The following is a 72,089-nucleotide window of genomic DNA, read 5'->3' as shown; positions in this document are numbered from 1 at the left end:
GAGAAGTAGTCAAGAGTTCATTCAATCGTAAACAAAGGTAGAATATGACTTCAAACATTGCATAGTGTATCAATGGTTGCCTTTTTGATGCACATAGGTTAACTATAATAGACTTCTTGAAGGAAGCTAGACTTCTATTTGGTAGTTGAAACAGTAAAAATAGAGCAATAATGCCATATACAAAGGACACATTGGGTCGAAGATTTGAGGAGATATTGATTGTAAACACACCTAAAAGTTCAAATATGAAGGTATTTATCAATATTCCTAACATTCTATTTTATGTACTAGAAACTCGGATGATTTTCACTGATAAGCATTGATTGGAAAATGATATATAAATGGCATATTATGTAATGTATCACTAACTTATTATTAATTTCAGATTGTTCCACCGTCTGAATATATTTTCTCAATTTATGAAGCCGGAAGAAGAAACATTTATGCCTTGAAGGGAAAACATGTACGTGTGAAAGGTTTCAACATGATGAGATACCTTGCGCACACACAATTGCAGTTTTGTAGCACAACAATTTTACAGATATGCACCCATATTGCTCTGATTACTACAAGCCTGATGCATTAGAAAAAACAAATGAGATTGTAATGGTTCCAATGTCAGATAAGGAGGATTGGACCGTTCCAGACTATGTTTTAGATGAAATTGTCCGGCCACCTAGGTATAGAAGGTTGCCTAGACGACCAAGGAAACGAAGAAAGAAAAATACGGATAAGAAGATAACACTGAACAAGAATTCTTGTGGGCAATGTGGACAAGAAAGACACAATAGGAGAACTTGTACTTTCTTCCCAAAACAGAATCGAAATAATTTTTTAAAATAGGACATTCGTGTTCATGGTTAATAAATTCCACCTATATGTATTTTTACTTTAGTATTTGGATTGAATAAAGTGTATTGGTTACACAATTTATTTTGTTGTTTAACTAAATGAATTTTTTTAGAATTGTGTGGCAAACTTATATTAAATATAAAATTATTCTTATATTGTCAAATAAATAAATAAATCTTAATGTATAAATTATGAAAAATAATTAATGTGTAAATGAAAGAAATATTGATTCAATACCATAATCATGATTTAAACAAATTTATGTGTCCCAAACTTGGCTTTTTCAAGTGTGTACTATATGTATCATATACACTACATTATTATATCATATACAATATATAATAGTAAAAAATCACACATTAATACTATTAAAACTATATTAGATACAATTGTAATATTGATATACTTTTCCTTAGCAGTACCGTCGCCTTTCAATTTAATAGTAAGTTGTGATTTGTTTATTGATGTATATGATGTATCATGTAATTCAAGTGTCTGACACATAAATGAAATTGACATATATGAATAAAATTTCAATTACAAATATGCATAAAACTTATGTATCATATACATTATTTCATAAGTAAACTCTCAAAATACTTAAACTCAAACGATGATGATTGTGGAGATTAATGTTAAAAAGCAACAAATGTATCTAAAGCAATATATTGAAAACACATAACGTTAATAACTAACAGAAGACTGTAATACAACTAATTTTTTAGAGAATCACATAAAAAATAAATTTTCTTCAAAGCAAAACAACATGAATAATTGGTCATGCTATCCCTACTAAGTACTAATTTATGTTAACGATGTCTTGTTCAGTTGGTGTGGAGAATTGACCCTTAGGATTTGGTGGATCGTTATTCTCACTTATGTCTTCACCCTTGACCTTGACCTTGTCGTATATCCATAACAATGCTGCATATCTATAGCATAGATAATTTGCAAGATGGTCATCAGTATCAAGTGGTATAACAAGTTGGTCACTCAAAAACTCTACAAATGTAGCTATGTATAATCAGCAGTCCCCACAACAAAATGCAGAATACAAATTTGTAAAAACAACTTACACATAATATTGTAGTCCAGAATTTAAGTACTTACAGACTATCGTCTTCTTGTTGCATGATGCCTTCAGCGTATTCAATGTTGAAAGGATTATGTGACTCTAAAAGTATAGCACTTTGTTTGTCCTTATATGCATCAAGTGCTGGCTAGTTAGTCCGCTCAGTTTTTTCAAAGAAACCACTGTCAAGGAGGTAAGAAGGTAGCATCCTTGACAATTTTTGTATCTCCTCAGAATATAGTCGTTTTCTTGTGCCTAAAGAAGAGTCATATACGCATGTCAACATCTGATTCAATTCAATAAAAGTTAACACCCAATGAAAAGTTCCATCACAATTAATTGGAATAGAAACATCGTCCACAAGATGCCATAGCAATCAAGCTGGTATTGAAAATCCTTCCATGATGTTGATTATTGACCTCTCATATATTGATACTGCTCTCGTACAATCAATGTGTTCTTGGGTACTAATATTATCATCAGACTCATTGTTATAATACCTTTCATGGGTATTGTTGATATGTTCACTGAACAAATAATTGGCAATTGTGTATCGGTATTGATTCATGCTGCGATATTTTCAACATAACTTCATGTAGTATAAAATAAAAATTTCTTTCAGTGTCCTAGCTATTTATATTTGTTGGTATTTTAATCCGAGATATCATCAATTGTTTAAGTTCCTTTATATTTGTTAAGTAATAATTAATATATTTATTCAAATAAGAGGGAAAATTTTAAAAATTCCTAATTCATAAATTTTATATAACTAAATAGTTCAAAGAAATGCAGAATTTAGCTTATAAAATTGTCACCTCAGCATGATCATTCAAATTTAGCTTTTGTGCAATGAACTTCTTTCTACCAAAGTTACAGTAATGCTACTATCGCTGCAAATGATGCAAAATCACTCATTACATTTTACATTGTGACGAGCGTGAGTTTTAAAAATATAGGGGACAAATCAATGTTGCGTGTGCAAAAACTTACTTGAGATAGATATTGGGCCTGTCAAGGGGAGGCAATCTAAGTCCCTTCCTGCAAAAAAATAAAAGAAAAAAATTATGTCAAATCAATGAGACAACAACCTTCGGAGCGATGTGCCTGGTATATTGGTACTTACTTTCCTCCCTGTGGTACAAGTTTAAACTAGAAAGAGGAAAGATCTTTCTGTTTTTCATCCAAAGCTTGGTTTTCTTGTGTTGAAGGCTCTCTTTGTTCGGGTCTAGTAACTTGTTTTTTCTTGCATGTTCTTCCGTTTTTGCTCCTCTTTTTCTTCTTATGCTCTTTGATATTGTCCACTATAATGGACTTTCATATTTCAACATTTGTTGTTGATACGCTTGAAGCAAGTTGGGGCATCTTCAAAAGACACATACCCTTATTTTGAGGTTATGCAAAATATATATTTACGCAATTGACCGAAAAATAGCTGACAACTACCTTAACTGCAGATGCAGTTGAACGGAAAGGTGAGGTTTCTTCACAGGACATGTGATGATCCATTAGAGATTTTGTCCTCTATGTTGCCTGCAAAATCAATTTTGTTCCGGAGATTACTTTGATACTAGATTAAAATAAGTTGGTGTAAATAACATGAAGAGCTACAAGAGAAACCATAGATGCATAAAAGTATGAACACAACCAAACACGAAGTTTGAGATGAGTTGAGGTGTCTAGATGTGCATCGTCAAAGTTTGAGTATTCAGTAGAAAGTTGAGGCCAAGTTAGGGATTGTTTCATTAAAAAAATATTTGACTACATTGTTTCTACATGGTCTAAACCCTCTCATAACCATTTGGAAAGGAAATAGTTGCATTTCAATATCATGATATTGAGTAGCTCTTGTACCGCGAACAAACTAGATAGGTTTTGATTGTCAATTCCTAGGGTACCTTTATATTTATAACTATTATTATTGTGTAATTATAGATTCCTATATAGTTTGCAAGCATCTTTAATTGTTACTTTTTCATAAAACAAGGTTAGGGTCCTCATGTTTCATAATTTTTTGCAAATCTTACTGGGTTAATTATTTAACTTAGTTGATGATAAATTAGAAAAAAATTAAGGTTAGATTAAAAGTGCATCACTGAAATTTATATTTTTGAACCAAAGAACTTCTAACCATACTCAATAGGTTTCATTGAACAATATTATACATAATATTGCTAGCACCAAGAAATGTGCTAAATGATTGAATGATCCGCATCCAAGGGCGTGACTACTAAGGTTGAAATCCCAGCAAGAAAAAAGTATATGTTGAACCTTGGTTGGTAAAATTATCCAGTAACTATGCTGGTGAGATATAGAAGGTATTTTGTGGAATATTTATAGTGTGCACAAACTAACCCTAACACAAATATTTTTTTTATTTTATTTTAAAAAAATGAACTATGTAGAAAAGCTCAAAACTAACCCGAGTTTATTTGTCGCTTGAACAAAAAAGGAAAAAAATATTTTTTTTATATATAAGAGAAGATCAAATCTGACCTATGTTGAATCTATCACTTGAGCAACAAAAAAATGGATTAATAAATTAATCTATTGAGAAAATAATACATCATACTAAGTTGAATGTGTCACTTGAGCACTAAAAGTTAAATCAATTTTTTTTAAAAATCTATTTAGAGAAACTCAAACGTAACCTAATTTTAAACTGTCATTTGAGCAGAAAAAGAAAATCAATAAAATATATTCATCTTTTGCGAAGAGTTCAAACCTAACCTGAATTTTATTTGTAACTTGAGCAGCAAAAGGAAAAATCAATTAAAAATTGATTTATTAAGAACCATCTAACATAAATCAATTTTTCACTCGAATAGCAAAGAAAAAATCAATTAGAAATTCATAAGCTCATATCGAACTTAAGTTTAATCTTTCACTTAAGCAACAAAGAAAAAAATCAATAAAAAATTGATCTAAGAAAAAAGTCATGACTAACTTGAGTTGAATCCTTGAAAAACAAAGAAAATATCAATAGTGAGTACAGCCGTCAATTAGTGTTGAGTCTGGGTCAACTCGTGATTTGATTGGATTAGACCAAGATTTTTTGAGCCCATTTAAAAATAGGACTCTTTAACCCAATCTAAAGAAGCCCATTAGCCTTGGGGGCTTGAACTATATGAGTTGGGTCAGCCCGTGCATTAAAGGATAAATTAGCAAACGTGTCAAAAATCTTAACAAAATTATTAAAAATATTCATATTTTATAAATTTTAGTAAAAACGTCAAAATTTCATTATTTTAGAAAATATTGTGTATCCTAATTTAGACCCTATTTTATCTCACCTTAATTATACATTTTCCAATTCATTCGCACTCATATGTTTTTTTTTTAAAAAATATTTTCTCTCACACTGATTTCACAATTTTGGATATTGAAAATTTTATAGATGTGGTACTTCTCTAATTCCGTGATTTTGATAATAATAATTAGTGAAAAATGGATATTTTTCTTGGCAAATAAAAGTGTTCAGAAACAAAAAAGATTTAGAAAATTGGATAATTATTTTTTTTTAAAACAATGTGAAATGCTTGTTTTAGAATATGATGAAAGAAGAAAAAAGAGATGGAAGTTGGTGTATTTTGATAAATTGTTAAAGATGAGACTCTCAAGCATTTGTTCCTTTTTTTTAAAAAAAACTCTCCTGAATTCCTCCAATTTGTTATATAAGAATTATATTAATTAAATAAAAATATAAATAAGATACATAATAAACTAAAATTTTGACATTTTTACTAAATATTGAAGTGTTGCTAATGAGCCCTCTTAAATATTAAAATATTGACATTTTGAAAAAAATTCCAATAAAAATTAATTAAAATTATAATAAAATAGAATGCTAAAACTAACAACCGGAATCTAAACTCGAAGCCTTAAACCATGCGTAAAAATATCACAAAGTTCAAATCCTCACATAAAATTTACATTTTTTTAATGATTCTTCATTACTTTCTTCTTCTTGTTACTTGAGTTTGATGTGCTTGAGGCGACGGTCTTCAGAAACAACTTATCAAGCTCCATAAGATAGTGATAAGGTCTACGTACACTCTACCCTCCATAGACCTCACTGTGTAAAGGTTCACTAGCATGTTGTTGTTGTTGTTATACCTATAATCTTTAAAAAAAAAATACGGTAATTTCAAATGAAATTCATAGAACAAAAATATTACCTGAAGTCAGCTAGTTATTTAACCGATATACATATAAAATTTACCTTTCTTCCCACTCTCGCTCACTTTTCTCCTATGTCTCTGAATCTCGTTCCCTTCTCTCCTCCCTCTCTCAATCTCGCTTGACATATATACAAATGCATATATATATATATATACACACACACACACACACACAAAATTATCTTACCGATATATATATACAATTTATTTCTCTACCCCCTCTCGCTCGCTTCTCTCCTTCCGCTCCCAATCTTGATCGCCTCTCTTCTCCCTCTCCTAATCTTGTTCGCCTGTCTTCTCCCTCTCCCAATATCGCTGGCCATATACATATATATATATATATATGTATAACATATATATATCCAACCAATATATATACACAATTCACCTCTCTCCCACTCTCTTCCATCTCTCACTTGTCTCTCTTCCAATCTCGCTCGCCTCTCTCCTCCTTATAACATGTAGTTATAAATTGTAAATATCAAACTATAGTTGTGAAGAGTAATTAGGTTATTTTTTAGTGGCTATATGTGAAAGTTCAACTTCTTACAATTATAAACGGTATGTATTTAAATTTTAATTTATGTGACGTAATATTTTATATTGACTTGTATTTCCTTAATTTGAAAATTGTGATAGTCGCACGTAATTGCATCTATGCTTCAAGTAAACACATTTGATATATGCGATTTACGACACTTTGTTTAGGGAAACAACACTTGACCGATTTCTCCTGCTTGTCCTCCCATACACTTTTTCTTTTTGTTTATTCTTGTTAAACTTACATATACAAAGATGTCATTAGGATAAAAGAAGGATAATTAGTTTTTACAAATAATATTAGACATATTGTAAGAATTATATAAATAATAAATCGAGTTTAGTCAGAAAACTATTTGTTCATGTGATTTTATTTTTTCATATAAATTCTTTTTCAATAGTTTAGGCATGAAAATAAAAAACAAAGTAGTTTAGATGTATTTTTGACACATCTCTTTATTTTATATATATTTCTTCAATTAGAACTTTCCACATTATGTTTAAGACCACATGAAAGACATCTCGGTATATTTTATTTAAAAATCTTTATTTTCATAAATTTTGTGTCAAGTAATAAAAATAAGTAAAAAAAAATTGAATTGCATAACAGTATAATGGGTTGCCAAGCTACAAGAATTCATAAATATTCTGATCCCCGAAGAAGCAATTATCAGAGTTTATGAGTATGGCAGACATAGAAGGTGAAGGTCTATTGATAGATCAACTATTGGCAAACTTGATGAACGTCTTTGAAGGTCTAGAGTTGCATCATCGCTCGTGGAGGCCTGCCTTACATACTATACATGAGGTCAATTAAATTAATCCGATTAGTTAATAATTGTATTGTTATTTTGCATTGAACATAAATATTTTTCAGAAATATCAATTTGAAATTTTTCACTATTTGTTCCCAATTTCTCATGCAACAGTCCAACTAATCCAACATAGTTAGTTAAGGTAGACATGCTAATAATCGTTTTAGCACATTCTATATACTTGAATCAGTTCATATCAGTAATTATTTCATCACATCAATTCAAAGAAATCATCAAATTATGTTCAAAGTTTGCCATCTTTATCCTACAGATAAAAATAAGACATTTTTTAAATAATTTATAAATCAGAAAAACAATTGTAAAGCTACATTAAGAACTTAACATAATATTCTTTTTAGTCTGTTTCAAAAAGATTGTCCTCTTTCTTTTTTTGGTAATATTTTAATTTTAACTTTTCACGTGGCAGGTTTAAGGCCACAAGATTAAAAGACAGTGTTGTACATTTCACATAACTTTAATGTAGGACCACAAGATTTAAAAGTTTTCTTTATTTTCTTAAACTTCGTGTCAAGTAAAACCAGATCATTCTTTTTAAAACGGAGGGAGTACAATACGTTAACTTGAATTATTTGTACATGATGAAGTTTTCTGAATAATGAGTCACACTAGTAAAAACTTTATTGAATATTGTTGGAATATTTAAAGCATTCCTTACGACAAGACTTATTTTATAATCACATGTGGTCAGTACAAAAAATTGAGGAATATGACTTTAGCAGAGTGTCATAATCGACAATCATATTTTGCAGGTAAAAACCTTACTGATAATAATGTTTTGTAGCTAAATTTGTAGGATTGATGACCTATGATTCAAAGGCGAACTCACACATTTTCATGCAATACAGATTGCCCCCAAACCATTCATTCACGAATTTGAACGTACTGATGGGTTATTATCAAGGATGGAGGTTCATGGGCTTGGGAAATGCACTTTAAAGGAGCTCCCAGCTGTGAACCACCCTGTATGGATGATAGCTTGGAGTGTGGGAGGTTCAATGTTATGAACCAAGGTAGCTCTATAAGGGCCTATGAGTTAGAATTAAGAAATGAGATTGGGCCGAGTAAAATATTGGACTATTTTATTTGGGATCTAGGATAAATTAGCATATGGTTTAAAGATAAAATGAGTTGGAAAGAAGGGTTTATGCATATTGAAGAAAATATTTGTCTTCTCCTCTTCTTCTAGAATTTAAGTCCTCATCTTTATTCTTCTTCTATCTTTATTTACTCGTTATTTCAATATTTCCATTGTAATTCGGTAGTTTGATTATTTCAATTAAAATCTTATGGTTGTAATCCTGTTCTAGTGCTCTTATTAATATAGTGAGGATTTCGGTTTGTTACACTAGTGCTTTCATTTTCGTAATCTAATCGAAGTGGTGATATTGGAACAATTTTGTGGCATCGACAATCTAGAGGGCTGGCGTTTCGGGCAGAGCAGTACTTCACATTCATTGGCTTAGACGAGAAGTATTGGTTACCTCTTCCTTCATTCTATTTTGATGGTGAATCTCTAACCTGATTCAATTGGGTTGATACTGGGCAGGAGGGCAATCTTCTGATTATTTTTTTTTGTTTGGTATAGGTGCGCACTAGATATACGACAATTTGACTCTATCTCTAGGGAGTGTCATTTTTCTGGGTTGGATGATGGGGTCAAACTCGATTTCTTCCCGTGCATTTCTACACTCTACATTTACTAAGATATATGACGAGGTAGATAGTGACCCAACGATTAGCAAAAGTATAACAATATCTTTTCAGGGCAAAAAGATTGTTGAAGCTCGAAGTCTTGGTAACTTTTCTCTGGAGGATAAGGTTTCCATTACAAAAAGTGTGATATATTATGTTGACGTATATCTTAAAGCTGGCAATGGAAAATCTGTTGAGGAATTCGACGGTCAACATAAGTTGAGTCCATTTCCATTTGATTTTGTTGCTAATATTCTAACTGTAAACATTCCAACAATTTTGATCCTTCTTTCTGGGATCCAGTAATACATATTGAGTTCAGGGCTCTAACAAGTTTTACTATATACAATGCAAAGGAACTGTTATTGCTTAGAAGTACTGACAGGTTATTCTTAATTACGTACTCAAACTCTATGAATATAGTGTGGGATCCTGGACTACAATGGTGTGTAAATTCCTACTTGCTAAATTTGTTCATATGTCAGTCAATTGCATATACACTATTCTTACATCGATATTATTATGATGTTAAATATGAGGTTTTAGCGGTCAACTCCAAGCACACATCAGTTTTACATATGGCCAGCTCCAAGCACACATCAATTTTACATCTTCACTATATACATGTGCTTGCTACAATGTTATTGGAGTGGGAAGAGATAGCATTCAGGAGTGGATATAAGGTAATATTTCAGGTTTGGGTCCCCTACTACAGGCTACATACTTTATGGATCCTTGAGATGATAGAGTGCGTTGCACATCATAGATTACATCATGGCTTAAATACTCCATTTACGCTTGAAGGTGAATATTTCAATTGATCATAAAGGAACCAATATGAAGGCAAAATGGAGTACGAAGGGAATTGCAGCTATTGTTAGCCATATCTGTTGGTTGCAATTAGAAAATATGTCAAAGGTCTCTTATGTTGTTGCTAGTATTGCTTCCATAAGTTGGGGTCAGATGTTTAGGTGCATTTCCCTTTTGGAGATATTTCAAATTATTAAACATCCCTACCATGTTCCAAAGCTAAACAAGAATTATGCAACGATGTCTAGACTTCTCCAAGCTGCCAACAAAATTATGATATGGTTCCTACACAATTTTGCCTGTTCTAGCCAAGTTTATTATACTCCATATTGCCGGATGATGTATCCTGACTCGAACCTTGAGAACAAGGTTCTTTTTGGAGACAGGTGTATTGTTGTGAACCAAGTTAGCTGTATTAGGGCCTACGAGTTAGAACTTAAAATTAAGATTGGGCCCAGTAAAATATTGGAGTGTTTTATTTGGGATCCAGGCCCAATTATAATTTTGTTTAAAGACAAAATGAGTTAGAAAGAAGGGTTTATACATATTAAAGAAAATGTTTGTCTTCTCTTCTTCTTCTAGAATCTAAGTCCTCATCTTCATTCTTCTTCTATCTTTAGTTACTCTTCGTTTCAATATTTCCATTGTAATTTCGTAGTTAGTTTATTTCAATTAGAATCTTAAGGTTGTAATCCTATTCTAGTGCTCTTATTAATATAGTGAGGATTTCAGTTTGTTACATTGGTGTGTATTGTTGCGAACCAAGCTGACTCTATAAGGGCCTATAAGTTAGAACTGAGAAATGAGATTTGTCCGAGTAAAATATTGAAGTGTTTTATTTGGGATCCAGGCCCAATTAGCATTTGGTTTAAAGACAAAATGAGTTGGAAAGAAGGGTTTATGCATATTGAAGAAATGTTTGTCTTCTCCTCTTCTACTAGAATCTAAGTCTTCATCTTCATTCTTCTTTTATCTTTAATTACTCGTTATTTCAATATTTCCATTGTAATTCGATAGTTTGATTATTTCAATTAGAATCTTAAGGTTGTAATCCTGTTCTAATGCTCTTATTCATATAGTAAGGAATTTGATTTGTTACATCCAACGAGGCAAGGAGGAGTAAAGGAAAGTGCTTCTCCATTCGGCGAGATGCCAGCCACTTTGGTGACTCGCTGAACCCTTTGGCGAGGGTTCCAGGATTGCCGACGGATCCAATGAGATGAAAAGAAAGGTTTCCCATTCAGCGAGCGTATAGGATATTCAGTACATCGCCCTTTGAACCCCAAACCACCGAAAGTTACAGCAAGCCATCCAAGGAGAAGCCAATGAGCAGGGCTCTCGCCAAACTCATTTGGCAGATCGTTGAGTCATTTGGTGAGCCCGATTTGGCTTGCCCATTGGCCTATTTTAGGGTCACTTTTGGGGCTCATTTATGTAACAAGTCCTAACACTATAAATAGGTGTCTTAAGGTTCATTTTAAAGGTTACTTATTTTGAATATTGTGGTTGTAAACCTAAATCCTTGTGTGAGTGTTGAAAGCTTTGTAAGATTTTGTTGAGAATTGTTTAGAAATGAGGGTTGCTTGGGTTATTGATTCCCTCAAGCTGGTCTTCGTAAGAGTTGAATTCTTGATGGATTAATGAGGTGAGGCCATTAGTTTGTTCTTTATTTCCTCTTTTTGTGTCTATCTATTAATCCGAATTTGGTACTTGTTAGGATCTAGATTGGAGGTTGTTGCAAGAACTTAAAAATTTCTACTACTTAAGAAAAACAGAAATAGAAGCAAAAAATCTATTTTTTTAAGACCAAACTATTGTTGCCCTATATACATATTTAGGGAAAATGCACAAGTACCCCCTCAACCTATGCCCGAAATCCCAAAGATAGACTTATACTATAGTTAGGTCCTATTACCCCCTGAACTTATTTTATAAGTAATTTTCCACCCCTTTTCAGCCTACGTGGCACTAACTTGAAAAAAAAAGTCAACCAGCGTAGGGATCACAAGATAGTACCATGTAGGCCGAAAAGGGGTAGAAAATTATTAATAAAATAAGTTCAGGGGGTAACAGGACCTTAGTATAGTATAAGTGTGTCTCTAAGATTTCGGGCATAAGTTAAGGGGGTATTTGTGCATTATCTCATAAAATTATTAGAAGCTTGCTCACAGTAAAATAGGAAGAAAGAAGTTGAGTCCAACGCCACCTCTCAAAAGAAAATGATTTTTGTTGATATTATATATGGGAAAGATCAAGAGTAGCAAATTGATGGCTTCATCATCAGCCAACTAACTTCCTTTTGCAACATAATGATTATTTAGTAATTGAGAAGTTAATGTGCCATTCAATATCATCAAATGAACACCAACATTAAGCAAATTAAAGCTTCAAATAATTAAATTAATGTGAGTAGTGTAGAACCATAACATTATACTCAACAACAGCATACCACTGGTCCTATTGAACCAATAAGTCTTCCCGTTGGTGATTCCCTGAGCCAACTGAAAAACACCAACAATTGGCATTTCACGGTAGTTTTGAAATGCATTACGGCCAATAATACTCAATGTGCTCCCATTATACTTTCCAGTTGTGAACACAAAAATTTAGCGTCATGAGAAGGGCACCCGAATCTTGATCAGCTGAACCATAAATCCCTTGGGCTCGATCCACTATTGTCGAGTTAGACCCCAACTATTAGTGGGTCGTCTATCATTGTAGCAGACCCAAAGGAAGTTGGGTATTTGGCAGTCATGTTGGATTGGGCTATTTGGATTGCAGTTGGAATTTTTTGCACTAACTTATTCATGAAAATAGAAATGAAATTTAGTTACCTTTTGCTTTGCATGAGGAAGTTTCTTGAACCATTTTTCAACAGCCTTGGAACCTAATTCAACGCCTTGAGCCATTGGCATGGCCATAACAAGTATAACAAAAGCAATAGAACTTGTTTTTTCCTTCTCTTAATTTCTTGAGAAAGAATGCATTAATCGTATACAAAGAGATTGATATTTATATGGAGTGCGTGAGTAGAGGAAAAGTTCTAGGATAAATTAAGATTAAATCATAAATGTAATTTAATCAAATTATATTTTTAGTTACTTATTTTCTTAACAAGTAGTTTTGTTAGGTGATACGGTCAATTCATGAAGCCAGAAGAAGATAAATTGTAAGCCTTGAGCGGAAAACATGTACGTGTGAAAGGTTTCAACATGATGAGATGCCTTGCGCACATGCAATTGCAGTTTTGAAGCACAAAATGTTAGAGATATGCACCCATATTGCTCCGGTTATTATAATCCTGATGCATTAGAAAAAACATACGAGATTGTAATGGTTCCAATGCCTGAGAAGGAGGATTGGACCGTTCCAGACTATGTTTTAGATGAAATTGTCCGACCACCTAGGTATAGAAGGTTGGCTAGAAGACCAAGGAAGCGAAGAAAGAAAAATACGGATAAGAAGATAACAATGAACAAGAATTCTTGTTGGCAATGTGGACTAGAAGGACGCAATAGGAGAACTTGTACGTTGTTATCGAAAGAGAATTAAAATAATTTTTTAAAATAGGACATTCGTGTTCATGGTTAATAAATTTCACTTATATGTAATTTTCACTTTAGTATTTGGATTGAATAAAGTGTATTGGTTACACAATTTATTTGTTGTTTAACTAAATGCATTTTTTTAGAATTGTGTGGCAAACTTATACTGAATATAAAATTATTCTTATATTGTTAAATAAATAAATAAATATGATGTATAAATTATGAAAAATAATTAATGTGTAAATGAAAGAAATATTGTCAAAACCATAATCATGATTTAAACAAATTTAAGTGTCTCAAACTTTGCTTTTTCAAGTGTGTATTATATGTATCATGTACACTACGTTATTATATCATATACAATATATAATAGTAAAAAATCACACATTAAAACTATTAAAACTATATTAGATAAAGTTATAATTTTGATATATTTTTCCTTAGCAGTACTGTTGCCTTTCAATTTAATAGTATGTTGTGATTTGTTTGTTGATGTATATGATGTATCATATAATTCAAGTGTCTGACACATAAATGCAATTGACATATATGAATAAAATTCCAATTACAAATATGCATAAAACATATGTATCGAATACATTATTTCATAAGTAAACTATCAAAATACTTAAACTTAAACGATGATGATTGTGGAGATTAATGTTATATAGCAAAAAATATATCTAAAGCAGTATATTGAAAACACATAATGTTAATAACTAGCAAAATACTGTAATACAATTAAGTTTGTAGAGAAACACATAAAAAATAAATTGTCTTCAAAACAAAACAACATGAAAAATTGGTCATGCTATCCCTACTAAGTACTAATTTATGTTAACAAAGTCTTGTTCAGTTGGTGTTGTAAATTGACTCTTAGGCTTTGGTGGATCGTCATTCTCACTTATATGTTCACCCTTGACCTTGTCGCTGTCGTATCTCCATAACAATGTTGCGTATCTATTGCATAGATAATTTGCAAGATGGCCATCAGTATCAAGTGGTATAACAAGTTGGTCACTCAAAAACTCTACAAATGTAGCTACATATAATCAGCAGTCCCCACAACAAAATGCAAAATATAAATTTCTAAAAACAACTTACACATATTATTGTAGTCCAGAATTTAAATACCTACAGACTATCGTCTTCTTGTTGCATGATGCCTTCAGCGTATTCAATGTTGAAAGGATTATGTGACTTTAAAAGTGTAGCACTTTGTTTGTCCTTATATGCATCAAGTGTTGGACATTTAGTCGCTCAGTTTTTACAAAGAAACCACTGTCAAGGAGGTAAGAAGGTAGCATCCTTGACGATTTTTGTATTTCCTCAGAATATACTCATTTTTTTATGCCTAAATAAGAGACATATACATGTATCAACCTTTGATTCAATTCAAAAATAGTTAACACCCAATGAAAATTTCCATCATAATTAATTGGAATATAAACATCGTCCACAAGATGTCATGGCAATCAAGCTGATATTGAAAGTCTTTTCATGATGATTATTGACCTATCATATATTGATACTGCTCTCGTTCGATCAATGTGTTCTTGGGTACTAATATTATCATCAGACTCATTGTTATAATACCTTTCATGGGTACTATTGATATGTTCACTGAACAAACAATTGGCAATTGTGTATATGTATTGATTCATGCTGCGAAGTTTTGAAAGAAAACATAATAATTATAAACATAATTATACATTTGAAAGAAAACATAATAATAAAATGTTAGATACTGAAAGTGGTATATGATATTGATATGTATATAACACATATTAATTGAATGTACCATACACATTAAGAAACCTATATATGATACATTTGCAGACAGGTGAAATTTAAATATATATGTCAAAATTACTTGATTAGTCCAGCAGTTTTAGGGCTGGGACATGGCATAAAATCAATTTTTATTCGACGGATATGCAACAACATAATCCATCATTTCAAAATCCAATGAAGAGGCTCTTGCTTTGTACTTACCCTCTGATGGTTTCCTGTATTATTAAGTGTAAAGAAAATATGTTATTTAAAAGCAGAACAAGAGTTTGTAATTTCAATATTGAACAAATCAATAAAAAACATATAAAACTTACTTTTTAGCATTAGTTTTAAGAAGACATGTAGTAACTCACTCAACAAACTCATCAATCAGATATGAAGGAGCTCGGTTTGTGATCTCACATCCTTCAAATGAAAAATTTGGATGAATTACATCCTCTATGGCCTCTTCTCCTTTTTCACTTGCCCCAAATGAAGTTAAATAGGGAGATTTGCAGTTTTTTGAAGGCATCCTGATACGTGCATGAGGAGTATTTGTAACGCTTCGGATAGAAATCTCTGTTATTGAAATATCAGTGGATAATTAACTGTCCGAAAGCGAATTTTGATTGTTGGTTAACTCCTGTGAATTTGCACTATTTACTAGTTTAGCATGAAATAGACAATCTTCCTAGATCAACAATAAGTGTATTCATGACTTCTTGAGTATCAGATGATATTGTACCAGATGTTGCAGATCCTATAAGATTTAAATTGATATTAAAAAAGTTTGATAAATTATATGATATTTAAATGATATATGAAACATAAATTACCGATGTATCAAATATAATAAATTTGGCACAGATTGATTGGTGTTGTGTTGAACATTAATAAAGCATCTTCATTCATTGTTCCTTCGAATAAATGATGAGGAATTTGTGATGATGGATCATCCTGAATAACAACGCACTGATTAGTGTAGGATACATTATAGAACAAAAAATCATATACAAAGGACAATTAATGTAACAATGGCAGATTACATCAAACTACAAATTACATATAGTACACAAACAATTTTAATTAGTCACAAATTATTACAATGTAATGTATCCATACAAACATAATTAAAAGTAAACTACAATGTATCAGTATTATAAAAGTAAGCTGCAATGTACAGTATCAGCCAAGTAAACTGCAATGTATCATATTGACACAATTTGATGTATCACTACAAAATTGGTGTATGTTAATAGTTAATTTACGATGATAAAATTACTTTCTTATGCTCAGATGTTTCTGTAGTATAATGATGAATAAATGCATCTGAGGATTGATGTTCTCAAACGTCCTTCATTTCTTGATGATTCTTCAATGTATCTTCAGTCTGTATTTTTTAAACATGTTTTTTCAATCAAAATAGGTTAACTATAAATCATACAATTTGATATACGCAATTAATAAAGTAAAATAAACCTGATTTTCAACATCAAAATCAGGTACACCAATGTTTTGATTGTTGTTGGCAAAATCCATTTGTACCCGTGAGGTTGATTGTTGATCAAACTTAAAGGTACTTGTTTGATGTCCATCATTGCCTTCTTTATCGAAAGCTTCAACCATGTACGTGTTGACTTGCTTCCCATCTCCTTCATGAAATAAATTTATAGCGTAATGATCTATGAAAGTTAAAACACACAAACAAAACACATATACAATACAGTACCTTTGGTTGTTGGTCGTCCTCCCTATACCTAGAACTCATCACCTCAGAGTTACTTGCCATTATCAAATTCACAAGATACTCAAATTTACTTTCAACCTATTAAAAAAATTTAACATTTAGTTTTATATTTATGAATAAACATAAAAATTGATATCATTACTTACGTATTCCTTCATATGTTGTTTCAGTTCATCAATATCGAGATACACAGACTTATTTTTTTAGACTTGTGAAGAGACATGGGCAGAAGATACATTAGCATGTGGGGTAGGTTCTTCATCTGCATTGCGAATGACTGGTTTAATGGCGGTCTTAACTGCTCTAACAATTTAGGTTTCAATTCTTTTAGGTGTATCAATTTTCTTTCTTCTTTTGGGTGGTGGCGGAGATGATGTACTAGATACACGTGATGATTTTCTCAATAAACGACCAGGAGGGCTTGTTGAGAAATTCTCAAAACCTGACTTATCTTTTGTTTGCATGAACAGCTGTTGTGGATGGTTCAGCACTATGAGCATCTTGAACATCAGGTAAGTCAAGGACTTCCACTTCATCTGGTGTTAGTACAATGTTTGAACATGCATTTTGCATTTTAAATGGTTGAATGTTATGGCAATATTATGTATAATACAAAAAATATTATTTACAACAAGATTTACAATCAGGACCGTCCAATTACAAATCTTGGGAAATCATTTGCTACTTTAACAGCAAACTCTGGATTTAGACTAGATTCACATTCGTAAATTCATACGTTGAGTGTATAAGGCATATCAAATAAGCGATACATTCATTTATTTTGGTTGAAGTCTTATCTGAGTGATGTAATTAGCTTATAGAATGCAATCTGACCCCAAAAATACAATTTATACCTACCATCTTCAACCATTAGAAACTCTTCGATACGTATGATGGTCTCACCAAGATGGCATAACATGAAAGATTGACGAAGTATAATATATCCATCTGAACAGATTCCTGTGTGGTCTCCCAACTCCCCATTGCAAAACATTGTATCAAGCGACTTTTGGTTATACCTGTAGTCAAATCAGGGAAATATTTTTGTAATAATCGGCTTAGAGTGGATTTCGAATATGACAAATCCTTAACATTTTTTTTGCATTTAAGGCCAGTTACAATGGCGAATTCTTTTATAACAATCATTAATACAGTACCATTAGCATGACGAACATACAATACATCTCTATTTTCCTGTTGCAACTCCAACAACATATACTTAGTACTCTGACCCTGGAAATTACATTTTGGAACGTTCAAATATGGTCCAAAAATTGTATTCTTGAACATTTCAAAGCCTTCATCCTTTATGGACATTTTGATTTCATTCACAAAATCAAAATTGAACGTTGCTCCGAACCTCAATGGATGTGCTGATATTTTTTTGATAACATAATTCATGCCTTGTTTATACAAAAAATAAAATATAAAATTGTACCTGTCTAATCTCAAACATATGATGTAATGGAGAGTGAATGATACATTGAAGATAATCTGTAAATTCAATAAATACATCACGATTTTATAATGACAGCATATTAAACCCATCGTGAAATGCATAAGATACACGAGTAACTAACAATATTGTACACAAATTTCATTAATGTATACCAATCACATATATGTATAAGACACTTGAATTATATGAATGCACTATACATCATATGCATTCATTAACATATACCAATTACATATGTGTATAAGACACTTGAATTATATTATTGTATATGATACACCATATGCATTGACAATCAAAAAATGTAAATAAATGCTACAACAATGAATGATCATTAATTGAGCAATATATGCATATGATACATCTTCAAAACTATACAATAAATGATGCTTTAATTGAATTTCAAATTAGTGAATCTGTTTTCATTGTTAAATGACTCTTAATTCGATTTCACAAACACATGTATCAATGTAAAATTAGGATTTTGATGTATCAAAAAAACACAAAATTAACCATTATAAATCGATATTGTTCTTACATACTACGAAAATATTGAATTGATAAGTAATGTATCTTTACTATTAATGTATTTAAACTTTCTGTCCAAACACAACAACACCATAACAAAAACATAAAAATATAAAGTTTGTTTAAACGCATACCTTAGGAAGTGCAGGTTGGGAAAAAAGATGTCACTTTTCTTCTCCCTTTTTTGGAGTTTCTCCAACCTTTTTCTTTGGTTTGACAATACTCTTGTCGTTCATCGCTAATGGATCATGCAATCGCTTGGATCTGTTCTCAACCCACATATCATCATCAAAATCATATGTACGATTAACATTAGTATGAGAAACACCAACACTATGCGATGTATTAGATTCCATATGTATCTAGTAAAAAGCACGAAGAAGATAACAATGAAGAATAAAATTCTTACCCATTAAAAACTTTGAAATTGAAAAACCTGAGGGAGATTCCTAGTGAAAATCAAATGGATATAAGTTTTGTAACTACTAGAGATATGGAGAGATTTTAGGAATAAAACTGAAGAGGGTGATGGGTAATGGGAAACGTGTGTGTTAGCTGAAAAAAAGAGTGCACTTTGTAATGAAACGTGGGTATTGGCTGTAAAAAAAAAGGTGGGAAATCTTTATGTATCTTACAAATTTTATTAATTGTTGGATATAAGGGATTTTTGAAAATTTTAAAATAAGTAGGGATAAATAGATATTAATGTCAGTAAAAGAGTGTAATTAAGTAATTTGTCATATATTAAAAGCACCAGATTCAAAAATATTTTTAAATTCCAAATTTAATTGCGAAAAGTAGATGTCAATCAAATAGAATAAAGCCATGAAAGACCTAAAAGATAAAAGGAAATTAAGGGGGCAGGGATACGAAAAATTGAAATTTATGAGTATTAGTAAAAAAATAATTTTTATTTTAAAAGTGAAAAAGATAATAGCTGAAAATTAGAGTTTTATTTGCTCGTGAATATAAATTGAAGTTGTTTTAAAAAATTTAGAAAATTTTGAAATTCAGCTTTTCTGCAATTTTATGATAGGAGTATATTTATTGATCAGGCATATCAATAATGCTATACATATATTATAAAATCAATTAAATTGTGGAATTTAAATTATACATTGCAGCAGTCAGTAATCCCTACAATTTAATTTTGTAGTACTTAAAAAATCCCTACAATTAGGTGTCACATAATTAAGTCACGAGAATTTTTTATATGCCAAGCGTGGTTATAATTAACAAGGGTTTATTAGGGGATTTTGAACCCCACAAATTAATATCAATAAAACTGCACTTCAAATTCTAGGAGTCAAAATCCCAACAAATTTGTGAACTCTAGGAGTTAAAATCTCCACAAATATAAATTTTATATTAAAATTAACGGGAGTTTTAACCCCCTGCAATTTATGAAGATGTGACTTTTTACATCATTTTGCTAGAAAAATTGTATGTTAAATAAGAAAGATTTATCAATGTGTGCATCATAGTTTAGGCCTAATCCATGTGTGATCCCTCAAAATTGGCACGAAATGACTCCTTAAAATTGGCACAAAATTTCACTCAGAAACCTCAATTGGACGATGTTCATTTTAAACCACTCATGTAAAATTTCGTTGTTGTCATTTTGAGGTCAATGTTGTATTCCTTGGAGAATTCATACGTTGTACCTATATAGAGGAAGATAAGAGCTCACCAACTTAATCACGCATATACATCTTTGTTGTGATTTGAAATATTATGTTAATCATTCTCATATTTATTTAATATTAGATATGCCATTTAACTGGCTTATTAACAATGTTGGTATCCTTGTGATCTGCACGATCATCATTCCCACTACGTATAAATTTTCTAGAAATTTATTTTCTCTTGAATAAATGATGTATAAACTAAAGGCGACATTTCTATGTAATTCAAGCAAATAATATGAGGGTAAAGATGAAGTGTATTTAATTCTAGACTAAAATCAAACTTCTCTATTTAGAAATTTCTTTCCCAGAAAAATGATTCTCAAAACATATTACCCCTGCGTTCTAAATTACCATTTTGATTTTGTGTATGGGTGTCAAATGAGCGAGTTTCACTAAATTTTGACATAATATTTACACAAACATACAAACAACAAGAAGACCACTTATCATACTTCAGAAAAAACATATGATTGATATTCTAAAATTAGTAGGGACTAGGGGAAAATATTTTGTTCTAAATTTTTGGCTATTTATAAAGTAAGGAAAAGTTTTATGCATTTTTCTCTCGTAAGTCTAAGTGCCACAACAACTTTAAGATGAAGAGGAATCCTTTAAATGCATTATGAGTTTTTTTATGAGGAACCAAACCCAGATAATAATCAATCGGAATCTGTAATTATAAGGAAATTACTGATACAAATACAATGTCTCTTGGCAAAAGCAGTTGGGTTCACGCGAATCCATGGATTATAATATTGATATGCCTCTGCTTGTTACCTCCATCATAAGCATATTACTCTATACGGGTACTAGGGCTTGATTAATAAGATATCAAATGGGCTCGACAAAATAATATAGGCTACTACTTTAGGCTTATGCTGCTTCTTCAAGATGCCCTCCTTCTTTCTAAAATCAACAAACAACAGTATATGTATTAGGTCATGTTCGAATAACATGGACTATTAATTCCTAGCTATCTTTTAATTCATAGAAATCACTAGCTTCTGCCATCACCCCAAAATCATGGTTCACCCTTCCGAGTCATCAGCAGCTTCAGATTTGTCGCCATCATTAGCTTCAGATTTGTCACTTTCAGTAGTGCCTTCACTTGCATTTTTTTCATGGGAGCAGAGAATAATAAAGTTTCCAATTGACAATACTGTATGAGAAAGTTGGTTCAATTGACAAACATAAATATGTATCTGAATATTACTATTACTATAAAGTTAAGATAGAAAGATAGCACTAGATTTAATTAGTTATACAGCTTAGGCAGTCTTTCAAGCTGCAGCTCTTCCAAGAGGAGAAATAAGGGCTCATTATTCATGATATCTTCTCCTCTTTGTTCCTCTTGTGTGATCACTTTTTCCATTGACACGCAATTTTCTATCAATAGTATTCGTAGATTCCGAGCACCTCTGGTCACTGATGGAGAGATTAAGTTTCTCAATTTTCTACAATTCTTTACTTCCAATGTTTCAAGTTTGCTGAAGTAGGCAATTGGAAGTTGGTGAGAGCATAGAGAACTTATGTTAGAACTATAGATGTCTAGCTCTTTCAGGTTGAGACAAGAAACCTGCAAATGTTCATGGATAAAACTTGGAGCTAGGTAACCAGTCTAATCCGTCCATAATTTTATGTATTCAACTCAAGATAATTTGAATTAAGTTCAAACTCAATTTATTCAAGCCTTAATACATTTCAAATTAAGGTTATAAAAGTTAAATAAAAATAACCAAACTCGATTTTTATAGCCTATTTGAGCTCAACTCATATGACCCCAAAGTAAACTTGAGAGGGTCATTAAAAAAAAGTCTTAAATTTGTTCTTACTTATTTCTTCCTTTTCCATATCTATTTATTTTCGCACTACAAAAATGAAATAAGATTTCAAATAATTATAAACAAATACAGAAATATTTAAAAACTAAAATTAGCCCTATGAATAACAATTGAAAAAGTTAGCTAGTTTCACGATAAGAAGCAAACCTTTTCATGAAAAAGAGGATTTGAGATAGTGATGGAGTCGTTGGCTGTAGGCCAGAAATTTTGAAACTTCAGTAACTCATCGAAGATCATTTTCCGTAACTGAGGGAACTTAATGGCCTCAACATTGTCACTGCAAAAGTGAGTCAGGCATTTCAGATACTGAAGCTTCAACTCATATAAATTGAAGAACTTGATTATTTCATGTCTCCTCCTAGAGCTCGTCAATAAATGTGTCACTAAATTACATCTAGCGAGGCGGAGACATTTCACATTCTGAAGTTTATTTTGTTGCAACTCAGTCAACACATTATTAGATCCCTTTACGATTGAATGTATGAATTCGCTCTCCTTCAACAGGTGGCAGATCCAATTACCCAATGGCCTAGTCTCCATGACCTCTAAAGTAATATTCCTGTCGTAATCATCCATGATTGAAGTCCACATGTCACTCACTGTAAGATTGTACCGTATCAACTTAGAGGAAAGGCTCAAGTTACTGTAGATAACATCTTTGGCACATTTACTTAATGTCAGTGCGGTCAATCTCGATGAGAATTTTAGTTCACTCAAGGTGGAGTAACTACAATATTCTACTACAACCATATGTAGTTCTTCCGACTGAACTAGACTTGATAAGACACCTGTTGAAATCCTTTCAATTGTTTTACACTCATTCCGCAACTCCAACATAATTAGATTGGTTAATTTTCCAATCTCCACTAGCACCTCCACTAACCGAGAATCTCTTATGCTGAGAATTTCTAAAGTGACAAGATTCCCTATAATGGATATGTCACCACACACTAGATTACTCAGACACAACGTCCTCAAACTTGACAACCTCCGAATGGATACCGGCAAAGGCAGAACGGGGTATTCCCTATATACACTCAGGCTGAAGACATTGAGTTTATCCATTCCATCAAAAAAATCATCCTTTTAACTTGAACGAATATTCATCAACCAGGAGTTTCAATATTAAAAACATCAGTTTGGACAAAATATTGATCTAGGATGCTCATCAAATTTATTTGCAACTATTGACATGTGAGTGAAATGCTCATAAAAAGTTCTTCTTGGGAACTCATCTGAGTTAACATGGTGACTTACCATAAAGTTATGCTCTCCCTCAGACGGGATACTTATAGCCACATCACGGACCACATCATGCATTTTAACATAGTTTTTGTCTGAACATTGGGCTAAGAAGAAATAATCATTCAATGTTTCCAACAGAAGACACACTGTACTTCTTGCTTGTTCTAACTTTCCGATTTCTGAAAAGATGCAAAGCCCCCTTCCATATCTTAGTAATTATTCAGGACAGACATTACTATCTCCCTCAAACAAGGAACAAAGCAAAAAGAGGTTCTTCGCTTCATTACATTCCAAGAAATCATAGCTTAGACTTAGAGGTTTATACAACTCTTTGGTCACTTCAGGATTAATTCTTGTTTTATCACTTCTTAATTGTTCAAGGTCACAATCCCACGAAGGCTTGGTTTTAAGGTTTTTTAGTGCTCCTGCAACTATAATAATTACTAGCGGCAGCCCCTTGCATTCTTTGTCAACCTCTTTTGTGATGTCAAGTAGAGACGGATTGTTGACAAAAATACCGACTTTCTGCTTGAAAAAATCCAAGCTTCCTCTTCAGATAACATCCCAATTTCCATGATCTTCTGTGCTCCCATTGCTTCACAAACAGATCGGAAACGCTTTGTGAATATCACTTTGCATTGATGTTTGTAGTTGCTTCCACTTGGAATTCAAAGTCTCTTTAGATCAAGAGCCTTCCATACATCTTCTATGATTATACGAATGTGACTGTTCTGATCCACTAACCTTGTACACAACCGCTCTCCACGACTCAACAATATCATTGAACATCCTTTCTTGCTTCGCCTTTTATCTGATTTTGTTAGCCAGTGTTGTCTTACCAACACCACCCATACCACATATCCGAATCATAGTGGCCCGTCATCATTCAAAGCTTCCATGACCTCATCCTCTTGGAATTTTCTAAAGTCAAACACCTCACCACTATTACTAGGTATAGCCTCATGACTTTGAATTGGACGATCAAAGGATAGAATATTTAGATTGGTGCCTTCACTTTAAAGTTGAATTAACTCCAGTGTAATTTTCTTAGCTCTCATGCTCAGCGAGTAACGTGACTTCAGGTTTGGACACCAACAATAAAATCAACCCCTTTCAACCTCAGTTGTACCTTGCCTTATAGTTTCCACATGTTCAGTAGTGGTATCGACACTAGTTAACCAAGCTTCGCCATTGTGTGAAATGCGTTGTAAGTTTCTCTGGGCAACTTCCGCTCTTTCCTGGACCTTACTTTTGATATTCTTCAGATTCTCACATTCTTTATGCATTCAGCTAATGTTGCTCTTGTAGTAAAATCAATACCCAATCCCTCGAGCAATTTGCTGCATCAAGAAGTCTGTTACCTTTGCCACAACAATAGATAACAACTCCATATCTGATTAATTAATTAATTCTGAACTCTGCTATATATATAGAGAGAGAGACTAGTTTTCTGTATAAGGAAAGCTTAACAAACAGAACAATAATGAAGAATTTGTATTATGACAATGAAAACAAAAAAAAAGTGGGGTCATTATTAAAGTTTGAATGTTTGGTTACATAACATTTCAAAAAATCTGATTCCATATGGCAAACAAAGAAATGTAGATAAAAAGTATAAGTATATGTTTGCTTTTGGAATATTCTCCGCAATTGATCAAGTGAGTCATGTTGAAGCCCTTGTTCTCTACTATTGAAGTGAAAACAAGACTTTCAAATTCTCAAAAGTTTTGAAATTCTACTTGAAGTTAAATTTTATTGTGAGTTTTATGGTCAAACGTGTTTTTCGGAGTTGAATTCCCATAAAAAGTGAAAAAATTTCATGGTCTAAACATCTCCTATTCTCAATTTTTTTGTATTTTCATTCCTCTGTTTTTTAGCTTAAACATCCTATCATTTTTAAGAGTACTTTTGTAGCCATATACGATATTTGATTGTTGATGATTTTTTTTCTTTTACTAGAACAAGCAAATGCATCAGAATTTCCCCAACATTTTTTGGGGGCTTCACTTCAAAAACAAAACAAGTTTTACATGGCACTTAGTAGGCAAAGACTGATTGTGGAAGCACAATCATCAATGCAAACGATAATGGACAACTTACAATCTTACAGAATAAAGTTTCCACTTAATTGTGAGGTTTGTATTATATTGAGATCTGCGAATTATTGTTCGTATTGAGGATGATATACTTATATAACACCATCAAAATCCTGTCTTCATAAATACTCATTAAAATATTTGTATGATATAGGGGTTTAAGTATCGACTTGGTGACTTCCGAGTGCGAGTAGGTAAAGTTGTTCAAATAAATTTTGGTAACTTGAGGGGAATAGTTATGGAGGTATGCAAATACTTTTAGAGATTTTATTCTTAGTTGAAGCTTTTTATAGTAAAACGTTTTTTAAAAATTTAAAAGAAATAGTTATGTTGTAAAATATTATGTTTTTTACACTTCATGGAGAGGAATTCAATTATTGTACTTTACCTAATTAAAAAAATAATTATTGTTCTGAGAATGCTTGCCTCATAAGATGTTTTCTTTTGTAGATGGAGTATCTTCCGATTTCCTCATGGAAAACATCACATTTGATTATGAGTGAATTCTTCGAGATATTGAAGGAAACTCTTGGGAAAAAATCATTACCAGGTCATTTTGTGCATGTTGAACCGAACTTTTCAGAGTTTGGCCTCTCTGATCAATACACTTCACGACATACTGTTGTACAATATGCTAGCATCTTGGCTCAAATGACAACAATGGCTCAATAAGCCCAACCAACAAGAAATTTGAATATTTGTTGACTTTATAAGATTTTTCCTTAGCTTCATAAATGAGTTCGTTATTTTCATAAATATATTGGGAATATGCACATCAATAGTAAGAAATCTTGAAGCTACTATATGATTTCAGATCAATGTAATTCCTTTTCCTTTTTAGTTGGTGATATGGAAATTAAATGATTTCTTTTGTTTGAAGAATTGTTCTTTAAGATTATATGGACTTTTAAGCTTTAAAGATTAAACTTTTTTGCTCAAAATGAAATATGGTATATATGTTTATATTATTTATAAAGGAAAATAAAGAATGTAGATAATTTATTTAGAGGAGAATTTTGTTCGTTCAATTGTTTGGCTACATAAACTTTTATCATGACCCCACATAATCTCATTTTTCTATTTATTTCATTTTTTTTGTGAAAAGCAAATCACCACCAGTATAATGTTTCAAGTTATAAAGCACCATTGTAACCCCGTATTCCTGATCAACCCAAGTATAATGTTACAAGTTATAAAACACCATTGTAACCCCACCCATATTCCTAATCACTACATGTATAATGTTACAAGGCTTTTTCCTAAAGGATTGGTAATATGAAGCTAGACGATGCAAATCTAGCTCACGATCATTTTTGAACTCAAAGTGTATATTTATCAAAACATATAGTAGAAGTTGAAACCAATAAGTATAATATATGTTTGCACCAAACTTCGAGTTCAGTAAGTATTCTATATGCTAGAATGTGTAATATATTTGCCTTCGAATGAGCTTGTATAAAGTGTGGTTATCAATGGTGGTCGTGATAACAAAGGTGTTTGGTGATTGATAACGATAATGGTGATGGTTAGTGATTGTGGATAGAGTGGTAAATTATCTAGACAAGATATTAAGACTTTGTTCAACACTTAAGATTAATTAAATGCTTAAATCTTAATGATAACATATGCACTTAATGACGTAAGGTCTAAATCATTCAGATTCAAGTTGCAAAATGTTGCAAATCGGTCATTTCACTTTACATGGTGATGAGTATGAGATTTCAAAATATAGAAGAAAAATCGATATGGATGAGATAAACTGAGTGTTAGATGTTATTTGGTGAAATGCAAACAATAGCTTGTGTTTTACAAAAGGAAAATCAAATAATTATGTAACACCAAGATATGTACAAAGTCTCAAGTTCACAAAAAATTTCATATTCAGAGTTAAATTTCAGGAAGATGCTTCGCGTCATTGTGATGAAAGAAGTGATTAGTGGTTGTGGTTGGTGAGTGTGACAATGAATATCATCAACAAAATAATACATCTTAATGATTCTAAGACTTTGTTCAAGATCATAATAATTAAAGACTTGTTCAGACTAATTCAATGCTTAAATCTTATAATAAAATCTGATAGGTAAATAGTCTCACTTCCATCTCCCTTTAAAGGAATACAGATTAGTGAGAATCATAAAACCCTATTGGAAACTAGACAATTGCTAATATAGAAGTCTATAGCATAATATTTCGTTGGAAACTAGATAATACAAGACGAATGAATAGATTTTTTGCCGATAATAAAGTAGAGAATTAAGGTACTAACAGCTCTGGGACTATTATTATGCACGTCAAAAAGTGTCTACTGATTAGTCTTTAAGTCTGTTGTGATATAGGTAGTTCACTTTTTTTAAGCCATGATTTCAGTAGCCACACACTTGTTATTTATTGGGTGGAGTTTGAAGCTTCTCGCTTCTGATGCATCCTAGCTGATTTATAGCCTCCTCCAACTCCCATTTAGTCTTTCACTTTCCAGAATTGGGAAGGTGTGACTTCCATCTAAGTTGAATTTCTTTGAGCGTCATATCTCTATTCAACTTTTCACCACAACAAACAATATTCACCTGCACAAAATGATATAAAGACGATTCAATGGCAAAGCAGTACTCTAGTGATATTTTCAACATAACTTCATGTAGTATAAAATAAAAAAAAAATTCACTGTCCTAGCTATTTATATTTGCTGGTCTTTTAATCGGAGAGATCATCAATTGTTTAAGTTCCTTTATCTTTGTTAAGTAAGAATTAATATATTTATTCAAATAAGTGGGAAAATTTTAAAAATTCCTAATTCTTAAATATTATATAACTAACTCGTTCAAAGAAATGAAGAATTTAGCTTATAAAATTATCACCTTAGCATGATCATTCAAATTTAGCTTTTGCGCAATGAACTTCTTTCGACTAAAGTTACAGTAATACTACCAGCGCTGCAAATGATGCCAAGTTAGCTCAGTAGCAAGCTGAGGCCAAGTTAGAGATTATTTCATTACAAAAATATTTGACTAAATTTTTTCTACATGGTATAAACCCTCTCATAACCATTTGGAAAGGAAATAGTTACATTTCAATATCATGATATCGAGTAGCTCTTGTACTGCGAATGGACTAGATAGGTTTTGATTGTCTATTCCTAGGGTACCTTTATATTTATACCTATTATTATCATGTAATTATAGATTCCTATATAGTTTGCAAGCATCTTCAATTGTTACTCTTTCATAAAACAAGGTTAGGGTCCTCATGTTTCATAATTTTTGCAAATCTTATTGGGGTAATTATTTGACTTAGTTGATGATAAATTAGAAAAAAATTAAGGTTAGAGTAAAAGAGCATCACTGAAATTTATATTTTTGAACCAAAGAACTCCTAACCATACTCAATAGGTTTCATTGAACAATATTATACATAATATTTATAGCACCAAGAAATGTGCTAAATGATTGAATGATCCGCATCCAAAGGTGTGAATACTAAGGTTGAAATCCTAGCGAGAAAAAAGTATAAGTTGAACCTTGGTTGGTAAAATTACCCAGTAACGATGCTGGTGAGAGATAGAAGGTATTTTGTGGAATATTTAAAGTGTGCACAAATTAACCTTAACACAAATATTTTTCTATTTTATTAAAAAAATGAACTATGTAGAAAAGCTCAAAACTAACCCGAGTTTATCTGTCGCTTGAACAAAAAAGGAAAAAAATAATTTTTTTTATATATTAGAGAAGATCAAATCTGACCTACGTTGAATCTATCACTTGAGCAACAAATAAAAAATCTATTAATAAATTAATCTATTGAGAAAATACTACATCATACTAAGTTGAATGTGTCACTTGAGCACTAAAAGGTAAATCATTTTTATTAAAATCTATTCAGAGAAACTCAAACCTAACCTAATTTTAAACTGTCATTTGAGCAGAAAAAGAAAATCAATAAAATATATTCATCTTTTGCGAAAAGTTCAAACCTAACCTGAATTTAATTTGTAACTTGAGCAGCAAAAGGAAAAATCAATTAAAAATTGATTTATTAAGAAACATCTAACATGAATTGATTTTTCACTCAAATAGCAAAGAAAAAATCAATTAGAAATTGATAAGCTCATATCGAACTTAAGTTGAATCTGTCACTTAAGCAACAAAGAAAAAAATCAATAAACAATTGATCTACGAAAAAAAATCATGACTAACTTGAGTTGAATCCTTGGAAAACAAAGAAAATATCAATAGTGAGTAGAGCCGTCAATTAGGGTAGAGTCTGGGTCAACTCGTGATTTGATTGGATTAGAGCAAGATTTTTGGAGCCCATTTAAAAATAGGACTCTTTAGCCCAACCTAAATAAGCCCATTAGCCTTGGGGGCTTGAACTATATGAGTTGGGTCAGCCCGTACATTAAATGATAAATTAGCAAATTAGTCAAAAATCTTAACATAATTATTAAAAATATTCATATTTTATAAATTTTAATAAAAATATCAAAATGTCATTATTTTAGAAAATATTGTGTATTCTAATTTAGACCATATTTTATCTCATTTGAATTATACCTTTTCCAATTCATTCGCTCTCATATGTATTTTTTTTAAAAAAAATATTTTCTCTCACAGTGATTTCACTCTTCCAATTCTTCTTCATCTTTGAACTCTCACTTCTCTTTTCCGTTCTATTTGTGTGTTTTTTTTCTGAAATTGGGAAATATATCTCTAAAGATATTCATATCAATCCTTTTGATTAAGGTATGCATCATCCAATTTATAGGTTTGTTTACTACTTTTTTATTTAATTTTTTCAATAATTTTATTTGTAGTTGAGTATTAAATTGACAACCTTTTGTTTAGGGTTTGAAAAACATAAAATCACTCTCTAATGGTTGAATCTAAGAGGATTACAAGAGTGCAACTTAATCAACGATTTTCTAACGACTTTTCATCTTTCAATATATATATTACTTAAGAAATAACGGACAATGTAGGATTCATTATTAAAATAACGAAAGAGAAATGATCACAGAGTTGGTGTTTTCATCTTTTTGTATCACTACTAATAAAAGAAAAATAAAATTAGGTGTAGAAGATTTTGAAAACTTGTTGAACACCAAGTTGAGGGTAGAACAATTTCCAATTAGTTTGTTTTGTATTTATAGTTCATTTTTAGAATTTGGTATTCCTTCTCAGTTTGTATTCAAATCACTATGTATGTTATCAATATTTGTATTAATAAAAAATTTTGTGTTGCATAGTTTTTAAATCTTGTATTTGTCCCAAATTTGTATTCATCCCAAAAGTATGTCAGTTAGGTATGTATTTTATTTATAGGAAGAACAACTTTCTATTAGTTTGGTTTATTTTTAGGGATACTGCACAAGTACCTCCTCAACCTATGCCCGAAATCTCAGAAACACACTTATACTATACTAAGGTCCTATTACCCCCCTGAACTTATTTTATTAATACTTTTCTAGCCCTTTTCGGCCTACGTGACACTATCTTGTGGGCCCAGCACTGACTGATTTTTTTTCAATCTAGTGCCACGTAGGCCGAAAAGGGGTAGAAAATTACTTATAAAATAAGTCAAGGGGGTAATCGGAACTTAGTATAGTATAAGTGTGTCTCTGAAATTTCGGGAATAGGTTGAGGGGTACTTGTACATTTTTCCTTGTTTTTACAATTTTTTATTCTGATTTTTGTATCTTTCCTCAATTCGTATTCAAACTACTATGTATCATATTAATATTTGTATTTATTCAAAATCTCATGTTGCATTGTTTATGAATCTTTTTTCCCCTAATTATATTCATCTCAAAGGTAAGCCAACTAGTTATGTATTTTATTTAAGAATGATTGCAACAAATATTCTCGTATTCTTTTTCAATTTTATATTTCATTCTCACTTTTTCATCATATTATTTTTATATTTTATACACCATTATACAAAATGCAATAGAAAAACTAGAATGAATAGAAATACAAATAATATACATATTGGAATGAATACGACTTAGGAAAAGAAATAAAATTCTGAAGAGCAATAAATACTAAAAAAATAAACGAATACAAATTTGTTTCTTAAATAGCTACATATTTATTTGGCATACATGTTGGAATGAATACAAACTTATCAAGAGATACAAGTTTCATTATACAAAATACAACACGAAAACTAGAATGAATACAAATACAAATGGTGAACATGTTGGAATGGATACGATTTAAGCAAGGTTACAAAATTCTGAAGAATAAAATAAAATACGTTGTGAGAAAATATGCCAAATAAAAGATAAAAATAGAGGTGTATAAATTTCTAAATTATAAAAATTTAAATTTAATTTATAAAACTATAACGTATTATCATAAAGTTTCATAATAATTAGTGAAAATTGGATATTAAATTTTTTGATTCCGTGATTTTCATAACCATAATTAGTGAAAATTGGATATTGACAATTTTACAGATGTGGTAATTCTTTAATTCCGTGATTTTCATAATAATAATTAGTGAAAATTGGATATTTTTCTTGGCAAATAAAAGTATATAGAAACAAAAATGATTAAGAAAATTGGATATTTAATTTTTTTAGAACAATGTGAAATGCTTGTTTTTAGAACATGGTGAAAGAAGAAGAAAGAGATGAAAGTTGGTGTATTTTGATAAATTGTAACACATGAGACTCTTAAGCATCTTTTCCTTTTAAAAAAAATTCGCTCTCCTAAATTCCTCCAATCTGTTATATAAGAATTGTATTCTTTAAATAAAAACATAAATAAGATACATAAGAAACAAAAATTTTGACAATTTTACTAAATATTGAAGTGTTGCTAATGAGCCCTCTAAAATATTAAAATATTGACATTTTGAAAAAATTTCCGTTAAAAATTAATTAAAACTATAATAACATAGAATACCAAACCTAACAACAGGAATCTAAACTCAAAGTCTTAAATCATGCGTATAAATATCACAAAGTTCAAATACTCACTTAAAGATTACATTTTTTTAATGATTTTTCATTACTTACTTCTTCTTGTTACTTGAGTTTGATGTGCTTGAGGCGAGGGTCTTTTAGAAACAACTTATCAAGCTCCATGAGATAGTGATAAGGTCTACGTACACTCTACCCTCCGTAGACCTCACTGAGTAACGTTTCACTAGCATGTTGTTGTTGTTGTTATTGTTATTGTTATACCTATGATCTTTAAAAAAAACATATAGTAATTTCAAATTAAATTCATACAACCAAAAATTTACCTGAAGTCAAACGTAATGCATTATTAAAAATATTTTATTTGTGATATTTATATGCATGGTTTATGACTTTAAGCTTAGATTGTTGTTGTTAGTTTTAGTGTTTTATTTTATTATAATTTTAAATTAATTTTTAATTTGATCCATGGGTTGGCCCAACTCATATAGTTCAAGCCCTAGAGCTAGTTATTTAACCGATATACATATACAATTTACCTTTCTTCCCTCTCTCTCAATCTCGTTCCCTTCTCTCCTCCCTCTCTCAATCTCGCTTGACATATATACAAATGCATATATATATATATATATATAGTTATCTGACGCATATTCATATACAATTCATTTCTCTGCCCCTGCTCGCTCACCTCTCTCCTCCCGCTCCCAATCTTGATCGCCTCTCTTCTCCCTATCCTAATCTTGCTCGCTCTCTTCTCCCTCTCCCAATATCGCTGGCAATATAAATTTACATATGTATAACATATAATTATCCAACCAATATATATACACAATTCGCCTCTCTCCCACTCTCTGCTCTCCCTCACTTGTCTCTCTCCTCTCTCTTCCAATCTCGCTCGCCTCTCTCCTACCTGTAACATGTAGTTACAAATTGTAATTATCAAACTATAGTTGTGAAGAGTAATTAGGTTATTTTTTAGTGGCTTTATGTGAAAGTTCAACTTCTTACAATTATAAATGGTGTGTTTTTAAATTTTAATTTATGAGACGTAAAATTTTATATTGACTTGTCTTTCCTTTATTTGTAAATTGTGATAGTCGCACGTGATTGAATCTATGCTTAAGTTAACACATTTGATATATAAGATTTACGGCTATTTGTTTAGGGAAACAACACTTGACCTATTTCTCCTACTTGTCCTCCCATACACTTTTTCTTTTTGTTTATTCTTGTTAAACTTACATATACAAAGATGTCATTAGGATAAAATAAGGATAATTAGTTGTTACAAATAATATTAGATATATGTTAAGAATTATATTAATAATACATCGAGTTTAGGCAGAAAACTATTTGTTCATGTGATTATTTTTTCATATAAATACTTTTTCAATAGTTTAGGCATGAAATTAAAAAAAATAGGTTAGATGCATTTTTGACACATCTCTTTATTTTATATATATTTCTTCAATTAGAACTTTCCACATCTTGACATATTTAATTTAAAAATCTTCAATTTTTTAAATTTTGTGTCAAGTAATAAAATTAAGTAAAACATTGAAGATAATGGTATAATGGGTTGCCAAGCTACAAGCATTCATAAATGTTCTGATCACCAAAGAAGCAATTATCAGAGTTGATGAGTATGACAGACAGAGAAGGTGAAGGTCTATTGATAGATCAACTATTGACAAAGTTGATGAACGTCTTTGAAGGTCTAGAGTTGCATCATCGCTCGTGGAAGCCTGCCTTACATACTATATACGAGGTCAATTAAATTAATCCGATTAGTTAATAATTGTATAGTTATTTTGCATTGAACATAAATATTTTTCAGAAATATCAATTTGATTATTTTCACTATTTGCTCCCAATTTCTCATGCATCAGTCCAACCAATCCGACATAGTTAGTTAAGGTAGTCATGCTAATAATCATTTTAGCACATTCTATATAATTGAATCAGTTCATATCACTAATTATTTTATCACATCAATTCAAAGCAATCATCAAATTATGTTCAAAATTTGTCATCTTTATCCTACAGATAAAAATAAGACATTTTTTAAATAATTTATAAATGAGAAAAACAATTGTAAAGATATATTAAGAACATAACATAATACTCTTTTTAGTGTGTTTCAAAAAGATTGTCCTCTTTCTTTTTTTGATAACATTTAAATTTCAACATTCCATGTGGCAGGTTTAAGGCCACAAGATTAAAAGACAGTTTTGTACATTTCACATAACTTTAATTTAGGACCACAAGATTTAAAAGTCTTCTTTATTTTCTTAAACTTCGTGTCAAGTAAAACCATGTCATTCTTTTTAAAACGGAGGGAGTACAATACGTTAACTTGACTTATCTGTACAGGATGAAGTTTTCTGAATAATGAGTCACACTAGTAAAAACTTTATTGAATATTGTTTAAATATGTAAAGCATTCCTTACGACAAGATTTATTTTATAATCAGATGTGGTCAGTACAAAAAATTGAAGAATATGACTTTAACATAGTATCATAATCGACAATCATATTTTGAAGGTAAAAACTTCACTGATAATAATGTTTTATAGATAATTTGTAGGATTTGATGACCTATGATTCAAAGGCAAACTCACATATTTTCATGCAATACAGATTTCCCCCAAACCATTCATTCACGAATTTCAACGTACTGATGGATTATTCTCAAGGATGGAGGTTCATGGGCTTGGGAAATGCGCTTTAATGGAGCTCCCAGCTGTGAACCACCCTGTATGGATGAAAGCTTGGAGTGTGGGAGGTTCAATGTTGTGAATCAAGCTAGCTCTATAAGGGCCTATGATTTAGAATTCAGAAATGAGATTGGGCCGAGTAAAATATTGGAGTGTTTTATTTGGGATTCAGGTTCAATTAGCATGAGGTTTAAAGATAAAATGATTTTGAAAGAATGGTTTATGCATATTGAAGAAAATATTTGTCTTCTCCTCTTCTTCTAGAATCTAAGTCCTCATCTTTATTCTTCTTCTATCTTTAATTACTCGTTATTTCAATATTTCCCTCGTAATGCGGTAGTTTGATTATTTCAATTAGAATCTTAAGGTTTTAATCCTGTTCTAGTGCTCTTTTTAATATAGTAAGGATTTCGATTTGTTACACTAGTGCTTTCATTTTTGTACTCTAATGGAAGTGGTGATATTGGAATGATTTTGTGGCATCGGCAATTCAGAGGGCTGGATTTTTCCGACGGAGTAGTACTTCACATTCCTTGGTTTTGATGAGATTTATTGGTTACCTCTTCCTTCATTCTATCTTGATGGTGAAGCTCTAACCTGATTCGATTTGTTGTTTCACAAAAAACTATTTTTCGATTGGAAGCATTTCAAGGATAGAATTCACCCAACGTTTTTGACAACAAACCAACAAAGTAGTGTTGGGGCGTCTAACTTATTCTCTATAGTCCTCTACCTCATCCATTGACACAGACGTACCATGTGTCTGATAAATTGACAGTGAAGTATAAATTTGTAGAGTCTGTGGCATTGATTACTAAAAATGATGTTGAAGTTAAACCATTTGAAGAAATTTAGACTCCACAAATTGGGAATGCAAACTCAACAGAAGCCAAATTGGTACATGAACCTTCTTTCATTACTGAAGATCAGGTGTTCGATGAAATTTCCCACACAACAGCGAGTTCTAACATTCATGGTCTGAAAGCTATTTTTCATGAGGTTGAACATTTTGTAACTACAGCAGACAAGGTGTACAATGATAGCTTCAAGAAAGAAACCTCTTACTGTGTTGCATGAAACAGATGGATCTAATAGTAATGATGAGGAAAATTCACATGATAATGTAATGTTGTTTGAAAAATCTCCTTCACTGCATACATCTGGTTTGTTGGTTGTGTTTGCTTACCAAGTTTTCTTTTGGCATGACTCTCTTGAAGAATTTCATTGGGATTACCAAGTTGAAGAGTTATTTTGCCTTGACTTTCGCCAACCCAAATGCAATTGGGTTGATACTGGGCAGGAGGGCAATCTTCTGATTTTTTTTGTTTGGTATAGGTTCGCACAGGATATACGACAGTTTGACTCTTTTTCTAGGGAGTGTCATTTTACTGGGTTGGATGATGGGGTCAAACACGATTTCTTCCCGTGCATTTCTACACTCTACATTTACTATGATACATGACGATGTAGATGGTGACCCAACGATTAGTAAAAGTATAACAATATCTTTTTAGGGCAAAAAGATTGTTGAAGCTTTAAGTCTTGGTAACTTTTCTCTGGAGGATCAGGTTTCCATTCAACAAGTGTGATGCATTATGTTGACGTATATCTTGAAGCTGACAATGGAAAATCTGTTGAGGAATTCAACGGTCAACATAAGTTGAGTCCATTTCCATTTGCTTTTGTTGCTAATTTTCTGACTGTAACCATTCCTACAATTGTGATCCTTCTGCCTGGGATCCAGGAATACATTTTGAGTTCAGGGCTCTAACAAGTTTTATAGTATATAACGCAAAGGAACTACTATTGCTTAGATGTATAGACCGGTTATTCTTAATTACATATTCAAACTCTATGAATATAGTGTGGGATCCTGGACTACAATGGTGTTTAAATTCCTACTTGCAAAATTTGTTCATATGTCTGTCAATTGCATATACACTAGTCTTACATCGATATTATTATGATGTTAAATATGAGGTTTTGGCGGTCAACTCCAAGCACACATAAGTTTTACATATGGCCAACTCCAAGAACACATCAATTTTACATCTTCACTATAGACATGTGCATGCTACAATGTTACTTGAGTGGGAAGAGATAGTATTGAGGAGTGGATATAAGGTAATATTTCAGGTTGAGTCCCCTACTACAGGCTACACACTTTATGAGTCCTTGAGATGATAGAGTGCGCGCTGCACATCATAGATTACATTATGGCTTAAATACTTCATTAGTTTTTGTTATCCTCTTGAACAAGTGTATGGTTGCAAGGCAGGTTGTACATGAACTCTATTTGGTAATGTCGAAGAGTTTTACTGCAAATTAGAGAGAGTGTGGTTGTTGGCTGATGTCAGTTTCAATGTAGAGGTTTGGGGGAAGGTTAGCTTCTAACACTATTCATCAACTCTTGAAGGTGAATATTTCAATTGATCATAAAGGAACCAATATGAAGGAAAAATAGAGTATGAAGGGAATTGCCGCTCTTGTTAGCCATATGTGTTGGTTGCTGTCAGAAAATATGTCGAAGGTCTCCTATGTTGCTACTAGTATTGCTTCCATAAGTTTGGGTGAGATGTTTAGGTGCATTTCTCTTTTGGACATAATTCAAATTATTAAACATCCCTCCCATGTTCCAAAGCTAATAAAGAATTATGCAACCATGTCTAGACTTCTCCTAGCGGCTAACCAAATTATAATATGGTTCCTACACAGTTTGGCCTGTTCTAGCCGAGTGTATTATACTCCATATTGCCGGATGATGAATCCTACCTCGAACCTTTAGAACAAGGTTCTTTTTGGAGACAGGTGTATTGTTGTGAACCAAGCTAGCTCTATTAAGTCCTATGAGTTAGAACTAAGAAATATGATTGGGCCGAGTAACATATTGGAGTGTTTTTTTTCAGATCCAGGCCCAATTATAATTTGATTTAAAGACAAAATGAGTTGGAAAGAAGGGTTTATTCCTATTGAAGAAAATGTTTGTCTTCTCTTCTTCTTCTAGAATCTAAATCCTCATCTCCATTCTTCTTCTATCTTTAATTATTCTTCGTTTCAATATTTCCATTGTAATTCGGTAGTTTGATTATTTCAATTAGAATCTTAAGGTTGTAATCCTGTTCTAATGCTCTTATTAATATAGGATTTCGGTTTGTTACATTGGTGTGTAAGTTGTGAACCAAGCTAGCTCTATAAGGGCCAATGAGTTAGAACTGAGAAATGAAATTGGTCCGAGTAAAATATTGAAATGTTTTATTTGGGATCCAAGACAAATTAGAATTTGGTTTAAAGACAAAATGAGTTAGAAAGAAGGGTTTATGCATATTGAAGAAATGTTTGTCTTCTCCTCTTCTTCTAGAATCGAAGTCCTCATCTCTATTCTTCTTTTATCTTTAATTACACGTTATTTCAATATTTCCATTGTAATTCGATAGTTTTATTATTTCAATTAGAATTTAAGGTTGTAATCCTTTTCTAGTTCTCTTATTAATATAGTAAGGATTTCGATTTGTCACATCTAACGAGGCAGGGAGGAATAAAGGAAAGTAATTCTCCATTCGGTGAGATGCCAGCCACTTTGGCAACTCGCTGAACCCTATTGGCGAGATTTCCAGGATCGCCGACTGATCCAATGAGATGCATAAAAAGGTGTCCCATTCAGCGATTGTAGAGGACATTTCTCACATCTCCTTTTGAACCCCAAACCACTGAAAGTTACAACAAGCCATCCAAGGAGAAGCCAATGAGCAGGGCTATCGCCAAACTTATTTGGCAGATCGCCCAGTCGTTTGGTGAGCCTGATTTGTCTTGCCCGTTGGCCTATTTTAAGGTCACTTTTGGGATAATTTATGCAACAATTCCGAACACTATAAATAGGTGTCTAATGGTTCATTTTACAGAATAATGATTTTGAATATTGTGGTTTTAAACCTAAACTCCTTCTGTGAGTGTTGAAAGCTTTGTAAGATTTTGTTGAGCATTGTTTAGAAATCGGGTTGCTTGGGTTATTGATTCCCTCGAGCTGGTCTTCGTAGGAGTTGGGTTCTTGATGGATTAATGTGGTGAGGCCATTAGGTTGCTCTTTATTTCCTCTTTTTGTGTATTAATCCGAATTTGGTACTTGTTAGGATCTAGATTGGAGGTTTTTGGAAGATTTTAAAAATTTCTACTACTTAAGAAAAACAGAAATAGAAGAAAAAAATTATTTTTTTTCAAGACCAAACTATTGTTGCCCTATATACATATTTAGGGAAAATGCACAAGTACCCCCTCAACCGATGCCCGAAATCCTAAAGACTCACTTAAACTATACTAAAGTCTTATTACCCCCTGAACATATTTTATAAGTAATTTTCCACCCCTTTTCAGCCTACGTGACACTAACTTGAAAAAAGAAGTCAACCAGCATAGGGCCCACAAGATAGTGCTACATAGGTCGAAAAGAGGTAGAAAATTATTAATAAAATAAGTTCAAGGGGTAATAGGACCTTAGCATAGTGTAGGTGTGTCTCTAAGATTTCGGGCATAAGTTTAGGGGGGTACTTGTGCATTATCTCATAAAATTAATTGAAGCTTGCTCACAGTAAAATAGGAAGAAAAAAGTTGAGTACATCGCCACCTCCCAAAAGAAAATGATTTTTGTTGATATTATATAAGGGAAAGATCAAGAGTAGCAAATTGATGGCTTCAACGTGAGCCAACTAACTTCCTTTTGCAGCATAATGATTATTTAGTAATTTAGAAGTTAATCTGCCATTCAAAATCATTAAATGACCACCAACATTAAGCAAATTAAAGCTTCAAATAATTAAATTAATGTAAGTAATGTAGAACCATAACATTATACTCAACAACAACATCCCACTGGTCCTATTGCACCAATAAGTCTTCGCGTTGGCGATTCCCTGAGCCAACCGAAAAATACCAACAATTGGCATTTCACGGTACTTTTTAAATGCATTACGGCCAAGAATACTCAATGTGCTCCCATTATACTTTCTAGTTGTGAACACAAAAATTGAGGGTCATGAGAAGGGCACCCTTATCTTGATCAGTTGAACCTTAATTCCCTTAGGCTCGACCCACTATTGTCGAGTTAGACTCTTGTCCAACTGTTAGTGGGTCGCCTATCATTGTAGCAGACCCAACAGAAGTTGGGTATTTGGCAGTCATTTTGGATTGGGCTATTTCGACTTCAGTTGGAATTTTGGCACTAACTTTGTCGTGAAAATAGAAATGAAATTTAGTTACGTTTTGCTTTGCATGAGGAAGTTTCTTGAACCATTTTTCAACAGCCTTGGAACATGATTCAACACCTTGAGCCATTGGCATGGCCATAAAAAATATGAAGCAAAGCAATAGAACTAGACTTGTTTTTTCTATCTCTTAATTTCTTGAGAAACAATGCATTAATCGTATACAAAGAGATTGATTATACAGAGTGTGTGAGTAGAGTGTTAGGTTTTGGAGCCTGATTAATATTTGATGTACTGCCATATATTAATGTTCACGCGGTTCAATTTCAGGCTGTACTATTTATTCTCCATTTATTCTTTATAACTTAAAATACTCTGAATTATTAATATATCTACCCATCGCCGTGGACGTTTACTCACGGGGTGTTACCATGAAATATTGGTTTCTCTCTTTCTCTCTCTAGATATCTCATCTCTCTCTATCAAATGTTCTTGTGTTCTTGATTCATCAAGTGTGTGTGTGTGTGTATGGATTCGATCCTAACAACTGGTATCAGAGCTAAGGAGATTCAACACGATCACTGAAGATGGATAGTTCGAAGCTTGGAATTGAGAAGTTTGATGGATCCAATTTTAGTTTCTGGAAGATGCAAATAGAAGATTATTTATACTAGAATAAACTTCACGAACCATTTACTGGGGTGAAGTCGAAATTCATGACCGAGGAGAAGTGAAAGATCAAGGATTGCCAGGTTCTAGGGTTGATACGATTGACTTTGTCAAGAAATGTGGCGTTCAACATCGTCAAGGAGAAAACTACGTTCGATCTGTTGAAGGCATTGTCAAACATGTATGAAAAACATCGGCAATGAACAAGGTATATTTGATGCGTAGACTGTTCAATTTACAGATGTCTGAGAATGGATCTGTTTCTGATCATATAAATAAGTTCAATATGATTGTGAGTCAACTCAATTTTGTGGATATTAATTTCGAAGATGAAATTAAGGCATTGAATTTGATGTCATCTTTGCCCGAGTCTTGGGATACTGTTGTTGCTGCGATTAGCAGATCCGTGAATCTGAGAAACCGAAATTTGATGAAATCCATGATGTTGTCCTTAGCGAAAGTATTTGCAAGCCGAAAGAGGGAGATTCATCAGGCAGTGCTCTCAGTGTTGACCGAAGGGGGAGAAGTAAGACGAAAGGCCAAAATCAACATGGTCGAGCAAAATCAAATAATTGAGGAAAATCTCTGAATAGATCAAAGGTGAGTTGTTGGAACTGTGGAGAAAAAGTGCACTTTAGGACGAGCTCTACAAAGCCAAAGAAGAAACAGAATCAGAGATGTGGAGATGACAATGATTCTGTAAATTTAGTAGAGGACATTCGGGATTCTCTAATCCTTAGTATGAACAACCCGGTTTGAATCATGGATTTTGGATTCTGGTGCATCTTTCCATTTGTCTCCAAGCAAGGAGTTGTTACAAAATTTCAAATTTGGAAATTTTGGAATGGTGTATCATGTTGACAATAAAGCCTTATAGATTCAACGAAAGAGGGAAGTTTGCATAAAGACAACCTTGGGAAACCAGAGGACATTGGAGGATGTCTGATATATTCCTAGGCTCAAGAAAAATCTGACCTTTGTTGGTCAGTTGGAAATCATAAGATATGCAGCAGAGTTTGGGAAAGGTTCATGGAAGATTGTGAAAGGTGTTATGGTAGTAACTCGTGGCACCAAATCTGGAACCTTGTAAACCACTGCAGGGTGTATTAACATGGCCGCTGTTGCTGAAGGTGCTTCCAGTTCATGTATGTGGCACAACAGACTTGGACACATGAGTGTTATAGGAATGAAGATACTGGTTGCAAAGGGAGAATTAGAGGGTCTGAAGTCTGTTGATATGGGTCTTTGCGAGAGATTTGTTATGGGCAAACAGAAAAGAGTAAGCTTCACAAAGACTCCTGGAGAGCCAAAGAAAGTGTGGTTGAAAATGGTCCATACAGATGTTTGGGGACCATCTCCAGTATAATCACTTGGAGGATCCAAATTCTATGTTACCTTCATTGATGATTCCAGCATGACGGTATGGTTTACTTCTTGAAGAATAAGTCAGATGTGTTTGCAACGTTCATGAAGTGGAAAGCTGAACTTGAGAATCAAACCGGTTTAAAGTCAAATGCCTAAGGTCTGATAATGGAGGAGAGTATGAGAAATCAGAGTTCAAGGCATTCATTGCAGCTAAGGGAATCAGATTGATGAGAACAGTTCCTGGTAAGGCAAGGCAAAATGGAATAGCTGAGAGGATGAATAGAACATTGAATGAGCGTGCAAGGAGTAAGAGGATACACTGTGGGCTGCCCAAAACATTTTGGGCGGATGTTATGATCACAACTGCATACTTGATCAACAGGAGGTTCAAGATTCCAGAGGAGGTGTGGAAAGGAAAAGAACTCAAGTACTCACACTTGAGGACTTTTGGTTGCACTACTTATGTTTATGTCGATCCAGAAAATACAGACAAGCTTGATGCCTGAGACATTGTGAGGTGACATTTGATGAGTCTGTCCTGTACCAGGACAGAGAGCAGAAGGTTCTAAACATTACAAAGTAAGTGGGATTTGAGGATGAGTTGGAGAAGAGTAACCCCGGAGATGTCGAAGCAGATACTCAACCAACTCCTCCTGAAGAATCTGAAGTGGAGCAAGTTACACCTGAGCATGTGTTAAGGAAATCATCCAGAACCATCAGGGCACCAAATAGGTATTCACCTTCATTACACTATCTATTGCTGACTGATGAGGGGGAATCAGAGTCTTTTGATGAGGCCCTACAGTTGGAGGATTCTATCAAGTGGGAGCAAGCTATAGATGATGAGATGAGGTCACTTGAGAAGAACGACACATGGGGGTTGACTGAGTTATCGGCAGGGAAGAGAGTTTTGCTGAACAAGTGGGTGTTCAGAATAAAGACTGAACCAGATGACAAAAGAAGGTTCAATGCTTGTTAGTTGTTAAAGGATATTCACAAAGGAAAGGTATTGATTATGCTGAAATATTTTCTCCTTTTGTGAAGTTAACCTCTATTCAAATTCTTTTGATTATTGTTGCATCGGAGAATTTGCATCTAGAGCAAATGGATGTAAAAACAACGTTTTTACATGGAGATCTAGACAAAGAGATCTATATGCAGCAACCGGAAGGATTTGTGGTTCCAAGCAAGGAACACATGGTGTGAAAGCTCACCAGGAGCTTATATGGGCTAAAGCAAGCACCAAGGTAGTGGTACAAGAAGTTTGACTCATTCATGACCAAGAGTGGATTCTACAAAGCTAAAAAGGATCCTTGTTGTTACTTCAAGAAAATACACTGATTCATATGTCTTTCTACTCTTGTATGTGGATGATATGTTTATTGCAGGATCTAGTATAGGGGAGATTAACAATCTGAAGACAAGGTTCCCTGCAACGTTTGAGATGAAAGATTTGGGTCCAACAAAGCAGATTTTGGGGATGAAGATTTCTCGGGATAGATCTGTTGGCACTTTAAAACTATCTTAGGAGTTTTACATTGAGAAGGTGTTGAGCAGATTCCGGGTTAATGATGCTAAACCCAGGACTACTCCATTGGCGAATCACTTTAAATTGTTAAAGGAGCAGTCACCCAAGACTGCCGAGGAGCGTGAGCATATGGAACTTGTTCCATATGCTTCAGCACTTGGGAGTTTGATATATGCTATTGTCTGCACTAGACCTGATATAGCACATGCAGTTGGAGTTGGTAGCAGGTACATCGCGAACCCGGGGAAAGAGCATTGGGAAGTTGTGAAGTGGCTTTTGAGATATCTGAGAGGTACATCCAGTACATCACTTTGTTATGGCAATGCAAGGTGACTCTACAGGGTTTTGTGGAGGATGATCTTGGTGGGGATGTGGACTTCAGAAAGAGTACATCGGGGTACATATACACCACAGGTAGAACAACAGTGAGTTGGATGTCCAGGATTCAGAAGTGTGTTTCTCTTTCATCTACTGAAGTTGAGTATGTGGCCATAGCTGAAGCTTGGAAAGAGATGATATGGCTGGCAGATTATCTAGAGGAATTGGGCAAGAAGAAGAGAGAGAATATTCTTTACTCGAATAGCCAGAAGACCATACAGTTGGTGAAAAATTCAATCTATCATTCGAAGACAAAGCCCATTAGAAGGCAGTACAATTTCACTCGCAGGGTAGTGGAGGATGGTGATATGTGTTTGGAGAAGATAGAGGGTGCAAAGAACCCAACAGACATGTTGACGAAATGTGTTGATGTTGGGAAACTGGGGTTATGCAAAACCTCGATTGGTCTTCTGTAGTTGTTGCTACAGTTGTTGCGGTTCGGTAAAGATGTTGATGATGAAGAGATTTTTTTTGAGAATGTATTTTTTGGATGACTCAATCAGTCTCCAAGTGGGAGAATTGTTAGGTTGTGGAGTCTAATTAATATTTGATGTACTGTCATATATTAATATTCACGCGGTTCAATTTTAGGATGTACTATTTATTCTCCATTTATTCTCTGTAACCTAAAATACTCTGAATTATTAATATATATACCCATCGCCGTGGAAGTTTACTCACGGGGTGTTACCACAAAATATTTGTTTCTCTCTTTCTCTATCTAGATCTCTCATATCTCTCTCTCGAACGTTCTTGTGTTCTTCATTCATCAAGTGTGTGTGTGTGGATTCGATTCTAACATAGAGGACAAGTTGTAGTATTAAATTAAGATTAAACAATAAATGTAATTTAAATAAATTATATTTTTAGTTACTTATTTACTTAACAAGTAGTTTGTTAGAAGATACCGTCCACACTTTTGAGAGTTTAAAGTTATCAACTTGTACCAGCAATATAACGGCATTCATATATATATATATATATATATATATATATATATATATATATTATTTTTTCCAAAATCAAACCTTCAACCTTAACTAATGATAAAAAAAATTCACTCAAAATATCATATTACAGAATGCCCATTTTCATGACAATTTATATTTTTGTGTGTTTATTCATGTATAACTAGATAAAAGATTCACTGAAAATATCATATTACATGACCATTTATATTTTTGTGTGTGTTTATTCATGCATAACTATATCTTATGGAGTAGAATTGTTTATATTTAACTTAAATCAAGTGAAATGAGGGTGTTTGCTTAATAACTTTATCGGTTTCATTTTATTTCATCTCGATATTAAATATATATTTTTCTAGTTTAGTAAATCAACTATTTTAAACCATTTTCTTTTTAATATTGTCTTTATCATTAAATAACTAAATAAAAAATTATTAGTCAAATTTAGATTTTCAAAGTGAAACTGTTTTCGACTATAATCTTAATTAATAGTGTTCCCTTAGAAATTTAAAAAAATAGTATTATTTTCGACTATAACCTTTGATAGTGTTCAATCTCAAGAAATATATATATATATATATATATATATTTGTGTGTGTTATGAAATTATGTAAATTTAGAAGAAGAAGAAAGTAGGGAGAAGAGAAAAGAGACTCTTGAAGTATATTCAGAATTCATCGATCTTTCACCAATCTTATTTACAATGACGGTAAGCCCTTTATTTATAGGGAAAACTTTACTTGGTCCCCAAGTAGGATTCCTAACCATATCCTACAAAGACTCCACATAATTAGACATTCACTATAATACAACTTGTTTATAACAGTCCCCCTTGAATGTCGATAGATCACGTGCCTCGTTAAAACCTTACTAGATAAAACCCAGTAGGAAAAAAAATCTAGTGACGGAAAAAGAGTTCACATATCTAATAATACACATTATGGATGCCTCATTAAAAACATTACAAGGAAAACCCAGTGGGACAAAACCTTGTGAGGAAAAAAGAGTACCTCGCGTATGAACTCCACATAATGACAACATCCATTCAGAGACTAGAATCTTCGTTTTCCAAGCTTCTGCATCATCTTCTTGAAAGTTGTAGTTGGTATAGACACGGTGAATAAATCAACTATACTATTACTTGAACAGACCTCTTACATGTTGATATCACCATTCTTTTGAGCTCATTAGTGTAGAAAAATCTTGACCAAATATGATTTCTTCTATCTGCTTTTATGAATCTTCACTTCAAGATCAAATATTTCTGCAAGTTCCTTACTTTAACTTCTTTAAGCAAATAATCTATTGCCTTTTGAAAACTCTTCAAGAGTTTCTATTCTAGTTATCAATTTGCATAACAATTTTTGTATATGCTTCATGCATTTTGAATTGATTTAATCCTTATGAGGATGATAAACTAGTTTTCCAAAAACTTGTATATGATTTATATTTTAAACCCATTGGATATTTTCATATCAATTTTTTCAAGTAACAACATTCAATATTAGATGTATGACATATTCTAGTGCCTAGATTGCAAGTCAAAACAAGCTTTACGCTTACAAAGATGCATCATTCCACTTTTCACTTGATATTTATTTCTACACAAGCATGCTTTAATAGATGTAGAATTCATATCCTCATAATCTTTTACAATATTGCACGCTATTATATCAAAGATATCGTCAACGATATACGATTTTATATCGATTCACAATACGACAAAATTTATTGAGATCTCATCACTTTATTATTTTTAAGTAGCTACTCCTCTCATGAGGTTTCATAAAGTGTTACGTCGCTTTCCAAGAGCACATTGTCTCCTTATTATGATCATTTTGATTCTTTAATTCTCCCCCTTTTTGAAGGATTATTTTATTTAGAATTGATTAGTCTATCATGCTTCATGTATGTCATAGACTTTATCCTTAAGGGACATTCAATAGAAGTATTTACAACTTTTGTGTTGCTTCTAATATCCCCTTATGTTAGACAACCTAACATATATCTCAATCTATTGGAGAATCTATCTTTGTGCATCATAGTATATTCATTAATCATATATTTCACATTAAATTTATCAGATAAAAACTATTTTCTCCCTGAACATAAACCAATTAACAAAAAAATTGATCATAACTTATTGGTTTGATCCATACAATTATGTTTGTATGTAATATCATATTTTAGATCAACATATGAAACTTTATTTTCATAAGCAATGATTCACTATATGAGAAATTTAATGTCACATCATCTTATATATTTATCAATATTATCAAGATGAATTATCTTGATTTCATATTCTAAAAGTTGTGCTTTTAGCTCAATTATCTTACACAAACAATTTTGCGAATGTCAAACTGCAAGTTGACAACAAACGCACACGTGGTTATCTTATTGATGCATCTTTTTATCATATCACATGATAGGTAAACGGTCTCATATTCACCTTTTATACTTCTCAGAATTTAGGGATTTAGTCTCAACTTTACTTGATCCAATCAACTTTATCACGAGAACAAGCAGCGTAAAGAATTGTGGAAGAATCTTCTAGTTTTTCAATGTATGTCCATTACTCAGTATGTACATCTTTGGGATGATCAAATTATTCATGCCAACTAATAAAATTAGTAGTACTGGTAAACTCCAAGTTTACTACGCCATGTGCCTGTTGCTTTAGTAAATTTCTGATTTACTATCATATGAGTAGATTTCAATTTTATTACTCCAAGAAAATTTTTTAGTTTTATTTCTTCTCAATTACTTTACCCTTTAGGTGAGTCGTGATTCTATCATTGAATGAACTAATCTGAAGAAAATTGTTCATGTAAACATATTATTTGTGTCAACATTTTTGCAAACATCAAGTTGCAAAATAATAATAGACACAAATGAGATCATATAGAAGAAACATTTGTTAGGATCATTAAACATCTAAACAATCCACTTGGTGGATGACTAGGTCCATAAATATTTGTATACGTTCCTACAACGCAGAAAATTCAATCTCAACTTTTATTTATGGTGGTCTCACAATTAGCTTGCCTTGCTAACAAGTAGTACAAGAAAATTCACCATCTAAAATAATTTTTAGTTTTTCCATGGAAGTCCATTTTAATTTTCCATAATTCGTCTAAACATTATAGACTAACGATGTCCCAGACAATCGTGTCAAACTAAGAAAGTATAGGAATTAGTAAATTTCTTATTTATCATAGAATGTGCCTCAATTGCATTAATTCTTGTCCAATACAAGCCCGAAGATAAAGCATGAAACTTTTCTATAATACATGTCTTCTTAGAGACATTCTTGGTGATACCACATCATTGACCAAGGTCGCAATATTTCTCATGACTAGCATGGTGGTTTACACCTCATTCCATTTAGAGAATGGATCCATATTTTAGCATTTATCAGAAGTTCTCATTCTTTATGAATGGAACACAAACATGTGAGCTTATCAAATTATGATAGCTTTAGTACCTTATTCCACATTTGTGTGCATTATTCAATCACTTGTCTTCTTTTAGACATATTATGCACTACAACCACATTCACTTTATGTAATATAGCAAATTCAGTAAATTTCATGACTTCTAATCGAAAACACATTAGTTTTTCTTTAGTCATTATTATATTATCAATATGGTGCATTTAGACTCACATTCAATGTCTTTTCCATATAAAAATGTTTTAGGTCATAAATTGATGGATCTTGAACCCAATATTGTATCATCATGGTGCATCAGGACTTAAACCCAATGGCTTACCCTCTTTTTGCGATTGGACATAAATTCATTGTCTTATTCTTTTGGTGCGATAAAACTTAAATCTATCGTCTTACCCATAATGAGGCTCAACTTCAAACCTTCAAAATAATTATAATTTTATCACTTTTGATGATCATCAATATGATCATACATTATAATTACACACAAAATTGAGATTAATGATTTATTATAATCAACATTAGTAGTTAATAAATATAAAAATTACTTTCCTATGCTAAGTTGTTTCTACAGTATAATGATGAATAAATTCATTTGAGGATTGAAGTTCTCAAACATCCTTCTTTTCTTGATGATTCTTCAATGTATCTTCAGTCTGTATTTTTTAAACATGTTTTTTTCAATAAAAAAAAGTTAACGATAAATCATATAATTTGATATACGCAATTAATAAAGTAAAATAAACGTGATTTTCAACATCAAAATCAGGTTCCAATGTTTTGATCGTTATTGACAAAATCCATTTGTATCGGTGAGGTTGGTTGTTGATCAAACTTAAAGGTACTTGTTTGATGTCCATCATTGACTTCTTTATTGGAAGCTTCAACCATGAACGATGTTGACTTGCTTCCCATCTCCTTCATGAAATAATTTTCTAACGTAATGATCTATGAAAGTTAAAACACATATACAATACAGTACCTTTGGTTGTTGGTCGTCCTCTCTATTTCTAGAATTCATCACCTCAGAGTGACTTGCCTTTATCAAATTCACAAGATACTCAAATTTACCGTTAACCTATTAAAAAAATTTTAACATTTAGTTTTATATTTATGAATAAACATAAAAAAAAATTGATATCATTACTTACGTATTCCTTCATATGTTGTTTTAGTTCTTCAATATCGAGATACATAGACTTATTTTTTTAGACTTGTGAAGAGACATGAGCAGAATATACATTAGCATGCGGGGTAGGTTCTTGATCTGGCATTGAGAATGACTGGTTTAATGGCGGCCTTAACAGCTCTGACAATTTAGGTTTAAATCTTGTTTTAGGTGTATTAATTTTCTTTCTTCTTTTGGGTGGTGGCAGAGATGATGTACCAGATACACGTGATGATTTTCTCAATAAACGACCAGGAGGGATTGTTGAGAACTTCTAAAAACTTGACTTATTTTTTGTTTGCACTTTGTTTGCATGAAATGTTGTTATGGATTGTTCAGCACTATAAGCATCTTGAACATCAGTTAAGTCAAGGGCTTCCACTTCATCTGGTGTTGGTACAATGTTTGAACATGCATTCTACATTTAAATGGTTGAATGTTATGGCAATATTATGTATAATACAAAAAATATTATTCACAACAAAATTTACAATCCGACCATCCAATTACAAATCTTGGGAAACCATTTGCTACTTTAACAGCAAACTCTGGATTTAGACTAGATGCACATTCGTAAATTTATACGTTGAGTGTATAAGGCATACCAAATAAGAGATTCATTTATTTGTTTTGGTTGACTCCCAACTCCCTATTGCAAAACATTGTATCAAGCGACTTTTTGTTAAACCTTCAGTCGAATCACAAAAATATTTTTTTAATAATCGGCTCGGAGTGGATTTCGAATTTGAAAAATCCTTAACATTTTATTTGCATTTAAGACCAGTTACAATGGCAAATTCCTTTATACCAATCTGTAATGCATTACCATTAGCATGACGAACATACAATACATCTCTCTTTTCCTGTTGCACCTCCAACAACACAAACTTAGCACTCTGACGCTGAAAATTACATTTTGAAATGTTCAAATATGGTCCACAAATTGTATTCTTGAACATTTCAAAGCCTTCATCCTTTATGGACTTTTTGATTTCATTCACAAAATCAAAATTGAACGTTGCTCCGAACCTCAATGGATGTGCTGATATTTTTTTGATAACATAATTCATGTCTTGTTTATACAAAAAATAAAATATAAAATTGTATCTGTCCAATCTCAAACATATGATGTAATGAAGAGTGAATGATACATTGAAGATAATCTGTAAATTCAGTAAATACATCATGATTTTATAATGACAACATATCAAACCCGTCGTGAAATGCATAAGATACATGAGTAACTAACAATATATTGTACATAATTTCATTCATGTATACCAATTAAATATATGTATAAGACACTTGAATTATATGAATGTATTATACATCATATGCATTCATTCACATATACCAATTGCATATGTGTATACGACACTTGAATTATATGAATATATATAATACATCATATACATTGACAATCAAAAACTGTAAAAAAATGTTACAACAACAAATGATCGTTAATTGGGAAATATATGCATCTGATACACCTTCAAAACTGTACAATACTTGATGCTTTTATTGAATTTCAAATTAGTGAATATGTTTTCATTGTTAAATGACTCTTAATTCGATTTCACAAACACATGCATCTCCCTTCCGAGTCATCAGCTGCTTCAAATTTGTCGCCATCATTAGCTTCAGATTCGTCACTTTCATTAGTGCCTTTACTAGCAGTTTGTTCCTGGGAGCAGAGAATAATAAGATTTCCAATTGAAAATACTGTACAAGGAAGTTGGTTCAATTGACAAACATAAATAAGTATCTGAATATTACTATTAATATAAAGTATATATATAAAGAGAGCACTAGGTATAATTAGTTACACAATTAGTGTAGCAAGACAAACCTTAGAATTGAATCTTTGTTGTATACATTCATTCAAATCATCTAATTCCACCCTGTCATCGTAGTTCACCCATGCAAGACTTACTGTACTCACAGATAACGTCTTTATTACAGGGCAGTCATCAATCTTCACATCTCTGAGATAAGGAAATTCAAGAGCACAGTTTGTTAAAAAGAAATGCCCAGCTTAGGCAGTCCTTCAAGCTGCAGCTCTTCCAACAAGGGAAATAAGAGCTCATCATTCATGATTTCTTCTCCTTGTTGTTCCTCTTGTGTGATCACTTTTTCCATTGACATGCAATTTTCTATCAATTGTATTCGTAAATTCCAAGCAACTCGGGTCACTGATGGAGATATTAAGTTTCTCAATTTTCTACAATTCTTTACTTCCAATATTTCAAGTTTGCTGAAGTAGGCAATTGGAAGTTGGTGAGAGCATAGAGAACTTATGTTAGAACTATAAATGTCTAGCTCTTTCAGGTTGAGACAAGAAACCTGCAAATGTTCATGTATCAAACTTGGAGCTAGGTAACCAGTCTAATCCATCCATAATTTTATGGATTCAACTCAAGATAATTTGAATTGAGTTCAAAATCAATTTATTCGAGCCTTAATACATTTAAAATTAAGGTTATAAAAGTTAAATAACAATATGTTGAAAGTTATTGAGATTAAATATGTTTTATTGGGGTGGGTCATAACCAAACTCGATTTTTATAGCCTATTTGAGCTCAACTCATATGACCCCAAAGTAAACTTAACAGGGTCATTTAAAAAAAGTCTTTAATTTGTTCTTACTTATTTCTTCCTTTTCCATATCTATTTATTTTCGCACTACAAATATGAAATAAGATAAAGAAATTCAAATATTGATAAACAAATAGAGATATATTTAAAAACTAAAATTAGCCCTGTGAATCACAATTGAAAAAGTAAGCTAGTGTCACGATAAGAAGCAAACCTTTTCATGAAAAAGAGGATTTGAGATAGTGATAGAGTTGTTGGTTGTAGGCCAGAAATTTTGGAACTTAGGTAACTCATCGAAGATCATTTTGCGTAACTGAGGGAACTTAATTGCCTCAACATTGTCACTGCAAAAGTGATTCATGCATTTTATATATTGAAGCTTCAACTCATATAAATTGGGGAACTCGATTATTTCATGTCTCCTCCCAGATCTCTTCAATAAATGTATCACTAAATAACTTCTAGCGAGGTGGAGACATTTCACATTCTGAAGTTTATTTTGTTGCAACTCAGTCAGCACATTATAAGAGCTCTTTCTGGTTAAATGTATCAATTCGCTCTCCTTCAACAGGTGGCTGATCCAATTACCCAATGACCTGGTCTCCATGACCTCTAAAGTAATATTCCTGTCGTAATCATCCATGATTGAAGTCCACATGTCACTCACTGTAAGATTGTACCGTGTCCACTTGGAGGAAAGGCTCAAGTTACTATAGATAACATCTTCGACACATTTACTTAATGTTAGTGCGGTCAATCTCGATAAGGATTTCAGTTCACTCAAGGTGGAGTAACTACAATATTCTACTACGACCATATATAGTTCCTCCAACTGAACTAGCCTTGATAAGGCACCTGTTGAAATCCTTTCAATTGTTTTGCACCCATTCCGCAACTCCAACATAATTAGATTGGTTAATTTTAAATCTCCACTTGCACCTCCTCTAACCGAGAACTCTTATGCTGAGAATTTCTTAATTGACAATATTCCCGATAATGGATATGTCACCCAACACTAGATTACTCAGACACAACGTCGTCAAACTTGACAACCTCCGAATGGATTTCGGCAAAGGAAGAACGTGGTACTGCCTGTATACACTCAGGCTGAAGACGTTGAGTTTATCCATTCCATCGAAAAAATCATCCTGTAACTTGAACGAATATTCATCAACTCGGAGTTTCAACATTAAAAACATCAGTTTGGGCAAAATATTGATCTAGGATGCTCATCAAATTTATTTGTAACTATTGACATGTGAGTGAAGTGCTCATAAAAAGTTCTTCTTGGGAACTCATCTGAGTTAACATGGTGACTTACCATAAAGTTATGCTCTCCCTCAGACACGATACTTATAGCCACATCACGGACAACATCATGCATTTTCACATAGTTTTTGTCTGAACCTTTGGCTAACAAGAAACAATCTTTCAATGTTTCCAACAGAAGACACACAGTATTTCTTGCATGTTCTAACTTTCTGATTTCTGAAAAGATGCAAAGCCCCTTCCATATCTTAGTAATTCTTCAGGAAAGACATAACTATCTTCCTCAAACAAGGAACAAAGGAAAAAGAGGTTCTTGGCTTCATTACATTCCAATAAATCATAGCTTAGACTTAGAGGTTTATACAACTCTTTGGTCACTTCAGGAATAATTCTTGTTTCTACACTTTTTAATTGTTCAAGGGCACAAACCCACGAAGGCTTGGTTTTAAGATTTTTTAGTGCTCCTGCAACTGTAATAATTACTAGCGGCAGCCCCTTGCATTCTTTGTCAACCTCTTTTGCAATGTCAAGTAGAGAAAGATTGTCGACAAAAATACCGACTTTCTTCTTGAAAAGGATCCAAGCTTCCTCTTCATAGAACATCCTAATTTCCATGATCTTCTGAGCTCCCATTGCTTGACAAACATATTAGAAACGCGTTGTGAATATCACTTTGCATTGATGTTGGTGGTTGCTTCCACTTGGAATTCCAAGTCTCTTTAGATCAAGAGCCTTCCATACATCATCCAAGATTATAAGAATGTGACTGTTCAGATCCACTAACCTTGTACACAGCCGGTCTCTACGACTCAACATATCATCCCCTTCTAATGTCAGTCTGACTCCTCTAGCGATCTCATCCTGAATTCTTTTAGGGTCTGATTGTTGACTGACAATTACCATAACAACATCATTGAACATCCTTTCTTGCTTCGCCTTCTGTCTGATTTTGTTAGCCAATGTTGTTTTACCAACACCACCCATACAACATATACCAATCATAGTGACCCCGTCATCTTTCAAAGCTGCCATGAACTCATCCTCTAGGAAGTTTCTAGAGGCAAACACCTCACTACTATTACGAGGTATAGCCTCATGACTTTGAACTGGACGATCAAAGGAGAAAGCATTTTGATTAGTGCCTTCACTTTGAAGTTGAATCAACTCCAGTGTAATTTTGTTAGCTCTCCTACTCAGCGAGTATTGTGACTTTAAGTTTGGACACCCACCATAAAAGCAACCCCTTTCAACCTCAGTTATACCTTGCCTTACAGTTTCCACATGTTCAGTAGTGGTATCAAAACTAGTTAACCAAGCTTCGCCATTGTGTGAAATGTGTTGTAAGTTTCTCCGGGCAACTTCCGCTCTTTCCTGGACCTTACTTTTGATATTCTTCAGCTTCTCACATTCTTTATGCATACATGTGATGTTGCTCTTGTAGAAAAATAAATACCCAATCCCTCGCACAATTGGATGCATCAAGCAGTCTGTTACCTTTTCCACAACAATAGATAAAAATTCCATATCTGATTAATTAATTAATTCTGAACTCTGCTAAATATAGAGAGAGAGATACTACTTTTCTGTTAAAGGAAAGCTTAACAAACCGAACAATAATGAAGAATTTGTATTATGACAATGAAAACTAAAAAAGAAGTGGGGTCATTATTAAAGTAGGAATGTTTGATTAGATAACATTTCAAAAAATCTGATTCCATATGGCAGACAATGAAATGTAGATAAAAAGTAAAAGTATATGTTTGCTTTTGGAATTTTCTCTGCAATTGATCAAGTGAGTCATGTTGAAGCCCTTGTCCTCTACTATTGAAGTGAGAACTACTTTTTACTATTTTCATATTCTAAGATATTTTGAAATTTTACTTGAAGTTAAATTTTTGTGTGAGTTTCATGGTCAAACGTGTTTTTCGGAGTTGAATTCCCAAAAAAAAAGTGAAAACATTTCATGGTCTAAACATCTCCAATTCTCACTTTTCTGTATTTTCCTTCCTCTGTTTTTACCCTTTCTTAGTTAATATTATTTTTATGGATAACAATATTAATATATCGCTAACTCTGAGGTAGAAATAAAGTTTGTGTATTCTATACCCTCATTAGATTCAACGTGTGGACTACACTGGATATGTTATTGATTTCAACTAGATTTAATCTCAATAATTGTAATATAGAAATAATTTTACAATCTTAAAATATCATATTCAACAATATACAATTAGTAAAGCACCCAATTTAGGTTCTTAATCAAAGGTGAATACAATTTCTAAGTTGTAGTCCTTTTTAACCTGTTGTTAATTGGGCTTGGGTCCCAAATTAACCTTTTTTTAGCTACATTCCAGTTCTATTGCTTCTTCTCCGCCCAATAAATAATTGGTAGTGTAACACTGGGCTGGAGCTTGTTCATAACACAAAACCTATTGGGTTCACGTGAGCTGGAAACAAGTACTTGTTACTTCCCTAGCTTCCGAATGTAATTAAGACGAGTTTATAAATATGTGAATTATTGAATATTCAAAGGCTATTTGAGTTCAAATAGATCGACTAAAATAAGATAAAATGCAGATGATAATAACTCGTCCCGGGCTCAATTATCACCAATACTTAATTCCTTCATTTGTTCTTTTATGTTTTTAGTTCTTAACAAAATTATTACTTTTCTTTATTATGACTATATATAACATATTAAATAAAGAAATGTCATTTTAAAAATATTTTAATAAGATTACTCTTGAATTAATTTGAGCCACATATAAATTCAATTTTTTATGAACTGAAATGAGTTGGTGAAATAAAATTGAGCTAATAGATGGATAAATTTTGATCCATCCAAACATGAATGAATTCGGTGGATTGAAGTGCTTGAGCTTTATTTTGACACCACTACTTAAAATTTTGATTGAAATCAGTTCTAGTCATAGGCACGCCCTTTCCTCTGATCTACCTTTAACAACAAATGCAACAATGACACATTTTCAATATAACAAAAGATGAATTCTCTTTGTAGTTCATCACTTTCCAATAAGTTCTTTATAATAAAACAACATTCATCAATATGTAAGTCCAAAAAAAGAACATAAAACATCTAAAATCCTATCGAACATGAAATTGAGGTCTACTACATTTTTCCACATACAAAAAAGGCTCAACAATTTATTGTCATTGGTATTACAGTACAATACATCTAATCTCTTCACCAAATTTCTTTAATTGGTATATGTCATTTGTTCTTTTGTATAGAGAATTAGTTTTAATGTATAACTTTTTTGCATTATTGGGGTCTTTCAATCATTTTAATAGTAGGACGACTTAACAATATTTTTTGACAAACACATAAGTTTTTTATTATTGATTTCATTACCTCTATTCATAATTTTAACAGTTTATGTAAAAATTAATTTTTACACTTAAATTTACATATTATTAATTTTAATTATTCTAATCCAAAAGGTCACTTTGTATGATTTTGAAGTTGAATGATCGTACATTAGTTGATCTGCACTTCATCCTGCCCGATCGATCTTTCACAGGTCAGAATTAAAATAAAACTTATAAAAGGATAATTACACAAATAAATTCTTTTAATTACCATAAAATAATGTAATATTCCGAATGTGATAGGTGATGTGGAAAATAGATTAAATTCATTTTTAACTTATGTCAGAAATTTGTAATTAAAAGCATGCAAGGTAGATAAGTACTTTCGAAAAAAATTATTTGACTCCCAATATTGGATTGTATTATATAAGATGAAGTAAATATAGTATATAATATATTTTACTATAGACAATTCATATTCGGTGTATGAGTGTTTTGATTTGTTTAATCCTTCAAAACATCTTTTTTTTAATTGGCTTATTAATTAATAAAAATAAATATGTAAACTAGATAGTACCATTCTAGGGAATTTTTATTAAGAAATACATTTAAGGACAAATATAGATTAAGAAAAACTATTGACTCTACAAGGAATGAGAACACTATTTGAATTACTTAAAAAATACAAAAGAAATATTAAATCATATAAAATGAAACAAATATTGTACAAACTTTATTTAATAAAAATAATTCATATTCATTCATGAAATATTTGACGATTTTTTCATCCTTTAAAGCATAAATTTTTTTATTATAGAAAAGGCATAGTAATTAAGAGAAATAAATACATTAATATTGACTAGATACATTCAGACAAATATAATCTTGACCTACATTTTAGAATGAATATTTATTATTTTCTCTTTCAATCTTCGATGCTAATTAGGAAAAACTGTTTATTCAACAATATATTAAAGGAAAAAAAAATACTATTTTGATTATCTATCATGTTTGACCATACAAGGTAACTTTATTGAAATTTTATTAACAAAAGTCAAATATGACTTTTATTTTTGTTCAAGGTACTTGTCCACTATAATTACAACTTTATGCTTTCAGATAATTTCAAACTATAACATAAAGATTTTAAGATTCATTTTCTTAACTTTCCTAGAATTAGCAAGAGCTTTTTCTTCTTTTTGAAAAATTTTTTCGTTAAGAGGAAAAAGAAAATTGTACTTGCAATCGACAAAATGTCAATCAAATGGTAATGATTTTGAATTCACTAGAAACATGACATTTTTGAATTATTTTGATGTGTATGTATAAGTGTACAATTTGTTACTTTGTTTGTTGTTAGGGTCTTGTGTTGGCAGCCAAATGCAGGTGCAACAATCAATAATCAAATATTGATAGAAGTATCTAAATGTGTTGAGAGCATTAATGGTGTTAAAGAAGGAGAATGGAAAAATACCTTTTGCTTCTATAAGCCCATGCTCAAAGGTATTTCATCATTACTTAATAAATCATGTCTGTAAACGCAATATAAAGAGATGAGCTTCCTTTTTTTTCTCCTTTTGATGAATTATAAAGATTTAACTTGGGAAGTTTTTCTCCTTTAAAAGATAATGTATTAAAAATGAAGAAGTATTGAAAATTTTTGGATCAAGAATAGATCTAAATGTAAGATAATCTATATATCTAGCATTTTTAACTTAAACGTCCTATCATCTTTAAGAGTACTTTTGTAGCCATATATGATATTTGATTGTTGATGGGTTTTTTTTTCGTTTACTAGAACAAGCAAATGCATCGGAATTTCCCCAAAATTTTTTGGGGGATTCACTTCAAGAATAACCCGACAAGTTTTACATGACACTTAGTAGGCAAAGATTGATTGTGGAACCAAAATCATCAATATAAACGATAATGGAGAACTTACAATCTTACAGAATAAAGTTTGCAATTATTTGTGAGGTTTGTATTATATTGAGATCTGCAAATTATTGTTCGTATTGAGGATGATATTCTTATATAACACCATCAAAATCTTATCTTCATAAATACTCATTAAAATATTTGTATGATATAGGGGTTTCAGTATCGACTTGATGACTTCCGAGTGCGAGTAGGCAAAGTTGTTCCAATAAATTCTGAGAACTTGAGGGGAATAGCTATGGAGGTATGCAAATACTTTTAGATATTTTATTCTCATTTGAAGCTTTTTATAATGTATTTAAATGTTTTGAAGAAACCTTACCCCAGAACAAGAACCAGGTTCTTGTAAGTTGCTTTTAATTAAAGACATAAACACTTATTAAATTAAAAACCTTCCTCACTCAAGGAAGGAAAAACCTCGTTTTATTAATTCAACTATAAGAATTTGTGATTACATCTCAATAATCAAAAGGTCTTATCTCTACTACCTTTCTCGATTGACTACAATAGATCTCTCCAAAAGGCCAAACCCAACTTTAGTTACAATCCTCACAGAAACTCAACCCTACAAAGAGCCAAACTCACCCTTTATAAAATAAACTATAAATTACAATCAAGAACAAAACAAGAAGATAGTTCTACACGTTAAAAACCTTCTCACTCAAGAACGTTTTAAACGTAGCAAACCTATCGATCTTGAAGACTTCAGGTTGATGAGTAATTCTCACTTTTCTCTCTATGTGAAGTCGTGGAATTCTTCATCAGCGTCGTCCTCTTCTTATAGAGTTTCTTTTTCCTTTAATCCTTATCAGATAAGGTAAGGAAGTTATTGTTAAACAAGGATTCCCTTTTAAAGTACAATCCTTATTATATACAACTTCCTTCCTTAATAACATATTTAAGGTTTTCCTTATTTGTTCAACTTATACCTTTAATATATTATTTTTGGCTTTGACAAATAACTCTATTTTCTTGATTACTTGGCTGACCCATTTTACTCGATCTTGGACTCGAGCTTGGCTTCTTTTGTTGCATACATTTGCTACTGATTATTTGCACTTCTTGTCTATCATCAAAACATGAATTATTGATTCTATCATATTCTATCATATTCCCCCTTTTTGATGAAGACAAATAAATCTATCTGTGAGATGCATGGGCAAATACTCTTCCCCCTTTTGACAAATCAAAAAGAATCCAACTGCAGCTAAAAAAACCCAATCAACATCCATAGAAACAATTTAAGCCCAGCCTGTTGAGCATAATAAAATGTTCTGGCAACAAAACAAAGAGTAACAACACAGAGTTTAAACAACTAAGAGAACCAGGTTCAAACAAGATGTTTTTTCAATGTGAAGGTAGACCAGGCTTGGTTGAAGCAGAAGCCAGCATATCCAGAACTCTGTCAACTCTTGCATTGTTAGCAAGTTGCTGCTGCACCAACTGATCCTTCAACCTGTGAATTTCAGCATTTGAAGTGTCAAGTTCAACACGTAACTTCTGGTTTACTGACTCAAGAGTGGCATACTTTTCTTCAGCTACTTTAAGTTCTCTACGTAACTGAGCAACAGGACCAGATGTACGTGGAGAAGCATTTGCAACGTGCTCGGACTCCATGGGAATGCCACAATCAGCAAGGATTGTTTGAGTGAGCATATCTGTACGAGTTAAAATTCTGCCTTCTCCTAATGGTACTTCAAATGCATCAAACACTCTAGTTAACAGATTTCCAAAAGCTAACTGATGAGAACCTATTTTAGGATCAACAATTCTAGCAAGATGTTTGATAATCAGTGTGGGCCAGTGAATGCGTTCTTTGCACTCAAGAGTATTCATAAGTCCCATGTCTCTTATGGAGGCAATGTGACGTTGGTGACCTCTAGGCAGTATCACCTTATGAACTATCGCGAAAAGAAGCTTTTGCAAAGATCTCATAATGCCCTTTAAAATAGTTTGTGCCCTAAAATTGACTCTACCTTGAGAGAATTTGGCTGGCAAGCTAGAATATTCATCAAAACCCCAATTATACTCATTAATCCCCACAGATGGTATATGCAAGATTTCCTCAAGTTTAGTTGCATCAAAGACAATGTCAACCCCCTTCACACTAGATGATACCACATCTCCTTCCAGGATTACCAAGTTTGTATAGAAGTCTACCACTTCTTGTTCATAAATCAAATTAGGTTCAAGGAATAATTCCTCCCACCCCTGAAACCTTAGTAGTTCACAAACCTGCTTGACTATATCCATTGAAAGTATATCAGGGTGAAAAGTTCTACCCCTAACACTGTCTTGGTTTGGAAATACTTTTTCTTACTCACATTGGGAAATTTATCTACATTTCTTTTTGCAGATTTTGATTTTGATTGAGGGGTTGCAGAATGTTTACCCTCAGAGACATCATCAGTTTCAGAATCAAGATTCATTGGAGAAACAGATGAGTGAGCAGGAGACTTACCCAGACGACGATGCTTCACACTAGATATTGCATCATCAGTTGGTTTGGCCACATTCGCACTCCGAGTCACTGGCTTGTGTGGACGAACCTGTTTAACTGCAATGTGCTGTCTTGGTCGTCCTGGTTTTTTAGGGTGAAGGGTACTCAGAACAATGTCATAATTGATTGGAGAATGTGGAGATGGTGGTGGATTTTGAGGAGTAGTTTTGTGAGATGAGGAAGAAGGGGGGTTATTTGGGACAGTGGTTGTGGGGGTTTTTGGGTTTGGTGATAATGGGGTTTCTTGGACTGGTGGTGGTGGAGATTCTATGGTGGTGGTGGTGGAGACTTTGTAATTACAGGTGGAGATGCTTCTTTAACTGGTGATGGTGGAGATGTAGACGGATCTGATTTGGGTGAAGATGTAGATGGTTTGGATGGAAGTTGGCTTTCTTCCCCTCGATTAGGCACAACATCAACAACTGGGTTCTCTTCCCCCCTGAGAAAATGCACTGTCAGACGAGTTTTCGTCATCTTAGTAAGCAACGTGTGGATTAACCATGGTGATGGAGGAAATTTCTTTTTCTTTTTTTTGAAGAATGAATATGAGAAAAAGTTGGTTGTTTTTTTAGAGAGAGTGCTTTATTGGGAACGGTTTTGATGTTGTATTCGAGGGGTTTGAGTAATTATGGGGGATTGACATCGAGGAGACGTGTGCCTTGGTGAAAATATCAGCAACTTGATCCTCAGTTTTGCAGAACTCCATTACTATGTTTCCTTTTTCAACATTATCACGAAGAAAGTGATGTCTAACATCTATGTGAGTGGTGAGTTTGTGTTGAACTGGGTTTTTGGCCATGTTCATAGCACTTGTATTATCACATAGAATAGGAGTACAACCTGTTTCTATACCAAAGTCTTTAAGCTGCTGTTTTATCCAAAGAAGTTGCGCACAACATGAAGCAGCTGCAACATACTCAGCCTCTGCAGTAGATAGAGCCACTGAATTTTGTTTTCTAGTCTCCCAAGATATTAAACATGATCCTAAAAAGTGTGCCATCCCAGAGGTACTTTTTCTATCAACCATATATCCTGCATAATCTGTGTCAGCAAATCCCTTTAGATCAAAAGAGTCACCAGTTGGATACCAGAGAACCAGGTTCATTGTGCCTTTTAAATATCTCAAGATTCTTTTGACAGCTTTTAGATGTGATTCCTTGGGACAAGACTGAAACCTTGCACATAGACCAACACTAAACACTATATCAGGTCTACTGGCAGTGAGGTATAGGAGTGTTCCAATCATACCTCTATATCTAGTGTCATTGACTGGTGAACCTGGTTTATCTTTATCAAGTTTTGTTGTTGTCCCAATAGGTGTGTCATTTGACTTAGCTTTATTCATATCATACTTCTTCAGTAATTCCTTGATGTACTTTTGTTGATGAATTGATGTTCCAACTGGAGTTTGCTTAATTTGGAGTCCCAAAAAGAAGTTTAACTCTCCCATCATACTCATCTCAAACTCACTATTCATTAGTTGAGCAAATTCTACTCCTAGTGAGTCATTGGCTCCTCCAAATATGATATCATCTACATATACTTGGACTATGAACAGATCTTTACCTTGTTTTCGAAGAAACAGTATATTATCAATTTTTCCTCTTGTATATCCATGTGTGAGAAGGAAAGTAGACAATCGATCATACCATGCTCTAGGTGCTTGTTTTAGCTTATAGAGTGCTTTGTCCAGTTTATATACATGATCAGGATACATGGTATTCTCAAAACCTGGGGCTTGTTTTACATACACCTCTTCTTGTAGGTAACCATTTAATAAGGAACTTTTGACATCCATTTGTTAGAGTTTAAACTCCATGTGAGCAGCATATGCAACCAATATTCTAATTGCCTCAATTCTTGCTACTGGTGCAAAGGTTTCATCATAGTCTATACCTTCTTCTTGGTTGTATCCCTGTACAACTAGCCTAACTTTGTTGCGCACTATTTGTCCTTGCTCATCGAGCTTGTTTCTAAACACCCACCTAGTTCCTATTACCGTCCTGTTTTGAGGTTTTGGAACCAGGTTCAACACTCTGCTTCTTTCAAACTGGTTGAGTTCTTCTTGCATGGTACTAATCCAATAAGAGTCTAGTAGTGCTTTCTTTATATTTTCGGCTCAATCAGGGACACATAGGCAGAAAATGCACACATACTACGTAATTTGGATCTTGTAGATATGCCTGAGTTAAGAGGAGTAAGAATTTTTTGCAAAGGTGAGAGCTTTGATGTTTCCAACTGTGAGTGGAATACTTACTGGCTCTTGAGGTGCAGACGAACCAGTTTCATTAGTAGACTTATCTCCTATTTCAGATGTGTTATCAGAGGGTACATATTCTTTTTCCCATATTTTTGGTTCTAATGTCTTGGAGTAGGTTCCCTCATTCTGTTCATCCTATGAATTTCCTTCAACTTCACTGCTATTTTCATTAAAGACAACATGAACACTTTCTTCTACACGGTTTGTTCTTTTATTTAGTACCTTGTAGGCCTTGCTTTATGACAAGTAGCCCAGAAAAATTCCTTCATCACTCTTAGCATCAAATTTACCCAAATTGTCTTTGTCATTGTTGTGTATAAAGCATACACACCCAAAGGCCCTAAGATGTGATAAATTTGGTTTTCTTCGTTTTAGCAGCTCATATGGTGTTTTGTTTAACACTAATCTGATCATACATCTATTTATTAGATAACACCCTGTGTTCACTGCTTCAGCCCAATAGAACTTTGGAGGTTTGCTTTAGATTAACATTGTTCTTGCAATATCTTCTAGTGTTATATTTTTCCTCTCAACAACACCATTTTGTTGTGGTGTTCTAGGTGCTGAGAAGTTATGCTCAATCCTATTTGTAGTACAGAATTGTAGGAATTGTGAGTTCTCAAACTCCAGCCCATGATCAGATCTGATGCTGATTATTTCTTTGTTGAATATCTTCTAAACCAGCTTTACAAAGATTTCAAACATAGTGAATGTCTCATCCTTTGTTGCAAGAAGCAATGTCCAAGTGAATCTTTAGTAGTCATCAACTATTACAAACACATATCTTTTTCAACCCCTGCTTTGTACACGCATTGGTCCACACAAATCCATGTGAAGCAGTTCTAGTGGCTTGGTAGTACTTACTGTCAACTTTGGTTTGAAGGATGACCTAACCTGTTTTCCTTGAATGCAGGTTCCACATACTTGGTTGTCCCTGAAACTTTTGGTTGGCAGTCCCTAACCAGGTCTTTAGATATAAGCTTGTTTATATTTGTCATGCTAATGTGTCCCATTTTTTTGTGCCATAGCATGGAGCAATCAGAGACTGCACTTAGACATTTAAGAGTATCTTCCTTGGAGTCAACAATCTTGGCTTTGTACACATTCTTGTGTCTCTTACCCAGTAGAACCAGGTTCCCAGTCACTGAGTTTGTTACTCTGCATTTCTTTTCTGTAAAGAGAACATTGTTTCCTTTGTCACATATTTGAGATACGCTCAATAGATTATGTTGTAGGCCATTCACATAATATACGTTCTCAATTGCATTAGTATCCATTGATACAACCTTTCCAATTCCCTGAATTTAACCACTTTTTCCATTGCCAAAGGCAACGTTTCCTCCTTTGATGTTCTTGAGTGAGAGGAAGCTTCTTTTTTCTTCAGTCATGTGGCTAGAACATGCACTATCCAAGTACCATTGTTGTCTCTTCCTCTTCACTGATCCTTGCAATTTAATTTTGGGGATTAGATTTTGGTACCCAAATCCACTTTGATTTATGCTTAGGGAATGGATGGATAAGATTTCTTTTGGCCCGTTTAGGAAGAGATTGGACTGTAGGAATTTGTTTTTGCTCATTGGGTTTCTCATGATGAAGTTTTCTCAAAGATTTTAAGTTTTTGTTATGAGCAGTTTGTTTCCTTTGACAATCATGACTTTTATGCCCTACCACCCCACAGTGCATGCATAGACAATATATGTTGGGATTTTTTACTTGAGATCTAGTTCTATCAAAACCTATCCCATGTCTCTTATATGTGCGATTCTCTTGAATGTTGTCAAGCAATATGGAGGACCTGGTCCATCTCATTCCATTTTCTGCTTCAGGTTTAGTCACAAAAAGCCCTTTGGAGAGTTCTTCATTCCTTTTGGTTACCAAGTCTAGGTTTTTACTTAGTTCAGTATTCTTGGATAAAAGATGAAGATTTTGTTTTTCAAGAATCTTGTTTTCTTCTCTTAGAGATGCATAGTCTTCCATTATAAATTCTCTTTTTGAGTCTATGGTTTTATATGCATCAATGAGAGTGTAGAGTAATGATTCTAGCTCCCTTTTTGAGTATGAGTTTAGATTGTCTTGTATATGATGAAGACTAACCTTTTCATTCATATCTTCTTCTTCTTTATCCTCTTCAGAATCTGATCCAGCCATGAGTGCTAGTATGGTTTCTTGTGATCTGCAGGTTTCCTTTTCTTCCTTGGTTTCCACTGCTACAAGAGCAAGAAAGTCATAATTATCTTCTTGTTCTAGTGCAAGAAGGGACTTATTTTCTGTCTCATCACCCTCAGACTCTTCATCAGATGAATTCCCCATCGTTGCAAAGGCCCTCTTCATTGAAATATATGCCTCTTGAGTTGTCATTCTTCTATTTGAGGGGACAAACATATCCTTTTTGATGTCTTTGCCCTTCTCAAAGTTTGCCTTTTTCTACTCTAAAGCCCAAAGTATACAGAATTTGATGAAGTAAATTAAGCTCCCACACTCACGACAAACCTGGTCTTTAATGTTTTCAGATGGTTTTTGAGACGTTTTCTTTTGAAAGGCCTGCCCTCTCTTTAGCATTCTAGTGAACCTTTTCGTTATGAGGGCAATATTTTCATCTTCAAAATCTTCTGATGTAGTAGCCTTTAGAACCAGTTTCCTTTCCTTTCTTTTTCCTCCAATTTCCTTTTCTTAGTTTTTCTTGAGTTTGTATATGATGAGATTGCCAATTAACTCATCCATGGCCAGTGAGTCTAGGTCGCGGGCTTCAGTGATAGCCCCGACTTTGCTTTCCCAAGTTTCAGGAAGGACACTCAAGAGTTTCCTTACTACCTTTCCATTAGGAACTATCTCTCCTAAGGAGTACATCTCATTAATGATGGAGGTGAACCTTGTGTGCATGTCTTGAATAGTTTCCCCTTCTGCCATCCTGAACAGCTCATATTGCCTGTTCAAGTTATCAATTTAAGACTTCTTGACTTGTGTTGTTCCCTCATAAGCGGTTTGTAGTGTTTCCCATATTGGTTTGGCATCTTGACAAGACGAGATTCGATTGTATTCGTTTGGTCCTATGCCACAGATTAAAATTTTCTTGGCTTTGGCATTGTTTTGGATTTCAAGCTTGTCTTCAGCATTCCATTCTTTTCTTTCCTTTGGGATTTTGGTGATTCCATCAGTTGAGGTTTTCATAGATATGGTTGGGCCATCTAGAATTACTCCCCATAGATCAGGGTTTTCGCCAATAAGATGGTCCATCATACGATTTTTCCACCGTCCATAATATTTGTCATTGAACAGTGGTGGATGTGTTTGTGAAGCTCCTTCTTGTGGGGTAGGTGGTGCTGCCAATGAGTCTTTTCAAGGTGTGAATCTTTTATCAAAAAGACCTGCTCTGATACCAATTGAAGAAACCTTACCCCAGAACAAGAACCAGGTTCTTGTAAGTTGCTTTTAAGTAAAGACACAAACACTTATTAAATTAAAAACCTTCCTCACTCAAGGAAGGAAAAAACTCGCTTTATTAATTCAACTATAAGATTTTGTGATTACAACTCAATAATCAAAAAGCCTTATCTCTACTACCTTTCTCGATTGACTACAACCGATCTCTTCAAAAGGTCAAACCCACCTTTTGTTACAATACTCACAGAAACTTAACCCTACAAAGAACCAGACTCACCCTTTGTACAATAAACTGTAAATAACAATCAAGAACAAAACAAGAAGATAGTTCTACACGTTAAAAACCTTCTCACTCAAGAACGTTTTAAACGTACCAAACCTGTCGATCTTGAACACTTCAGTTTGATGAATAATTCTCACTTTTCTCTCTATGTGAAGTTTGTGGAATTCTTCATCAGCATCGTCCTCTTCTTATAGAGTTTCTTTTGCTTCAATCCTTATCAAGTAAGGTAAGGAAGTTATTGTTAAACAAGGATTCCCTTTTAAAGTACAATCCTTCCTATATACAACTCCTTCCTTAATAATATATTTAAGTTTTTCCTTATTTGTATCAAGTTATACCTTTAATATATTATTTTTGGCTTTGACAAATAACTCTATTTTCTTGATTACATGGCTGACCCATTTTACTCGATCTTGGACTCGAGCTTGGCTTCTTTTGTTGCGTACATTTGCTACTGATTATTTGCACTTCTTGTCTATCATCAAAACATGAATTATTGATTCTATCATATTCTATCTTTTAAAAATTAAAAAGAAATTGTTATGTTGTAAAACAAAATGTTTTTTTTACACTTCATGGAGAGGAATTCAATTATTTGTACTTTACCTCATTAAAAAAAATTATTATTTTTATGAGAATGCTTGCCTCATAAGATGTTTGTTTTTTGTAGATGGAGTATCTTATTATTTCCTCATGGAAAACATCACATCTGATTATGAGTGAATTCATAGAGATATTGATGGATACTCTTGAGAAAAAATCATTACCAGGTCATTTTGTGCATGCTGAAACCAAATTTTTTAGTGTTTGGCCTCTCTAATCAATACACTTCACGGCATACTGTTGTACAATATGCTAGCATCTTGGCTCAAATGTCAACAACGGCTCAATAAGCCCAACCAACAAGAAATTAGAATATTTTTTTTGACTTTATCAGATTTTTCCTTAGCTTTATTGAGTTCGTTATTTTCATAAATAAATTGGGAATATGCACATCAAGAGTAAGCAATATAAAGCTAGTGTATGATTTCAGATCAATGTAATTCCTTTTCCTTTAAAGTGGGTGATATGGAAATTAAATGATTTCTTTTGTATTGAAGAGTTGTTCTTTAAGATTATATGGACTTTTAAGCTTTGGAGATTAAACTTATTTTCTCAAAAGGAGATATGGTATATATGTTAATATTATTTATAAAGGAAAATAAAGCATGTAGATAATTTATCTAGAGAGGAATTTTGTTAGTTCAATTGTTTGGCTACATAAACTTTTATCATGACTCCACATAATCTCATTTTCCATTTATTTTATTTTTTTTGTGAAAAGCAAATCACCACAAGTATAATGTTTCAAGTTATAAAGCACCATCGTAACCACGTATTCTTGATCACCCCAAGTATAATGTTACAAGTTATAAAAAACCATTGTATCCCCACCCATATTCCTAATCACCACATGTATAATGTTACAAGGCCTTTCCTAGAGGATAGGTAATATGAAGCTAGACGATGCAAATCTAGCTCACGATTCTTTTTGAACTCAAAGTGTATATTTATCAAAACATATAGTAGAAGTTGAAACCAATAAGTATAATATAAGTTTGCCTTCGAATGAGCTTGTATAAAGTGTGGTTATCAATAATGGTCGTGATAACAAAGGTGTTTGGTAATTGATAACGATAATGGTGATGGTTAGTGATTGTGGATAGAGTGGTAAATTATCTAGACAAGATGTTAATACTTTAATCATTACTTAATGATTAATTAAATGCTTAAATCTTAATGAATTAACATATGCACTTGATGACCTAAGGTCTAAATCATTCAGATTCAAGTTGCAAAATGTTGCATCATCGGTCATTTCACTTTACATGGTGATGAGTATGAGATTTAAAAATATAGGAGACAAATCGATATTAAAGAGATAAACTCAATGTTAGATGTTATTTGGTGAAATGCAAACAATAGCTTGTGTTCTACAAAAAAGGAAAATCAAATAATTATGTAACACCAAGATATGTACTGAGTCTCAAGTTCACAAAAAAAAATCATATTCAGAGTTAAATTTCAAGAAAATTCTTCGCGTCATTGTGATTAAAGAAGTGATTAATGGTCCTGGTTGGTGAGTGTGACGATAAATATTATCCACAAAAGAATACATCTTAATGATTCTAAGACTTTGTTCAAGATCATAATGATTAAAGACCTGTTCAGACTAATTAAATGCTTAAATCTTATAATAAAATCTGATAGGTAAAATAGTCTCAGTTCCATCTCCCTTTAATGGAATACAAATTAGTGAGAATCAGAAAAACCCCAATTATTATAAGATGCATGCTGAAAAATTTGCTAATATAGAAGTCTATAGCATAAGATTTCTTTGGAAACTAGACAATACAAGTCGAAAGCATAGATTGTTTACCAATAATAACGTAGAGAATTAAGGTACTAATAGCTCTGGGACTATTATTATGCACGTCAAAAAGTGTCTACTTATTAGTCCTTAAGTCTGTTGTGATATAGGTAGTTCACTTCTTTTAAGCCATGATTTCACTAGCCACGCACTTGTTATTTATTGTGTGGAGTTTGAAGTTTCTCGCTTCTGATGCTTCCTATCTGAGTCATAGCCTCCTCCAACTCCCATTTAGTCTTTTACTTTCCAGAATTCGGAAGGTGTGACTTCCATCTAAGTTGAATGTCTTTGAGCGTCATATCTCTAATCAACTTTTCACCACAACAAACAATATTCACCTGCACAAAATGATATAAAGATGACTCAATGGCAAAGCAGTATTGTAGTGATATTTTCAACATAACTTCATGAAGTATAAAATAAAAAAAATTTCACTGTCCTAGCTATTTATATTTGTTCATCTTTTAATCCAAGAGATCATCAATTGTTTAAGTTCCTTTATCTTTGTTAAGTAAGAATTAATATATTTATTCAAATAAGAGGGACAATTTTAAAAATTCCTAATTCTTAAATTTTATATAACTAACTAGTTCATTGAAATGCATAATTTAGTTTATAAAATTATCACCTCAACATGATCCTTCAAGTTTAGCTTTTGTGCAACGAACTTCTTTCGACGAAAGTTACTCTAATGCTACTATCCCTGCAAATGATGCAAAATCACTCATTACATTTTACATTGTGATAAGCATGAGTTTTAAAAATATAGGGGACAAATCAATGTTGCATGTGCAAAAACATACTTGAGATGGATATTGGGACTGTCAAGGGGAGGCAATCTTAATCCCTTTATGTTAAGAGTAAAAGAAAAAATTTATGTCAAATCAATGAGACGACAACCTTCGGAGCGATGTGCTTGGTATATTGGTACTTACTTTACTCCCTTTGGTACAAGTTTAAACTAGAAAGAGGAAAGCTCTTTCTGCTTTTCATCCAAACCTTAGTTTTCTTGTGTTGAAGGATCTTTTTCTTCGGGTCTACTAATAAAAGCATGCAAGGTAGATAAGAAATTTGAAAGAAATTATTTGACACCCAATATTGAATTGTATTATATAAGATGAAATAAAGATAGTATATAATATATTTTATATAACCAATTCATATTCGGTGTATAAGTGATTTCATTTGTTGAATCCTTCAAAACATCTTTTCTTAAAATTGGCTTATTAATTAATAAAAATAAATATGTAAACTAGATAGTACCATTTTAGGGAATTTTTATTAAGAAATACATTTAAGGACAAATATAGATTAAGAAATACTATTGATTCTACAAAGAATGAGAACACTATTAGAATTACTTAAAAAATACAAAAGGAATATTAAATCATATAAAATGGAAAAAAATATTGTACAAACTTTATTTAATAAAAATAACTCATATTCATTCATGAAATCTTTGACGATTTTTTCATCCTTCAAAGCTTAAATATTTTTATTATATAAAAGGCATATTAATTAAGAGAAATAAATATATTAATATTGACTAGATACATTCAGACAAATATAAACTTGACCTACATTTTCGATTGAATATTTATTATTTTCACTTTCTATCTTCGACGCTAATTAGGAAAAACTGTTAATTCCACAATATATTAAATGGAAAAAAATACTATTTTGATTATCTATCAAATTTAACCATACAAGGTAACTTTGTTGAAATTTTAGTAACAAAAGTCAAATATGACTTTGATTTTTGTTCAAGGTACTTGTCCACTATAAATACAACTTTATGCTTTCAGACAATTTAAAACTATAACATAAAGATTTTAAGATTCATTTTCTTATCTTTCCTTGT

At 32.6% G+C, this 72,089-nt stretch overlaps 1 protein-coding gene, 1 long non-coding RNA gene and 4 pseudogenes across 4 annotated transcripts; 1 reads left to right on the top strand and 5 right to left on the bottom strand.

Annotated features, from left to right (window-relative positions):
• Positions 1-11,984: 11,984 nt before the first annotated feature.
• LOC101268523 (dirigent protein 22-like) lies at positions 11,985-12,889 on the bottom strand (annotated as a pseudogene).
• Positions 12,890-15,335: 2,446 nt separating this feature from the next.
• Positions 15,336-19,559, bottom strand: LOC109121225 (uncharacterized). 3 transcript variants are annotated; one of them, XR_011212063.1, is made up of 10 exons: positions 19,442-19,559; positions 19,167-19,296; positions 18,487-18,542; positions 17,907-18,067; positions 17,031-17,126; positions 16,781-16,953; positions 16,584-16,691; positions 16,138-16,258; positions 15,637-16,061; positions 15,336-15,537 (listed from the first exon to the last, which is right to left on the bottom strand). It is a non-coding gene; the product is annotated as an uncharacterized lncRNA (long non-coding RNA). The 3 variants fall into 3 exon arrangements; XR_011212064.1 differs by lacking the exon at positions 16,584-16,691 and having other exon boundaries at positions 15,337-15,537; XR_011212062.1 differs by lacking the exons at positions 15,336-15,537; positions 15,637-16,061; positions 16,138-16,258; ... (1 more) ...; positions 16,781-16,953; positions 17,031-17,126 and having other exon boundaries at positions 17,649-18,067.
• Positions 19,560-21,748: 2,189 nt separating this feature from the next.
• Positions 21,749-25,197, bottom strand: LOC109121292 (probable disease resistance protein At4g27220; annotated as a pseudogene).
• Positions 25,198-25,836: 639 nt separating this feature from the next.
• Positions 25,837-26,574, top strand: LOC138338927 (mediator of RNA polymerase II transcription subunit 20a-like). The gene is made up of 3 exons (XM_069290014.1): positions 25,837-25,941; positions 26,057-26,146; positions 26,353-26,574. The coding sequence occupies exons 1-3, from the start codon at positions 25,837-25,839 to the stop codon at positions 26,572-26,574; spliced, it is 417 nt and encodes a 138-aa protein (XP_069146115.1).
• A 13,777-nt stretch (positions 26,575-40,351) lies between these two features.
• LOC101243836 (dirigent protein 22-like) lies at positions 40,352-40,864 on the bottom strand (annotated as a pseudogene).
• A 10,162-nt stretch (positions 40,865-51,026) lies between these two features.
• Positions 51,027-55,650, bottom strand: LOC101244428 (probable disease resistance protein At4g27220; annotated as a pseudogene).
• Positions 55,651-72,089: the final 16,439 nt, after the last annotated feature.

The sequence above is a fragment of the Solanum lycopersicum genome, chromosome 10 (assembly GCF_036512215.1).
Source record: "Solanum lycopersicum chromosome 10, SLM_r2.1".
NCBI lineage: Eukaryota > Viridiplantae > Streptophyta > Magnoliopsida > Solanales > Solanaceae > Solanum > Solanum lycopersicum.
The sequence above is the reverse complement of the archived record's forward strand: the minus strand, read 5'-3'. Positions and strand labels throughout refer to the sequence as shown.

Coding starts and splice junctions, on each gene's coding strand:
- LOC138338927 (XM_069290014.1), top strand. CDS start 25,837: ATGGCACTTAGTAGGCAAAGACTGATTGTGGAAGCACAATCATCAATG. Junction 25,942..26,056: donor AGTTTCCACTTAATTGTGAG/GTTTGTATTATA, acceptor TGTATGATATAG/GGGTTTAAGTATCGACTTGG. Junction 26,147..26,352: donor TGAGGGGAATAGTTATGGAG/GTATGCAAATAC, acceptor TTTCTTTTGTAG/ATGGAGTATCTTCCGATTTC.